Here is a 72,089-nt window from a genome sequence, read left to right as displayed (position 1 = left end):
CCATGAAATTTTTTTCACAGCAACATTAGATCTTAATGGGATTTTCCTTATTCAAAATCTCTACAACATTTTAGTTGTCTTAACTTTTCTAGAATTTCAAATATACATATACAGCTTTCTCCCTGGCAAGAGTATAAGCTTCTTAAAGGAAAAGACATTATCTTCTATTTTTTTATATACCACTTGGAATGAAATGCAACATGGCAAAAAGTGGTACAGTAGACTTTAAGTGAAAAACAACTAGTTTCAAATTCCACCTCATGAGGTTCTTAATCCTGGGCAAGTCAATTAACCTTTCTATGCTTCAGTTTCCTTGTCAGTAAAATTATAAAATTAGAAAGGTTGAGCTTGATGACTGGCTAAGGTGCCTTCCCAGACTTCTAAATCTATGATCCTGTGACTCCATGTAGCACCATGTTGGAACAATATTTAATAGACATGAAATATTAGAAGTGTATTAGAAAAAATAGAATATAAAGAAGATATAAAATGAATATTCAAATGTTGAAGAAAAGCAGAAGAAAAAGTTATAGGGAAATGATAAATTAGAAAAGACAATAAGAAAGTGAGCTTTGAGTAGAGTTCCTCAAGTCAGTAAAGGATATAGATTGACAAAGAATGAAAGGGGAAAATTTTTAAAAATATTTTATTGAGACCCTTTACTTTTGAGCAGTCATCTCTGCATATATTTCCCCTATATTCTTCTCCACTACCATTCTGTGATAAAGAGGCCATGTGGAAAATAATTGGAAAGATACAGTAAGTATTTTTATTATACATATTACATAAGTATAATAATATACATATTACAAACATAATACACTTAATACAATTAAGTATTACATAAGCCTAAAGTCTAAATGCTTTTATTTGAATGACTTTTCTAAGATGAAACACAACTTTCCATTGCACAAGGCTTGGCACACAGTAAGTACTAAATAAATGCCTTAATCTATCTGTCTAGTTCATAAAGAGTGCTAAATATTAAAAATGTCAGAAAACAAATCGTTTAGCTAACTAGGTTCTGATTTTGTAGTTTGAAGTACCAAGAACACCTATTGATAACAATAATTGATGTTTGTAATTTTAATACTAAAGTCCTCTTTTCACTAACAACATGGGATATAAATGACTGTGTTTGCCATTTTCCCTCAACACCAAGCTTTTCGAATACATGAGATGGTTATGTATGAAGTGGGAATAAAAAATTCCCTTAATATTTGTCAGTATTTATGTAGCCCCTAAATTTAAGAATTATGTAGGCAAACCAAGTACTGGTTTTCACCATGCTAGAATAAATTATATATATGGGAAGAATCTTTATGTATACATATGTGTACTGGTATCTTTATTCATATATAAAGATCCATAGGCTCCTATTCTAGCATATATACATGCCCCATTGTAACATATATATATATATACATATATGTGTATATATGTATATATACCAAATATATGTATGTATAAATATACATATAAAAATGAATGAAAGAAGAAGTAGTGGAGATTAAAGGAAAGATAAAGGTTTACCTTTTAGGACATCAAACCATTTATGATGCTTCCACAAAGCTTGAGTATGATTATTACCATTTATTATGCATTTCTTGTACTTGTTTTTTATACTGCCAAACAGCTATCAAATGACTTTGAACTGGCACACAAGGTCACTAAAACCATTAGTTTTGGATTTGGTTTGAAAACCAGGTTATCTGGATCCTCCAGAATTCAAAAGTACATTTTCTCTTCCTTGTCAATTTTATTTATTTTATCAGCATTATGAAAATTACTATTCAAAAAGTTCATCAAATGAAACTATATAACGTGTTCATTTTTTACCAAGTTATAAACTTTGAAGAGAGGCAGTGTGCGTGGTAGATAGAGGGTTGCCTTTGGAGTCAGAAAGACCTGTGCTTAAGTCCGGTATCTGAAGCATTCTACCTTATGTAACCATGAGCAAGACACTTAACTTCTCAGTGCCCCATGCTATTCACTTAGACCATGGGTCAAGTTAGTAAGAGCTCTGGATTTGGAGTCAGAAAAGCAGATTCCAAATCCTGGTCCAGCTACATATTGCCAGTGTGACCCTATTCAAGTCCCATAAACTTGCTGATTCTCAGTTTAGTTATCTAAAAAGTAAGGTTTAGACTAGAAATTAGATAATCTTTACAGTCCTTTACCGTCATATATGTTAGGAAATTAGCACAGACATTTGACAATCAGGTTATAGTTGAATTTCCTATCTGAAGGAGAAGCAGCAGTCTCCACACCAAGGAGTTCTCTACATGTCTGAAATCAGAGAACCAGATGAAATAAAAATAAAAATAAATAAGCCCTAAAAGGAGAGGGTCAGGGAAAGGAAATACTGAAGGAACACTGACTCTGAAGTCAAAGGACCTTGATTCAAATGCTGCCCCTCTTTACATTTGTGAATTTGGCAAGTCCATGAATCTCAGTTATCTCACCTATAAAATGATCAAATTTGGGTCATGGGTCTCTGTGGAAGGCATTTACACCTCTGTTTCTATGATCTATGATCTTATAGATGAGTTTCTGAGAAATTAGAGTTACAGACCAATCAAAGGTGAGGCACACATGGCCCTTGTAATATATTATCAAGGAAAAATTGCATGACAGGAGTAGTATAAATGATATCACAGAGCTTTATGAACAGAAAAGGTAGGCTGCTTATATGGCAAACAATTGGACACTACACAATATCAAGAGATCTGGAAAGAGGAACCAAATATTGTAGGTGGAATCCCTGTAGATTTCTATGAGGACATAGGCAAGAGTCATACAGAATTAGAAAGCATGAATGAGTTGTGACCTGTACCAATGGAAGTACCCAGATGGCTGTGACGATATGTCCATTAAAACTTTGGAATATTTGGAACACTTGGACAATTTTTTAAAATAGACTTGAGATTTCGTTGCTATGGGGAACTCGGTGAGAAGTTTCCTTTGTCATTGCAGATTAGCACCTTCTCTGCAATCTAGAGTCTGAGGCATTTGTGCAGAAGACTGAGAAATGGGAAGTGACTTGCCCAAAAATTCACACCAAGGTTGTGTTAGGGGTGGGACTTAAACCCAGGTCTTTCCAGGTACAAGAAAGGAAGAAGGAAGGAAGGAAGGAAGGAAGGAAGGAAGGAAGGAAGGAAGGAAGGAAGGAAGGAAGGAAGGAAGGAAGGAAGGGAGGGAGAGAGGAAAAAAACCGGGGAGAGAGGGAGAGAAGAAAGATGGAGGGAAGGAGGGAGGGAGAAAAAAAGGAAAATGAATAAGAAACACAGAAGAAAACATGATGCTGAGTGACATCAGAGGAACCAGGATGCCAGTACTACTACTTACAAAAGATAGATTTGGGGAGGGTCATGGAACAAAAGCATTTTTTCTTTGTTGCTTTTAATTCATTTGTTCTATTTTGTTAAATGCTAAGGGTACGTGTAATAATTCATTCCTTAGTTTGTATGTTTGCTTGATTATTTTTGTTAATGGTCATTAAGTTTATAATAATTTTTTTTACAAAACAACAAAAACCACAACATCGGAGAGCCATTATCAGCTTGCTCCCAACATAAACAAAGAAACCACTAACAAACAATCTTAGTAATGTCAGGGATGTCATCATTAATGAGAATATGTCTCAGAAGACACAGATGGCTTTTGCAGCTGTTATCCCAGTTTTCCTACTTACTTAATCTAGCACTTCTTTAGATGGAACCTTGATCTCAGAAGTGATTTCCTTCCTTTCATTCAAATTACAACCCATCATGATTAACCATCCATAAGCAAACTATCATGAGAACGCCACTTTATCTTTCAGGCACTCACCCATTTATCAAAGTTATAACATCCTTTACTCTGAAAATACCTGCCCTCTCTAAGAGTGTTTCCCCTAACATCATTTTTATAGGTTTAAGCAACAATGTCAAATAAAATGATTGTTAAAAACAAGGACAAGGAAAAGGACTAGACTTGGGATTTCTTTGGCATAAAGAATTCCCTAGTAAAAAAATTCCCTCTACCAGTGAAGGTCCACACCTCCTCTTGTATATAGTTTTAGTGTATTACCTAGAGTAGAGGTGACAAACATTTGACCAGCAGGCTTTTTTTTAACACTCCTGAGTGCCCCCAAATAATATTAGAATATTATTTAATAATTAAAGTGTAATAGACAATATTACATTTTAAAACTAAGTCAATGAGTTTCCCCTGTTTCTATTTGATTTTGATAGGACTGAACTAGAGCACTTAGAGATTAAGTGATGTGCCAAGGGTATGGCTGGTATGGGTTAAAGACAGAACCTGAATTCAGATCTTCCTGATGGCAAGGTGAGCTCTTGCACATTATTCCATGCTGCTTCTCCAATATATCTTCAAGGAAATGAGAGAAATAACACAACTGATACAACCAGAGAGCTATATAAAGAAGATAGGGTGATCATATTGCCCAAATGTAAGTCGCCTCTGAATATAAACTGTACTAACATAGACTTAAAGCTAGAACAAACTTCAGAGGTTGTCTAATGAACCCTTCTAATTTTTCAGATGGGAACACTGAAGTCTGCGTGAAGCAGTAGATAAAGTCTCAAGCCTGGAGTCGGGAACACCTGTGTTCAAATTGGAACTCAAACTCTTATTAGTTGTATGACCCTGGGCAAGTCACTTTTGCCTCAGTTTCCTCAATTGTAAAATAAGCTAGAGAAGAAAATGGCAAACCACTCCAGCAGCTTTGCCAAAAAAAATTTCAAATGAAAAGTCAGACATGACTGAAATGACTGAATAACAACAAGAAAAACAGAAATTTTTAAGTGTCAGAGGTTATAGTGTCAGAGGTAGTGTTTGGTGCACATTCTAGCACTGAATACAATATATCATCATTCGTAAGCCATATCTCTTCCAAAAGAAAACATGAGGGTTTTACACACCAAAAACTGAAGATAATTACCTAAAATGATGATAATAATAGCTGATAATTGACGTTTATATAATGCTTTGCGGTTTGTAAAGTACTTTATCTGCTTCTTCATTTGAGCATCTCAACAACTCTGTGAAATGCTATCCTAACTTATACTCTTAGATCTGTCCTGCATTACAGTTACTCCAGATCCTAGGTACTCTGTAGATCAGTAAGCAAAAAAAAAAAAAAAGCTGTAATTCATATGCCATCACCTATGTTTTTGCCCCTAACAATCAGCCAAATAACATAATTAGCTTAAAGCAAAAACATTTTTATGTTACTGTTCGGTCACTTTGTGATACCATTTGGGGTTTTCTTGGCAAAGACACTGGTGTGGTTTGCCTTATTCTTCTCCAGTTCATTTTGCTGATGAGGAAACTGAGGCAAACAGGGTTAGGATCACAGGTAGTGTTTGAGGTTGAATTTTAACTGAAAATCTTCCTCACACCAGGCCCTGTGCTCTATCCATTGTGCTGCCTATGATAGAGCAAGAAGTCGTAATGAAGCATCTTCCTCATAAACCTGGGGTGGGAGGGAAGGAGAGGAGAAAAGAGACACTTCCACAAATTCATCCAGCATGAGTGTGTCGATACCCATAGAGGTCATAGATAGAGAAGGAACACACGTAGATCCAATGCTGATGTCCTTTAATTGTTCCTACTTATCTCAGTCCACTCCAGATGATGTGCCATTTGTCCTTGGGGTATACTAGTTAGTTGTATAGTCTCCAGACTCTCCCACTTCTGTTTTGGCTATAATCCTGAATGAGTTTTATGCCCCAAATAGAGCACTTTTCAGTAACTATATGATCTTTCTTCTTTCTCAAAGGAACAGGATTCATCAAGGAATCTTTTCTCTCTAGAAAGGAGAGTACCTACAATTCCTGAACTCAAGAACTCTTCAGCTAAAACTTATCCACAAAGCAATTCTCAAAACTGATAACCTAACTTTAGAACTACCACTGGAGTCAACTTATTGGTGAGTGAGTGAGCACAAAATCACAGAGCCTACCTCATCTAACCAATACCGGGTCAACAAGACCATGCTTCACATTTCATATAGTTGTGCACCTCTGCTATCTTCTTACCATGCATCCTGCAGCTATGTTAGAAGGGATATTGGTGACCATCTAATCTCATTCTTGAAAAAGAATTCATTCTATGCCATAAGTGACAAATGTTCATCCAGCCTTTGCTTGAAGACCTCAAATGAAGGTAAGCCCATTACCTCCCAAGGCATGAATTTTGAACAGTAAATTAAATAAATTAAAACCAAACAAAATAAATAAATCAAAAGGCATCAGAGAAGAGAGATCATCAAGTCTAGGGTGCAAAACACAGGTGTGCATGGTTTGTATTCTAGAATACTCTGGAAGAGCATTCCCATTAGATCTCTCCTAGAGGGAAATATGTAGCTAGAACAATATTCAAGTGGAGACATTTGGAGAGCATTTAGACAAATGGACCTCAAACTCAAGAGAGCAGATGGGGGCTAGATTTAGGAGTCATTGGCATACAGGTGACAGTTGAAACTGCTGGATAGGATGAGATTACTAAGAGTAAAAGGAAAGGAAAGGAAAAGACAAAGACAAATGAGAAGAGAGTTTTGTGAAAGTGACATTGCCTCAGTTCATTTCTCACCATCTATATGGAATAATAGCTATAATACATTAAGGACATAAAAATATTTACTCTCAGCCAATCAACAAGTACTTATTAGAAGTCTGCTATGTGCCAAGCACTGTGCTAAGTACTGGAGTTACAAATATGGTGAATGAAACCATTCTTACTCTCAAAGAGCTTACTACACTGAAAGCTCCATTAGACTATGGAATATAATGTCTTATTTGTGAGTTGTGACCTAATGATACAACTGTACAATTTAGGACTTTATCATATTATTATGTAATATTGATGTTGATTTTTCTAGCATTTTTCATATCATTTCTCCTTTCAATTCTTTGTAATGTGTCATAACATATTCAATGTGTGAGTAGAAAAAATATCACTAGTCATGTGCTAACAGTAAGAACTATGTGTCCATATGCTCCATTGGTAGCCTCACACTGTTAGAAGAAAGGAAGGCATCCAACATGTTGAGTGAAGCCCCTGTGACCAACTTATAAGAGAATATTGACAAAAAGTGCACTTCACAAGAAGGCGAGAATCTATTACAATCTGTAACAGCAGAACGAATACATATTAATGAGTTCACTGATCCATTTGAATAAGTAATACTAATATGATCTGTTTGAATATGTAATACTAATGTATAATAGTGTAATACTAATGTAATTATGTAATGTAATACTAATGTATAATGTGCAATACTAATATAAAATGCTATGTAATGCTAATATAAAATAATATGTAGTAGTAATATAAAATTTATATCTTGCCACCTATATATATATATTTATGTATGTGTGTGCATATGTGTGCATGTATGAGTGTGTATATGTGTATATATGGCGCTGTGTTGGTCTAGCAATACACAGACAAAATGAAAAGTTCCTAAACTCAAAGACCTAACATTCTACTTGGGTGCCCATCATGTATTTCAGAAATAGTTGAACAAATTACAATAAATGAATGTAATAGAATATTGCCATGCCAAATAAAAAACAAATGTAAGAAATTCAGAAAAAGATAAAATGTGTAAAAATGATACAGAGTGAAGAAAGAACAATGAGTACAGCAGGCTGAATGATGACAATAATGTAAATGAAAATATTAAAAAGCAGCTGATTTGAGATTAATCAAAATGATCAATCTTGGATCTAGAGAAGAAATAATAAAATGCTTTTTAAAAAAACTACTGTCCCTACTTTTAGTAGAACATAGATCTTTAACTTTTTTCTTCATGAATACCTTCATCAGTCTAATGTAGCCTTTGGACTTCATCTCAGAACAACATTGCTTTTTAAAAAGATTCATAACTGAACAGTTAGAGGTTAGTGAAAATAATGACATATGTATATATGATGTGAGTGTGAACTATATTACATTATTGTATTCTATGTATTGTATGTATATACTAGATACTATAGTGTATGTATTTTACTATTTCTCACTCTACATATGTGTATGTTTTTCACATGTGTGTATATACACATATAAGTATATATAATATGTACATATATACACATACCTTTTCCCTCTCCAAGTTTCCCATCCACATATACCCATGGTGTTTGTGGATTCCAGCTTAGGAAACCCTACAATACAGAGAGTGATGGGAGATTGCATGGTAAGTATGAGGTCATACAAGGCTCCAGTTTCGTTGACTGTCCCTCTTCATTTAAGAGAAGTGTTCATTTGGGGTAGGAAGGGAGAGGTGGAGAATAGCTATCAGGAAAATACTGGGATGTAAGAAAGCAAAAAGTAAGCAAAGAAACTTCCTGTTAAACAGTTACTGTGTTTCGGGAACAGTTACAGAAACTATAGGATGTAAGGAGATAGCATGGTGTTGATTTTGTCATGAAAGAACTTGGGTGTGGATACCAACTTTTTTTATTTCCTTTGTATCCCCAGCATAATGGCACAGTGTCTGGCACATAGCAAGTGCTTAATAAATGCTTGTTGGTTGACTATTTGACTGAACAATTATCCCATTTACTATTTATGATCTTAGATAAGTTATTTAACCTCTCTAGGGCAACTCCCTCATCTGTAAAATGAGGGGGCTGAACTAAATGATCTTCCTTGTTCTTTCTAGCTCTAAATCCATATATAATCCTGTGACAGTCTTTTGCACAAAGAGCATAGAACATTTGCCTTACCTTAGTAGAGTCTATAATGCAGAGGCAAACTCAACTTTGCTACTAACCTTACCAAGTAACTACCTCCAATTGGATGTGGTGTTCTCTGACTTTCATCTGCTCTTTCAGTGCATGGCTAGCTGCAGAATAAACCCTGAATCTGGAATCATGTAAGTCCTGACTTCAAACCTGGCTTTGCCCTGTTGTTACTTGTGTGGCCTTGGGCAAATCCTTTCCCCTCACTGGATCTTAATTTCCTCATCTGTAAAATGAAGAAGTTAGTCTAGATCACCTCTAGGGTCCCTTCCCAGATGTGAATCCATGAGTCTTTGCTTTAGTTTGCGCCATACTTTGGATTTATATCACCCCTCTCTTCCGTGGAGAGTTCAAAGCCTATTAATCTGCCTAGTTAAAATAGTGAGCCCTCAGTGCATTGGACTCTGGATGGATATTTATACAGCAGCTAACAGACTGGTAGTAAAGAATAACAACCCCAATATTCTTACCACAAATGAGACCATGCATTATTTAGAAACTTAGTTTTATTTTAGAACTCTGAACTGTTATATTTGAAGTTGACTTTAATTGACTGTTTGAGTTTGATCTCAAAACACTTTGATCAGAATTATTACCTAATGAAACCCTCAGGAGGGGCCAAGATAGCAAGAACTGATGATACCTTTGCTTGGAAGACAGAAAAACAGATGCAGAAAAATAGAAAACCTTTTTCAGCCAGAAGTGAGTCAGTAAGGAAGTGTGGTTCCAAGGTATTCAAGGTCTCTGGTTCATCATTTAAATGACAACTACACACTTTCCCAAACAACCATCTCACAGGGATCTCAATTCTGAGTGAACTTTAACTTTGGAGACCAGACAGGAACGGACAAGGTCAGTTACTTGCCCTTCTGAATATATCTTAGTTGTCTTTTTTTAATTCTTGGAAATAACTTTGACATTATAAAGAAATGACGAAAGGGATAGTTACAAAGAACCTTGGGAAAATTTAAATGAACTGATGCGGGATGTAGAGAACAAATCCAGGAGAACAGTTTATACTAATAACAACCGGGTTAAAACAAGCAACTTTGAAAGATTTAAGAACTCTAATCAATACGATAACTAACCATGATTCCAGAGACTGATAATAAAGTATTCTGTCCACCTCCTGATAGACAGGTGATGGATTCAATGCAAAATGAGATACACCTTTTTAGACATGGTCAATGTGAAAAGTTGCTTTGCTTTTGCTGCACATATTTTTTTACAAGGGATTCATATTGTTTTTCCAGTGAGAGAAGGTGAGAGGAGAAATAGGGGCTAATTAAGATGTTAGTTAGAAAACAAAAGTAGAATTGAACTTAAAAAGTTTTTAAAATGTAAATTCATCTTTTTTTCATCCCCTAAACCATCCATAATCCTGTTCTTTCCCACCATGAACCAAAAAAGTTCCCTAGAATGTCTGCGTGTATGGAACATTATATATATGTACATATCTATATCATGTTTTATGAAATATTTTTTGGTTCAGAGAAAACCTTGAGAATGTAGCTTAATTTTAAGAATAGTGTCTTTGAGAACACATGTTCACACTGTGTGTGCCTGTGTCTGTATGTGAGCATATATTATGACCGCAGGCATTTGCCATGGTTTGAAAGTCTGCAAAATTATTATTGTATTGACTTTCTTAGAGTGATTTTCATTCCACTTCCAGGCTCCATAACTGGCCCATCCTGGGACACTTGAGTCTTCTTATTCCCATTTCTCTGCCTAACTTAGTCAGTTGAGTCTTTGAAAGTTCATGATTTTCATTAACCTTTGAGTTGTCATATTGAACAGAGACCCTAATCTACAGTCTGGAGCCCTAATCTATGGGCTACAGAGGGTCACCTGGACTGTTGGAATAAATAGCTTTGTTTTGTGTTTAAAACCAATGATGAAAGCCCCAGACAGAGGAGAATTTATCTCAATAATAATAGAGCATGAAGTTATTTGCAAGGAAATATATTACCAGATAAATAGCCAGCATGGATATCGGATGGATTAGCCCTGCATGCCATTTAAAGAAAGGAAACTACTTTGTAATAGGAAAATTATTTTTATATCTTTGATCTCACCTGCCGCATTTCCCTTCCATTCTGCTGATAATTTCAACACACTTTTATGAAGAGCAATTCCAGACTTCATTATTGTTCCAAGCTCTGACATTCTCATAGGAAATGAAAAATGGCCATAACCTTCCTTCCTGCTCATAAAGTCCTAGAAGGGGAGGATCAGACCAGAGAATCTTCTGACTTAGGGTAAATTTTTTATTCTTTTACATAAATCCCCCAGGCAGGAGTAAGGAAGAAGTATTTCAAATCCAATTCCAAATATTTCACTTGGAATTTCTCTCTAAAAAGAATGGAATAGCTACCAATTAGAATATTTTTAGATTTTCAGATGAATTGCTAAGATCATTAATTGGTTGCCAGTTATATAATCTCACCAAAATATGAAAGTGTAAAAAAAAGTTGTGTTAATTAATTTTCCCTAAAATTTCCTCTAAAGGATATGAAATAATGGAAGGAAATGGATTTTACAGACTATCTAGTCCAGAGATTCTTAAATATATGTATATAAGTGTGTATGTGTATGTGTGTATGTACATATGTATTGCTACTATTCATGTTGTTTTTAGATTCATAAAACAAAATACACAGGATTACAAAGGAAGCCGATTATATTGAAATTATAACTACCCATATGTTTAAAAGAAAAAATTTCACAGATCCCAAATTAGGAACCCTTGCCCTAATCCAATGCCATAATTTACAGGGGAGAAAACTGAACCCCAAAAAAGAGCCATGATGGTTACTACCATTGCAGCTCTTCTAGAGTAGTTCTTTTTACACCATAAAATCATGTAACACATTCAGTCTCATTGTTCTTAAATCATTTAAAACTTGTTTTTTTGTCAAGAACTTAATTACATCTAGCATTTACCTTACATGTATACTCTACCCAGGAATTCAAGTGAGAACTCAGAAAGATCTTAGGTTAAAAAGGCCAAGGTTTCCCACTGCATCCTGGGCCATCTCCAGTTGTCCTGATCTATGTCTGGCCACTGAACCCAGTTGGCTCTGGAAGACAACGTGAGGCTGGTGACTGCACAGCCCTCCCTCACTCAAATCCAATTCAATGCAAGTCATGTCATCATCTTTGTGTTGTCATGGTTCTCTCTGAGAACAAAAGACAAACCACAAAAATGGATGCTGATAACAAATGAGCTATGAATTCCCTATCAAAGTACAGGGAAATCACTTAGGAGCACAGAAGTCCTGGAAGGCTTCCTAGAGGAGTTAGATGAAGATCTGAAACAAAGGGTAGGGTTTGTATAAGCAAAAGAAAGGGAATGACATATTTGCAATGTGGGGAAAATAATACAAACAGAATTGATGCCTTAGAGTATAAAGGCCAGAGTTTAAATCCCAACTCTGTTATTTAACTTCCCTATGCCTTATATATTCTTCACTTGTAAAGCAAGGCAGTTGGACTAGATGTCATCTAAGAGCCCTACAAGTTCTATATTTTTTGATCCCATGATCTTATAGAAGCAAGAAATAGGGTATCATCTTAATAAAACAGTGGGGATTTTGGCCTGACTGACTATACCAGGCTATCTTTCCCCATGTTAGTTCACCAAAGTCTCAGTATTTTGTAAAATAATAATTCAGGTAAAGTTCCTTCACTTAGTTAAAAAAACAAGCCACATTTAAGTAACAATTTAAGTTTTAAAATACACATTCCTCAACTACTTACATGACCTAACAATGTAAATGGAAAGAACAGCAAAATGAACTGGAAAAAAATGTAATTAAAATGCCCAAGCATAATCCTAGAGAAGACCTGAGAAGATGCATTCCTTACTTCCCTCACCTTTACTGTAGAGATGAAGGACTGTGGCTATGGAATATTACATATATTGTCACACATGGTCTATGTTTTATGTGGTTTTGCTGAACTTTTTCTTCTTTTTAAGTTTTTGTTACAACAGAGAGCTCTGCCCTTGTGCCTACTGTGCCTAGTACCTAGTGTGGATGCCATAAACTACATTTTGGCTGTTTACAACCTCTGTGACTTATGGCATATCAGTTAAACTCCCTGGGCCTCATTGTATTGATCTGTAGAATTCGGGCTCCTGACCATAGATGGTGCACTACGAGGTCCCTTACAACTTAGGATGTATGATCTTCAAAGAAGTGTGAGCTGCGTAGAATTCTCTTTTAAAAATTGGTGTAAACAAGAGAGAAGAAAGAGAACATTTATGAAGCATTTTCCTATTTGCAAGGTGCTTTTAAGTTCTGGAGATACATGTAAAAGCAATTTATATATTCAGTTATGTATGCAGCCTCCTCCCTCCCTCCCCCCAGCTTCCTCTTTGCCCTCCATGGAGGTAGTTTAGCATCGTGCATCTCTACTAATGTTTAAGACCTCAATTTAAAGCTTAGCCAGATGCTTGTACATAAGCCACTTCAACCTTCATCTAGGCTACAGACATCTCAATAAACATTATTGCTACATTTTTTAAAATGCTAGTTTCTGTGCTTATTGGCATAGACAGCAATCCTGCAGAAGGATTCTTTTTTTAATGCTTTTTTGCCTTGAGGGCAGACACTGCCTGAGGTGTTCCCTTCTTACACGTGTGGGGGGTAGAGGGAAAAACAATCTTAAAAGCAGTAGAGTATTTCTGCTGCTTTCTATGAACACCACAGAAAACATGGAAATGACAATATGATACATATTACACTTTTTAAAATGAAAACAACCCTGGAAGAAGATATATGCCATGCATTCTGAGCCATTTTGATCTGATTTAGGTTTTTAGATAAAAAAAACTTATATCTGTGGCTTCTAATTGTTCCCTAATTACCCTTTGATGACAGACTTAAGAGGCAAAATCATTTGGATTCTTGTAACAACTGGGACTGAGATGCTGAGTTAATAGGAATAGTAAAGTGGTCCCTTCTTTTAACAGCATCTTCTCTTTCTAACTTCAGAGCCAAATAAAATGAAAACATTGGGTTGCCAGTTCAAAAAGAGGAAAAGAGGGAAGGAAGGGAATGTGGGAGACTGGAGGAGGAGATAGAATGAGAGGGGAGGCATGTTCCCCCCAAAAGGATCTTGACTGTGTTTACAGAACATCAGGAACTAGGATTCATTTTTGCCACTGGATTAGTAATGGATGCATAAGGTCCACTAGTTTTTATTGTGTTTGTTGTAAAACAGACCACACAAGTCTTTGCTTGTGGAATCCATAAGTGGTGTTTTAACATCTTTACATGGCTTTTAGCACCTGTAATGCCTTAAGATGTTCAGTAGGTGTCTAGAGGGAAAGGTTCTCAGCATTCCTTTATATGCACAGTTAAAAATTATTTCCCCACCCTTAGAGTCTGTGTCCCAGAGAATAGCTAGAGGCTCAGACACCAAAGTTTTATTCTCTACTTACTTATATCAATGTCAGCTTCTTTAAAAATGTGGTTCATCTTTACTCTTATACAATTTTATGTCCAATCTTAACGTCAATACAAAAGTTCAATATCTACAATAACAAATTTGCTGCTGTTCTGTCCTTTTAGTAGTATCTAACACTTTGTGACCCCATTTGGGACTTTCTTGTCAAAGATACTGGAGTGGTTCATCATTTCCTTCTGCAGCTCGTTTTTTACAGATGAGGAACTGAGGCAAACAGGGTGAAGTAACTTACCCAGGGTCACACAGTTAGTAAGTGTCCAAGGCCAGATTTGAACTCGTGAACATGAGTCTTCCTGATTTCAAGTCTAGTGCCTCAACTATTTTGCCACCTAGCTGCCCCCAACTAAAACTTTTACAATGCCTATTCTTCATTCACCTTTTAATATAAAATTTTCATTGTGCTAAGCTCTGAGATAAATTTAATTTGATTATCCAAAGGATCATAGGTCTATAGTGGAAAGGAACTTCAGAGGTCATCTATTCCAACCCCCTAGTTTTACAGATGAGGAAACAGAGATCCCACAAGGGTAAAGGGACTTGCCCAAGGTCATTCAAGTAGCATCAGAAGAAAAATTTGAATCCAAGTACTATGACTCAGAGCTTTTTGCAAACCATGTTGCCGGTCTATTCATTCCACAACTGTCGTACCCCAGTATCCCTTTCACATAGAATTTCATTTTCAGAACAAGCTACAAACATTTAGTTAAGTAGATATAAGATTATGGTTATAGAAAAGGGGGTTGTTAGTGCTGGAAACTTATTCTTACTAGATGAGTCCACCCACACAATTCTTCCTTTTAAAAAAAGAATTCATTCCCATTTAACAGAAGTCACTGACTACTTGATGAGAACTTAGAAGGCTGTACTACATTCATTTCTGGGGAGGCTGTGGGTGATTATGGGTAAAAACTACATGGAGGCAAGAAATCCCCTCCCCATTTCTGAAGCAATATTGTCAATCTCACCTACAGCAAATGAGAGATGAAAATAGACCACAGGAAGACAATCATGGATCCTGGGACTTGCCTGAAGATATTAAGTCATGAATTCATTTCAGTTTGAAATCTAGTTCTACAATTCACTGAAAGACTCAAGACATCAGTGGAAAGTATACCTATCTACCTGAAGGTACAATCTGATCTTTTGTACCATATGCCAAAAAGGCAGTAGGGAAGAGAGAGTGGATAAAGAACTGCTCTTAGAGCCAGAAAAATCTGAGTTCAAATCCAAAGTCTGATATGTACTGGCTTCATGACCCCAGGGAAGTTATTTAATCTTTTAGTGATATGGGCATTTCTCCAAGTGTGAAAATTGCCAAAAAAAAATAAAAGGAGAAGATTTCTGGATTGGTATAGGAGGTTTCATTATCCAAGAGGTCCCTTATACCAATGAAATCACAGGTTGAATTCCTATCTCTAACCTATGGAAGACATAAATGAAATAACTCGAGAACCAAACATTTAAAATTATCCAATTGTCCATTTAACTGGCCTGCCTCTCTCTCTCTCTCTCTCTCTCTCTCTCTCTCTCTCTCTCTCTCTCTCTCTCTCTCTCTCTCTCCATCTGTCTGTCTCTCTGTCTCTGTCTCTCTGTGTCTCTGTTTCTGTGTCTCTGTCTCTTCCTCTGTCTCTGTCTGTCTCTCTGTCTCTGTCTCTGTCTCTTTTCCTTCCTCCCCTCCAGGAAATACATTCTCAACCCTCTTCTTAACTAGGGAAAACTCAATAGAAGAAAATATTGACACTTTAGGTTTCAAATTGTGACTTGGGGACTTCTCTATTCTAGAAAAACATTACAAGTTCCAGGAAAATATCTACCAGGACATTGCTGAGGAACAGAAAAGACTCAACAATTATGTTGAATGTTCAAAAGCTGGGTGTAGGTGAGATCAAAACAGTCCCCAAACTATTCAGAGGCCACACCTTTGCATGGGAGTATCTTAATCCCTGAAGTCCCTATCACAACAGACACAATGAACTGACAGTTTCCTTAGCTTTCTGTTAGAAGAAATCCCAGGCTAAGGAAACCTCTCTGCAATAATTAGCCAGAGTTTCAAAGGAAGGATGAGATCTGCTTCTACACAGTGATTTCTATCATCGCTCTAGCCTAGAGGGTTCATTCACAGTCTTCAGGGATAAGGAAGTTAGAAGACTGAGTACTATTACCTCATAAAATTCCCATATTCCTTTTCAACTTAACACCCTCCCAAAAAAGAACCCACCAAATAGTTCTTTGTCATGTCACTCCTCTCACTCAAAACCTACTTAGTAAGTAGAGTTCAAATTCTTTACCTGTCCATCAAGGCCCAATTCAATTTGGTACAAATCTACCTTTCTTTCCCTATGTAATATTGCTTTCCTTCAAGTATACTCTAAGCTCTAGTCACGCCAGAAGTCCTAGTTCAGTTTTAAGTTGTCAACATTTAAACCTGCCCTGACTTTTAGGACACATTGTATTTGTCCTGTCAGCATATACTCACATTTTCCCACCCTCTTTTTGTTCATGCTATTCCTAAAGTCTAGATAGCCTCTTTCTCCCTACCCTTCCCCCTGATTGTTCCAACAGCTCTTTGTTTCCTGATTTCATGTTGCCCTAACTCTGTAGTTCCAAAGCATTTTTTAAATATAAAAGGCCATAATATAACAGAGAGACAGAAAAAGAGGGAGAGAGAGAGGAAGAGAAAGAGAGGGAGGGAGAGAGAAGAATGCAAGGAGATACCTTGTACTACTCCTACTATGAAATTTTTAACTAAAAAAATGTGATCATAAAAGTTAATTTTTAATATGTCAGATTCAATCTTTTTCATAAACATTAGCATTTATATGGTATATATATCATATACCATACACCATATACCATATATATATATAATATATATATATATATATATATATATATATATATATATATATATATATATATATATATATATATATATAGCAGTTATAAGGTTATTTTGTCTGATCCTCATGACAACTGTGCAAGGCAGGTACAATTACAATCCCCATTCTTGCAGATAAGGAAACTAAAGATGTCAGAGTTTAAGTGACTCACCCAGGATTCCATAGCTAGTAGTTATCGGAGGCAGGATTCATACTCAGATCTTCCTGACTCCAAACCCAGCACTCCATCCACTGGGCTATCTAGATGCTGCCTGATGAGCAAACCAATCCTATCCAGGATAAGAAGAGATGCAATTAACTAGGGGAAATATTCATAAGAGCAAAGTCATGGTTTTATAAACCACAATTTCTTCTGTGGCATTTGTTCACCTCAGACACCCAGTAAAGGGAAGGTGAAAAGAATTTAATTGCTTAATGATACCTCAGGCTGGAAGGGGGATGAGCAGAGAAGGCTGATCCAGCAAGAGCATATGAACAGAATACAGGAATTTTAACACAGGCGTATAATGGAGTGGGACCAGCTTCTGGGGATAGGATTCAAGACCTTTCTCCTTTAATGTATGTGAATAACTGTGTGAAAACATAAAGGACTAAAAGGGTATATTATATCTAAAAAAATTGTTGAGTCACTATCCTGCTTACCACAGCAATTTTCCCCAAACTTTTCATCCCTCCTCACACTTCCCATTATTAACCCTCCCTCACTCTCTCAGCTGTGAGTCTTGTTCATATTTCTCTGAAAAAAAAATTAAAGCAACTTGCCTAGTGTTCCTTCTTCTCTCCTCCTCCTCATCTCAGAGTACTAAGATCCTTCTTCACTTTTTTCACCTTCACCCCTGATTTGCATGAATAGGTAGTCATTCTCCTTGCCAAAGCAAAATCCTCTATGCGCACATGTGATCCCATTCCGTCCCAACTTCCCTGGTTGAATGTCCCCTCTTTCATTATTACTCTCTCACTTTTCTTCAGTTTTACCCCATCAGCTAGCTGCTTCCCTACTGCCTACAAACATGTCCATGTCTCCCCCATCCTCAAAATCCATCTCGTGACTCATCCATCCCTGCTAGCTATCACACTACACCTTTCCTCCCTTTTTCTGGCCAAAATCTTTGAGAAATTTGAGATAAATGCCTTCACATCCTTTCTTCTGACTCTTTTGTTAATTTCTACAGTCTGGTTTCTGACTTCATCATTCAAATGAAACTACCCTCTCCAGTTATCAGTGATCTCTTTATAATGGTCTTTTCTGGTCTTCATCATTCTGAACCTCTCTGCAGTCTCTGTCACTGTCAATCACTCTCTTCTCCATGTTCTGTTTTTCTCTCCAGGTTTTCATGACATTGTTCACTCCTGGTTCTCTTCCTACCTATCTTACCATACCTCATCAGTTGCTTTTGCTGGATCTTCATCCACGTCATAACCATGAGTGTGCCATGAGGCTCTGACCTGGGCACTGTATTTATTCTGTGCTATTTCATTTGGTGATTTCATCAGCTCCCATGAATTCAATTATCATCTCTATGGTCATGATTCTTGAATGTTTTTGTCCCTATCCTCTCTCCTGACCTCCAGACCCACATTTCTACCTATTATGCATTAGAACTACACATTTCCTAGAAATTTTTTAGTTAGATACTATTTATCGTTTCATTTTTTCCCATTTAATAGTATTTTTCCCAATTACATGTAAAGATGGTTTTCAATATTCACTTTTCTAAGATTTTGATGCAAATTTTTTCTCCCCCTTTCCCTTCCCCAAGATGACAAGGGATCTAATATAGGTCATAGATGTACAATCATATTAAACATATTTCCACATTAATTATGTCATGAAAGAGGAATCAGAGCAAAAGGGAAAAACCACAAGAAAGAAAAAAGCAAACAAAAGAAAATAGTATGCTTCAATCTGCATTTAGACTCCATGGTTCTTTCTCTGGATAGCATTTTCTATCATGAGTCTTTAGGAACTGACCTAGACATTTTTTTAAAGGCAAGAGGGATTAAGTGACTTTCCCAGAGTACCATACCTAGTAAGTGCTTGAGGTCAGAGAGAACTTAGGTTCTCTCAACTCCAGGGCAAGTGCTCTATCCACTATGCCACCTATCTATTCCTCTCTTAAGCATCTTAAACTCAACATGTCCAAAACTGAACGCGTTATATTCCCCCAAATCTCTCCTTTCTAACTAATTAACCTATTACTGTTGAGGGTTCTACTGTTCTCCCAGTCACCCAGGCTTCCTACTCAGGTATTCTTTGACTTTTCACTCTCACCTCCTCCCCTATAATGCATCAGTTATCAAGTCCCAAATATCTCTCAAATACTCCCCTTCTTTCCTCTGATGATACCACCTGGTGCAGGTCCTCATCACCTCACACCTAGACTATCTCAATAGCCTGCTGTTTGAACTCCCTGCCTCAAATCTCTCCTCATTTTAATACATCATCCAACTATTCAATAAGTTCTAGTGGACTACCTTTTGCCTCCAAAATCAAGTATAAAATCTTTTGTTTTTTAAATCCCATCCTAACTTATCCTCTTCCTGCTTTTCCATTCTTTTACACCTTATATTCTTAACTTAATTTGGAGATCTAGTGGATTTTTGACTATCTTCCATGCATAGAAATCTCCCTTCTTATCTTTGCCTCCTAGATTGTTGTGTTTCCTTCAATTTCAGCTAAAGTCCCACCTTCTATACCTTTTGACCCAGCAATACTACTTGTAGGAGTGTATCCCCAACAGATCAAAAAAATGGGAAAGGGTCCCACATGTACAAAAATATTTATAGCATCACTCTTTGTGGTGGCCAAAAACTGGAAATCAAAGGGATGCCCATCAATTGGGGAATGGCTGAATAAATTGTGGTATATGAATGTAATGGAATACTATTGTGCTATAAGGAATGATGAACAGGAAGACTTCAGAGAGGCCTGGAAAAACTTATGTGATCTGATGCTGAGTGAAAGGAGCAGAACCAGGAAAACTTTGTACACAGCAACAACCACAGTGTATGAGAATTTTTTTCTGGTAGACTTAGAACTTCATTGCAATGTAAGGACTTAAAAAATTCCCAATGGTCTTTTAAGGCAAAATGCCTTCCATATCCAGAGAAAGAACTATGGAATTCAATTGCAGAATGTAGCAGATCATTTTCTTTTGTATTACGTTTTGATTTGTTATATGATTACTCCCAGTCATTTTAATTCTTCTATACAACATGACTATGGTGAAAATGTATTTAATAGGAATGTCTATGTAAAACCCATATAAAACTTTATGCCGTCTTGGGGAAGGAGGGGGGAGGTAAGGAGGAAAGAGGGGATGGGAGGGAAAAAATTTAAGTTATATAGTAGTGATTGTAGAACACTGAAAATAAATTTTAAAAAATTAAGTCCCACCTTCTGCAAGAAGACTTTTCTAGTCTCCCTTAATCCTAGTGTATTCTCTCTAGTAATCATTACTATCTCCAATTTATATTATGTGTATATACATATATGTATATATACACACATACGTACACACACACACATATAAATATATACATATATTGCTTGTACACAGTTGTTTACATATTACCTCCCTCCATTAGGCTATAAGCTCCTTGAAAGCAAGGACTATCTTTTGTCTTTATATCTCCCACATTTCCCAGCACATAGTAGATTCTTAATAAATGGTAGCTGACCGACACTGACTCTGACTACGGCTGATGACAAAGTAACAAAATAAAAAGAGTATAACGTAAATTTGGTCTGTGTAAAAGTAAACCTCATTATATTCAACATGTGAATGAATATAACTATGTGAATGGTTGACTTGGCTGTCGCAAAACAATGACTGTGTCAAATGAAGTATTGTAAGTTTATCTGATGAGAATAATAGACTCCAGTTTGCTGTTCAGGTAGCAAGCTCACCCACTTGTGCTACTAGTTGCTTCTCACAACTTAAAAAAAAAGGAATCAATCTTTATAACTCCTTTTGTCTAGGCCTATGGAATTCTTCAGAGAGCCTTCTTCCTTAGGTCACCATCCTATTTATCCTTAATCCCATTCTCTACCCAGCTATTACTCAATGCTCTCCCAGCCCATTGAAGCACAGCTGGTTGGTTAGACTGCCTTCCAGTCACCAGACAGGCAGCAAGAAGACTAAAGAGTATGCTCCCATAAGACAGATCTGTCATCAAAAAAAAAAGAGAGAGAGAGAAGGCCGAAGTACCTAGTCAGTTGTAAGGTATTGTGCTGATCTAGACAAAATGAACAGTTCAACTTAAGAACAGAAGTTTGCTATCATCAGAAACCTGAACCAAACTAAATTGTGAAACAAAATCCACAAAAAGGCAAACTGTGGCACTGGATGTTAATATTCATTTTATACTAAATAAGGAACCAAATCAAAGCTTTTTATTTTTCAATTAACACCTAATCTACTAGCTTGAAATGGAACCAAACCTATATAATTTCTAAAACTCTTGAATTTGAACTGATGAATAGCCTGAACTAAGTGGATATTTCATTTCATCTAAGTTACTGTGGCCCAACTTCAAAGAAGCTTTAGTATTTGGTTTCTTGTTCTTTGCAACATGAGAGGGAGAGTGTACATATGTTGGTGAAGTGAGCAAGAGAAGAAGGGGGAGGATGGTTGCAGATAATCATTAGTGCTCTTTTTAGAGATAAGACACTGAGAAGTGACACATACAGCGATGGTCACACATGCAGGAGGACAGAATCCAGGCCTTGCTCAACATTTAGGCAAGTTTAGGACCCCCACCAAATTATGTAGCCTCTCCAAACTTATGGAGCTGGACATAGAGAAGACTTTTTGAAGTCACCTCATTTATCCTCCTCCTTTCTTCCCTAAACTGTGCCAGACCAACTAGTAAATGTTCATTGACTATTATTTTTATCAAGAAGGGGATTCTGGTCTCACTTTTTAGAATTCCATCTTCCTGACTCAAGGCCAGGCACTCTATCCACTGTACCACCTAGCTGTGCTAATATAATCTTACCTCTTTCATTTTACATATGTGGAAATTGAATCCCAGAGAGGGGACTTGAAATGTCCAAGACCACATGACTTGTCAGTGGTAGATTTGGCTTGCAAATTCAGGTGTGAGACTCCCCATGCAGTGTCCTTCTATAGCCCTCAAAAACTACTTATGTTTTTGCACTTATTCTGAAGAGTATTTGTATGACCAAACTATGTGCTATGAGCCTCTGAAAAGGACAGCAAACTGAGATCTATCCAGGGGTGATTGATAAAAGTATGTATCCATCATAGCTCTTTACAGGTGTGTAACCAGAATGCTTTCTTTGTGGATTCAAAAAATAGGTTATCTTTTTTCTTGGTAGGGTGTGAAATGGTGACAATAGTGCAGTGTGGAAGAAGGTATGACTAGCAGCTCATCAGTATGCCAGTAGTGGCACAGAAGACAATCTGACAGTGGGTACAATCCTGGAGTTTGGGGGTCCTGAAAAAGAAAGTACCACAGTAATTGACCCTGCAAGAGAAGGTATCATGGAAATAGACTACTAGGGCCATCAGGCAGCACTGGATAAAGGGGGTCACCTTTTATGTTGCAGACTACCAAAAGGCTAGGTGTAGATGTTGTCTGGACAACAAGAGGAAATGCATTTAGGTTCCCCTCCCCTTCCCTCCTCCATGACCGTGCTTTGGGCCAAAGCTCCAAATGCCCCACCTAGTTATATTTTGTTCTCTAGTTCAAGGCTTTACTTCCTGAAATGTTTTTAGTGTCCTTAAGTTACTTGGATAAAGTTTAACATTCAAGGCATCTGTGTTTCCTAATTATGAATAAACAGTAAGAGTTCATATACCTTCTGTAAAATTTCTGACAATCCAGGATCATTTGGTTAATGTTAAATGTTAAGTTACTTGTTTTCCTCATTATACAAAGACTCCAGAGTGCCCAAGTCAGGGCTTTGTTTCATTTAATACAATGTTTGAATAGCCAGATACTCAAAAAGCCATGGGGAACAGCGTGTGGAGTGTGAATACAAAGAGGCAGCTTGTTCAACGAAGTCTCCCAATGAAGAATCTATCCCTGAACCCAGCACAGGGATGGAATGGAACTGTGTATTGTCCAGAAGAAAAGAGTTTGACTGGGGGGAGTGGGGAGGGGGACATGACACTCAGGCTAGCAGAGGATTTCCTTATTAAGGTGACATCTGGATCCTGCCCTTTCTTCTGTTCCTGTTGTCTCTGTTTTTGACCACTATTGTCCAAGTTCCTTCTTATTGACAATGAAAAAACAAAACAACCCTCTCCCACAGCTGAAAAGAACATCAGACTATTTTTCCCTCCCTCACCAAAATTATACAGAAGAAAAAAAGAAAAAGCTTATGGTTTATCAAACTAACACAATCATCTGACTAAAGATGGGTTTAGAGGCCCCCACCACGGCTTCAAGAAATTTTAATAAGCATATAGAAATAGCCAGCTGGCTAATCCTAGGAATATCCCACCTCCCCCTTCATTTTATAGAAAGATCCTGTGGTCAGGAAATATAAAGCTTTCAACACGTTGACCACAACTAGGATTATAGCCTCATATGGTGGAGGTTTTCCCACTGTCTTTTTCTCCAAGTTCCTTATTCAACTTCCAGCAGTCCTGTCAGTGGGGCTGAAGTCACCTTTACCCTTTGCTCACCAGGGAGAACACCAAGATTGACTGTACTAATGAGCGAGTCTGAAATTGAGACATTACATGTAAATCCATCAGTATGATTAAACTTAGCATGCACACTGTGCTGAGTGCTTTCAAAAAGCTTGCCTATGAAGTGGCTTCATATTTTATACCTTTTGGCACCTTTGTGTATGAAAGGACTTAAGGAAAATCTGGATTTCCCTTCAACTGTTGCAGATGAACAATAATATAGACTAGAAAGTGTATGAAATCACTCAAAGCTGCTCAGGTTCTTTGATTAGCCTAGGAGGGAGTTGGTGAGCAAAGCTGAGACTTGACTTAGAAAGCCTATATTAAAGGAGCTATTTACTAATGAGATTTTGTTATAGCCATATAGTAAATGTGCATCTGGAGTGATACCTTGTTAATTCAAACTCCTTTAAATCTAAACTGGAAGCAATGTGGGACCAGGCTGAGCTGAAATTTCTTTGTTGTTTTATATTTTTTTCCATATTTGCACTTGCTTAATGAAGAATGTTTTGTTAAGCCAATAAATATTGAAAACAAGATTTTGGGGATGATCGTTAAATATCTAAGAGAATAGAGTTTATTCTCAATCCAAGAGCTGTAGAAGCATCCATTTTCACAGACACAAACATTGATATGCTAATTTTACAGCAATAGAGTGGCCCTTATGGTACCTTGGATACGAGTGCTAGACTTGGAATCAGGAAGGCCTGTGCTCAAAACCTGTTTCAGACGCTCTTAACACATGTGACGTAGGCAAGACAGTCAATCTCCCTCAGTCTCCATTTCTTCATCTGATAAATGGAATACCTATAGTCTCTAGCTCCAGGAGTTGCTGTAAAGCAAAAATGATAAGTATATGTGTGTACATACATATATGTATATGTATATATATATACTTATGTATACATACATACACACACATGTATATGTATATATGGTGTGATTTGCAAGCATAAATGGTAGTCATTATTATTAATATCCATCCCTAGCCATCAAAGTGAGTACCCTAAGAATTCCTAACAATCAGGCTTTTGTTAACCTAGCTCCATTTACTACGTATACTTTAAAGGAAATAAAGTTATATCTAAAAAATAGCAACACTTTTTTAGTTTTTTCATATTGATCTTATTTCATAATTTAGATTTTTTTATCATTTAGGTCTCTTCTCCCTCTAGTATACTTCAATTAATGAGGATTTCCTGAAATGAATACTCATATATAATATAATAATATAATAAAATACTTATATATAATACCTTATACTCATGTAGAACTTTATGTTTTTAAGCAGTTTTGTGTATAATTTCATTTGATCAAGTATATATTATACTTACATATACTTAACATAACTATATGCGTGTATATACATATATGTGTATCTCTATATTTGTGTGTATATGCATACATATATGTTGGTCAGGACCAGTAATTTCATTATTGTACTGAGTTTCTGGTAAGTCCATTCCCTCCTTCTAGGCAGATCAGTAACTGTTCTGCAATATATCTTGAAAACTTGCCTGGGACTCTCACAGAAATCACAGATTTAGAGCTAGAAAGGACCTTAGAAATTATCAAGTACAATCTCCTCATTTTGTAAATGAAGCAACTGAGATCCACAAACTTAAATGACTCGCCCAGGATCACAAAGCTAGTGAGTATTTAAGGTAGGATTTGAATCCAGGTCTTCCTGACCCTGAAACCTAGACTCTTCCACTAAGCACGCTCAGGATAAATGTCTTACCAGAGTCACATGTACGTGTGTGTGTGTGTATACATATACATATATGTATATACCTATGTGTATATACATATATATAAATCTATAAATGTGTGCATGTTATATATGAATTGTGCATGTATAATAAACACATACTTACAGAGGTAGCACAGAATAGTGTCTACAGCAGGGATGGGGAATCTTCATCCTTGAGGTCACATGTGGCCCTTTTACTAAATCCTAGATTCAGTTATAATCAACTACTCACATTCAGTCCACCATATCTACAGCTCTAATCTCTCTAATCCACTAGACACCCTAACTCCACCTCCCTAGGTGACTACCATACCTCTCTTCACTGAAATAGAGATAGAACTCAGAGAATCAGTCTTCCCAGGGCCCAAGATTTGCCCAGATATAAGCTCAAGCCCCAAGTAAAATTTGCTAACCTTAGTCAGTATGTAGTCAGTAGGAGATCATGTAGGTCACTGCAGTCATCACTCATCTACTAGTCAGCTAAGGAGCAAGCAAATCTTCGGTTGCTGTTGGAAAGAATTAATTAAGCAATGGGTGGTAGAGACAACAAATACTTTGCCTTTAAAATTGTGGGATTCCTTTGGTCACTTTTGGGTGGGAGATTAGGCCAGCTGCAGGCCAGTCAGTAATAAGAAAACAACAATCTTTGACTGCCTGTCTTACCGAACTTCAATTCAACCCAATTTGACATGTATTAAGGGCCTTCTATGTGTCAGGCACCCCACTCCTCTAGTGATATTCAATAGCCTCACCTATATTTCTTTTTCAGGCCTTGTTCCATCAGGTCTTTTTTGTTTGTTTTGTTTTCTTTTCAAGTACTGGATTCCTTCAATCCTGCCTTTCCTTCCCTCCCCTAACCAGTCTTCTCCCTATGAGTGAGGGCATGAGATCTATCGGATTTTTAAAGTTTTGTATTTGAAAGCCTATTAGATATCATGCAACTTAAGACCTAATTGGTTCAGGACCTAAGCAAGCTGAGTGGCTAATAATAATAATTACTATTATTACTATTGATAACCATTAGTGTTATTATTATTTACTATTAAAATCACTATTGCTGTTAATAATAATTACTGTTATGATGGTAATTCTATTACTGCTGTTATTCATAATTGCTACTGTAATTACTGTTAAATTATGTATTTAATAGATTTTATGCATTTTTATTTATCATATATCATGTAAATATGGATTATGGATTATATTTGCTAAGTCTATTATGTATTTGCATAATATTATTTGATGCTTGTGTTATATTTGTATATCACCTACTATGTGCCAAGAATTATTCTGAGCATTTTCCAAATATTATCTCATTTGATATTCACAACAACCTTGGCAGGTATGTGCTGTTATTATCCCCATTTTAAAGCTGAAAAAAGTGAGACAAATAAAAGTGACTTACCCAGGGTCACACAATGTGTCTGAGGCCACATTTGAGTGCAAGCTTTCTTGATTCCCTGCCTGACACTCTGTCCACTATGCCACCTAGCTGCCATCATTATCCTCATCATCATCATCATCACCCACTTTACAGAAGCAAAACTCAAGTCCTGGAAATATGCACATTAAATTACTGCTGAGTTTTATATCAGGGAACATTCCATTCTCATTCTTCGGGGAAAAAATAATGGGGATCATTTAGTGTCATTTACAGAAGCAAGTTGCTCCAGAACTGTGCAGTTTTAATTCTTAAACCCTCACTAACAATTCTGGGACATCCTATGGGACTTAACAGATAGTAACTCCCAGGATTCTCACAAAAATATAATTGTCTCCATTTGATAGGTGAGTCAACTCCTTCATTTTCCAGTTGAGGAAGAGGAGACTCAGAGCAATGATATTCTGTAGGTACACCCCAAAAAAAAAACAACAACAACAAAAAAATTCAAACTCCTTAGTTCAATGTTCTTTTGGCTAACCCAGGACACCTTTGTTTTAGAATTTACACTCCATTGTTCTCTATGAGTATGTACGTTGCCAAAGTAATGTGAAGACCTCATTTGGCCATTAAATCTGATCAGTGGAGACAGTTCATCTGGACCAAATATGTCCCTAGACCTTCTTTTTCCTCAGAAGCTAAATTTTCACCTGAGTTATCAGGCAATTGCTTCAATTTTCTTCTTCCATGTAGGAGATTTTTGCTGGTATAAAGTGAGGTAGTGCCTATGTGGGAGGTGGTGAAGAGATACAGAAAAGAGCCTTGAATTCAGAAGGCCTACCAGATCCCAATATAAAGTCTGGAGAACACACTATTGTAACTTCAGGCCGAGTCATCTCCATCCTTTAAGCATCAGTTTATTCTTTTTGTAAGATGGTGGCAATAATATTTGTACAATTTACCAAGAGCAGTGATTGTACAGAAAGTGCTTTCTAAACCATAAGGCATCATATAAAGTTTAGTTATTGTTATACAAAGATCTGACTCAAGTTAATGGACAATTTAAGATAGTATTATAGCCAACAACATTTTCGGTGGTGTTAATGACTTTCCCGCAGCTAGGTGGGAGTACAGTGGATAGAGGGCAGAGCCTAGAGTAAGGAAGACTCAACTTCCAATGTTCAAATATGGCCTCAGACATTTACTGGTTGTAACTGGTGATCCTAGGCAAGTCACTTAACCCTGTTTGTGTTAGTATTCTCATCTATAAAATAAGCTGGAGATGAAAATGGCAAATCACTCCAGTACCTTTTCCAAGAAAACCCCAAATGGGGTCACAAAGAGTCAGCTACAATTGAGAACAAGAAAGTAATAGAATGAATTTATTATGCCGTTGAGTTCAATTCCACATTTATTAAGCTCCTGCTATATGCCAGTCACTAAATAAGACTGAGAATTTTAGGGAAGAGGGGAGACAGAGCGGGTCTGACTTACGGTTTGTTTGCCTTCTGTACAGGGAACTACTATCAATGAAACTTTACAGATGTAGAACTGCAATTCTCCTGCAAATTATTATATTAGAACATTATCTGGGAGCACTGAGAAGTAAAATGACGCAGCCAAGATCACACAGCCAGTACTTGTCACAGGCCACTTTGGTATCTAGATCTATTTGATTCCAAGACCAGCTCTCCATCCACTTTCTATAGGTCCTGCTCTTAAGGAATTTCTAGTAGAGGAAGACCAACATATATACAGAAAAATAAATAGAAACTACTTATAAAATAAGTACAAAATAGCAAGGGGATAGGAGACTGTTAATTACCCTAATAAACAGGAACTTTAGAAGTGCTTTATGAAGGGTGTAAGAAAATATAATTTAAGCTTCTTGAGATCAGGATCCTGAGATCTTTGTCTTTGTGCCACCAGTGCTTGGACTGGACTTGCGCACAGTAGGACCTTAATGGATATTTTAACTAACTGAAATTGAATTATTATGTCATATTGCATATCTTACTTAATCTTGGAAAGCTTCATGAGAGCAGAGATTAGACCATGTAAATTCTCCCCTAGTGCCCAGCATAGTGTTGTGTAAGAAGAGACACCTTAAATGTTTGCTGAATGTTATTATGTAGACTTGGACAGTGTAGACTGGATGATCGCATTATCACTGACTAAGTAATCTCAGGGCATTTTAAGGTAATGATGTTTAAAAGTATCTGGGTAGTCTTTCCTTTTATAGTTATTAGTCTCTTATTTCCCAGATTCCAAGGGTGGTACCGGATTTCTGATATTCCTTCCAGATATGAATATTACTAGTGCATATGTCAATAGGAAATGAAGCATTTCCTCACATCCTGTGTGCCTACAAACTGAGGGTCTATCGAGGGACCAATTTAGATGGCAAAGAATACACCAAGGATCTGATCAGTCTGATGAAGTAAGTAATTTACAAACCTGCCCAGAGTAAGGATGACAAGAGGGCCAAAGAAGAATGAAATTTCTCTGAATCTCTCTCCTCTACTCTGAGAAGGTCCACAAAGGCTCTTTCCTGTTCTCTGATTAGATAGTAGGTTTCCCTGTTAAAGTCCCCTCTTGAGGCATGTTTGTTTCTGGCTTTGTAAGTTTGTTTCTGAGTTCTTCAGCGGTGAGTTTTGAAAATGGTGCGAGTAGTTGAAACAACTATCTCCCATCTTAAGGATTTATTATTATTATTGAAAACAATGTAGGGAATCTAAATGTCTGTGCCCACAGCCAAGATAAAAAATGCAAAGCCTGGGCCACCTCGCCTTTAATTTTCTAACTGCTGTTTTGTAAGGCTGTGTCATGCTTCTCAGTTCAAACACGCTTTGGCTCTTTATTATTCATGGACCTTTTTCTCAGTCAGTGGTGTTGAATAATAAAACAGCCTGGGATCAAATGGGCCAATTCTCCACGCCTGACACCAACTGCTACTGTTCGCTGGGCTCTGCCAAGCGTTGCCTCTGATAATGAGTGGGATTTGGTTAAACAGTAAATTAATGAATAATGAAATATCCAGGTTGATCAGTTAGAGAGCACGCTTGCTTTGCCCCAGGCTAAATGCTTGGGGCAGAAATTACTCTCAAAAGGCACTTGCCTGTCTGCTGGTCTGGATAACTATTTTACAGCCTACTGCTTGACAGAATGTGAGGGAGGGGGGAAACAGTGGGGGAGGGTCGGGGAAGATGGTCAGAGGTATTAACAAAAAGGGGCAGAGCAGGAAGTTCAACCTAGTTATCACTCTGTAGGTTACTGAATAGCATATGGAAGAAAAAAGTCAAAAGGTGATGCAGTGTCCCAAAGTTTTAGTACTTACACGTGTGTCCACATAACCAATTACTATTGAGAAAAGTTCAAACATGTCACCATGAATGTAACATGTATATATTTTGGCAGTGATAAAGTTTTAGATTTGGCAAGAATTTTAGCCATCATCTAGTTCAAGTGGCTTGTTGTAATGATAAGGAAACTGAGGTACAAAGATCAAGTGACTTACACAAGGTCACATAGATAGTCACTGAGAAAGCTAGGATTTGAATTCTGGTTCTCTGACTCCAAATTCATTGGTCTTTCCACTTGTGCCAGAGGTAGCAAACCTTTCAAGAAAATCATTTGATTCACAGAACTCTGCCTTCAGCCAAGGTTCCTTTCTGGTTATCATCTAATACTAGGGTACTTTAGAAAAAAGAAAAGAAAAAAGAAACAAACAAAAACAATTGTTTTCACTGGCCTTAATTTTTTTTCTACTATAACAGAGATTTCTATGGGATGATACATAAAGGCTTTGTACATATAGACATATATGTTACAGTGCAATGCCATTTTTCTGCCTCATAATAACCTAAGGATTTAAAACTATTATACGTATATCAATACATGCGTGTGAGAGAATGTATCACATTTATCTATATAAACCACTATATGCATGTATATGCATGTGTATACACACAATATATGTATGGATATATACATACATGCAAGTATATATGGAGGTATACAAAGTGTGTGACCACACCTATCTATGTGAAAGCCAATTTTATTTCCTGCCAATAAAAAAAAAGTTTCCATACCTAAAATCTCTGCAGTCTAAGTCTGAGAGGGGTGAAAATGCAACCAGGCAAAGTACTACTCAGCTATATATCTCCTATTTGTTTTGGACACTTTTTCTCATTGAATATCCCTGGAAAGAGACATTCTTTAGAGGGCTTTAACCCATTCAGCTGAAGAGACGTGAATGGGTTATTGTACCTGCCTTGCATCTTGCCAGGGTGGTTCCTACACACTTCCAGAGTACTGAACCTGTGATGGAAAAGGGGAGGAGGGGTGCTCAGAGTTGGGGGAGGGACAGAAGAGGGTTGATTTTCAAAACATTGGTGAGACATCAGTAGAAATATATCCTCTTGACAGTTGGAAGCAAACAAGGCAGGGGCTAGTCTGGGGAGAGGGAGAATCCATCTTCTGTCACTGATGAGGAGGTAACAAACAGGGATAGGATTGTTACGAATTTACCTACAGGTTAAGGAGGATGGAGAGGAAAAGAACTATGTTAACTACCTGGGGCTTCAGTGCACATCAATACCAAAGGAATTTTTTTTTTTTCAAATTCTGAAAGACTGAAAGTCCAAGAAGGCATAATGGTTATTATTTTCCCCGAACTCAATTTTATTATGAAGAGTATTTTTATAACCATATAACAAAAATATATTCCTTCCCTTACTCCTTGCCAAAAAAAAAAAATCTCCCTTCATCTTTATTATTCTAATTTTAGCCACCAAAACACACAAGTTCAGGATTTAATATCAAAGGAAGGGTGCAGATAAAGGATATTCAATCCTTATTTGGGCTACTTGATCCCGTTGGCTTGGGTCATTATCCCCGAAGAACGCACAGGCCACTATTTAGTTGAAGTTTTTTTCAAGGGAGGACAAAACTTCAGACTTCCCCATGCTCCCTTTTCTAGGTTGCTTGGAATGGATTTCTGATTCTCCATGACCTTTTTTCTTCCTTTTGCCTTCCCCACAAAAAGAAAGGAAATATTCATATTCAAAGAGCAATCTTCATTTTCTCCTCACTTCTTCCCAAGATCTCAGAGCTCTTTGTGTTAAGGAATATCAAATTTTACTGAACTCGTCCAATGAAAAGAATTCAAATTCTTTCCTTTTCCTCCTATGAGGGGTCTCAATACATAAAGAGAAGATCTGAATTCCTAAGATTAATCATTCTCTGCAGCAGTGGCATAAAAATAATATTAATAAATAATGACCTGAATTTTCAATCCAAGGACTTGGGTTCAAAGTTAGCCTCTAATACTGATTATCTGTGTGACCTTGTACAAGTCACTCAGCGTCCCTGGGACTCAATTTCTTCATTTGCAGAATGAGTGGGTCAAACTAGACTGCCTCTCCCATCTTTTCTAGTTCTAGATCTAGGTTCCTATGGTGGGTATTAATTCTTCAAAATGACTTTGGAAATCTGGCCCTATTTGTTTTATTTTCCACATATACCTAGGCCAAACTGATTACTCACTCTACTAAAGCAGATCTAGAAGTTAAGGTAAATTGCTCTTGACTCCGATCTGAAAGGCTTGTTTACCTAGAGATCCATCTTAGTAGAGGTGTGACTAGATGTAATGCTTTGAGGGGGGTGGGTAGGGGAATGACCAAGTTTAATACATACATACATATATATATATATGTAATCTGACTATTGTTGGCAAAGGCACCTCCTAATGTTTGCAAAGCACAGCCTCTCTACTCATTAATAGATCATTTTAATAGAGGAAACAAACAGGAAATCATATTCTGATGGTCATCTTTCAGAGGCTGAGGAAATTCTCTTGAACTTGGCTTGCTTCTTGGATGATATTATTTGATCTGTTCTCAAACTTTCCAGCTGGTTAAGACATGACTCAACTGGTTGATGTTCCACCAGAAATCACCCTGCAATGAAAGGATCTCTTTGGGAGATCCTGCTCTCCAGTTTATTATTACATTTTTAAGTAATCTAGGAAGTAATCTGATAGGGCAATGGGGAAAGAATAGGGTAAATGACTGAGAGGGCCCTTGTATGTTTCTAAAGTTTCTTAGAAGTATTACTCCGTTTCTTACCCTGATTCAATTTGATGTATTTTTTTTCTGGGTCTGTAAGTTTTAGTAAGCATCTATCTTTGTAAGAACTTAATATTGAGACTATTTTGAAAAGTTCTCTGAACTTTACAATTCCCAGAGGACAGACTGCACTCCCTCCCCCTCCATGACCAGGGTGCACAGTCAGAGATTCTCACAAGTCATCACCAGCTTCTTTGAAGACGTTCCATGCTGAGTGGTTCCATCAGCTATAACTGCACTTCAGAACTCTGTCACTGTGTTCCAGTCTGGTCTTAGATGAATGTGTCTGTAAACTTCCAGAGGGAGACCCCTATTGGATTTGGGTCAGTTTTTCTGGTGCCACTTAACCCCTGGGATTCACTAAAGAGAAAGCCCTCTTTCCATCCCTTCTCAGCTCCTCATACTTTATAGCCCATGTGTCAAACACCAGCCTGACCGTTGCTGCAACACCCCTAACGCCCATGACATTTTCCTGTGACATTTAACAGAACAAATTTAGCCTACCGAAGTGCACTTGGCAGTTATCTACATCTCAGATCCCTGGTAAGCAAAGAAGCTTGTTAATGACAACTGACAGCAATGTCCTTAGAACATTTGTGGGTATCTTCGGGGATGGGCTCTGGTCGTGTTCACTACTTGAGCCGCGGATAATTGCCAGTTGCCCCTGCCACCAAAAATTTTGCCTCCTAAATTTTTCAACGTGACTATACTTGGCTTCGCAACAGGCCCTCTTCTCAGTCTGAAAAGACCCATGCCTCTCTATGCCTCTCTCTTAGACAGGTGTGGTTCTTACCTTACTCAAGTCACTTCTAGCCTGGGGTCAATCCCAGACCAATTTAGCCAAGTACTAATTTTTAGGTCTGCAAACTGTTTCATGGGGATGCGACGCTTGCTTTGCGCAACTGGGAGCGACTGTGTGAAAGGTGCTGAACTTAACTGTTAAAATACAGCTGATGGACCCCTGCAAAATCGAGTTGTCCCCAGCAGGCTCAATCAGTGAGGGGTAGACCAGAGAGAGACTTCCGCTCTGGGTAACAAGCGAGCTCCAGGAGTTAGCGAGACATGATTGCAGGGGAGCCTGGGCAATCCACCCGAATGGGTCCCCTCTGCTGGGTTGTGCAGCGTACATGTTACGTGGGTACGCACGCGCGCGCACGTTCGTGCGGACAATTCGCACTCAAATGGAAGTGCGCTTGTGCCGGTGTGCGTCTGCAAAGCTCTCGTGGCCCGAGTCAGGAGCACGCGAATGGCACGAGAGTGGGGCAAAAAACAGACCTGAGACCCAACAGTGTCACTGGAGACCTATGTCAGTATGTACCCTTGGAGAAGTGTGGGGCACGTTAGAACGAGATGGAGATATCTTAACCAGGAACAAGAAATAGAAAGTGGATAAATGGGGCTCAAGAATATATTTGACTGACCTAATCAGAGGGCAGCTGGGGCAGTTATTTATGACGAGTCCCAGAACTAAAGCAGCGGCTGCCACGCCGGCAAACGAGGGAGCTCACCCCAGGCTATGAGAAAGCCCGCGGCCAGGAGAAGGCTGTTTATGACGATATAAATCAATGTGAAGTTTGTGATGGAAAAATAGGAAGAGCTGGATTTGGGACAGAAACGTGGAAACGAAGTGCAAAAGAAAAAATGAGCGGTGGTCCTCCACCTCCCATTCCCATCCCTTTTCCAGATAGCCTCGCGCCAAGGTGGAGGGGACAGCAGCGAACGTTCGTGCTTGAACCCGGGCGGCAGGGCCTTAATGAAGTTTACCCGGGGATCGTTAGGAAGTGTGGGGCCTCCATGTAAATAAACAACTGGGAAGATTTATGGGCGGGAGGTGCATTTTATAGGACCGTATTTATAGAGCCAGCGCTGGCTCACTTATAAATAGATTAATGAGAAGCTAAAATTAATGGACTTGGGAACAGCGCGTTTAATTTCACCGGTTGAAACATGACAAGCTATCCGCCCTCGAAGCCTTGGTGAGCAAATGGGGAAGGTGTGCCGGCATCCAGGAGGGAGAAGACACCGATTCTTCCCTGGGCATGAGGCACGTCGATGCCTCAGACAGCTTGAGGGAGGTCGCCAATCTCCTCAATCGAAGGCCGTAATCTCTCCCACGGATTTGGAAATTCGTAAAAGAATTCCGTTTATCTATTCATTCGTGACTTCCTTCAGTACCCTTAACGTTTTCAAGCAAGTGCTTCTTGGCATCAGAAACTCAGACTCTCTTAATCGGGGTTTAGTATTTACACTGAATATTCTGGTCAAGACCTAACTGGATTTGGGGGTGGGTTGAGGCTGAGAGTATGGAAACTTGGACTGAGCGGTTGAAAAAGATTTTTATTGACCGCGGGAGTACAGAAGCAGGCAAGGAGAACGTCTGGCGATAGCTGGGTAGGGGTAGCACTAGCCGAGTCAGGCCAAAAGAGGCCAGTCACCCTGAGGCTGAAAGCCCATTCATCATCACCATCAATGTTCCGCACCTAGCTGTTTCATTAATCCCTAACTACGCTGCAAAACCCCCTCTCCCTCTGCCTCCAGGATATATCAATAGACCCAGGAGAGCAGAGATCAACTCACTCAACCCAATTATTCGGAGCTCCAAGAGAATGGCTATTAGTTCATGAAGCTTCCTTATTTCAGGTTAGTTTAGAGAGTTATTCACCAGTTAGTCTTCAGTTATCCCAGGCTCTCCCTTACACCCATCTTCACATATTCCTTTCTGTTCCATTGTCCTCTATGCTCTCTTTGCCTTCACCCTCTTTGCCCTCTTCTCTTCCAGATGTTGTCCTTCATCTCTTTCAGATGTTGTCCTTCATCTCTTTGCTGCCTCCGGATTTCCTAGGAAGACTGATTCTTTAGACCCGGGAAACACTGAATAGCTGGGAGCTTCCTTTACCATCAAGCTCACTAAATCTAGGATATCTGAAGCCTTGTCTACTGGCTAATAGGTTATCCGAGTGGTCCCTTGAGGCTGAAGCCAGTCATCTCCAATTCAGATTCTATTTTATATTATAGTTGTGTGTGTGTGTATGTGTACATATCTCGTTATCATTCCTACTAGACTATAAACTTCTTGAGGGCAGAAACTTGTTTGATTCTTCTCATCCCCAGAGCACCAATGACATCCATTTCCTAATAGTAGGTACTTAATAAACGTTTGTCAGATAAATGTATGAATGAATGGATAGATGGATAGGTGGATGAGGAAAAACACTAACTTAAAATAATGTGGTCCTTACTTTGTCTTCCTACTGTGGCAAACTGTTTACCAAAGCAAATGAAATTGAAACTAAATGTGATTCATCCATTCATCTGAACCTGAGATAATTTTTCTGCACACCTTAATGACGATCTTCTCAATCCTGCATTACTAAGTTTTCTTGTCTGCCTATCTCCTTCCTTCCCTAATTCCTTATTTCTTTTCTTCTCTCCTTTCTTCTTCCATTTCTCTCTGTACTTTCCTCATTCCTTTCTTCCTTCACTTATCTCCTCCTTTCTCTGTGCCACCCTCTTCCCTTCTTTTTTTTCTCCTTCCATTGCTCAAGGCTTTCCTTCCCTTTTGACCCTTCTTTACTTTTTCATTTCTCCTTTTCTCTTCCAATTTAGCTCCCTCTTTCCTTCCTTAGTTCCTACCTCTTTTCTGTCTTCCTCTTTAAGTTCTCTTTCCTTCTCTCCCTCCCTTCTTTACTTCTTTCTTCTCTCCTTCCTTGTTTCTTTTCTATCTTTCTTCATTCCACCCATTTTTCTTCCTTCCTTCCTTCTTCTCTCCTCAGATTTTGTTCCTGATCAATATAATAACATAATCTTACTGTGTAAATAGTTACCAAGAAGACCTAACAATCATTTTGGAAGGAAAAAGAGAGGAGTCTTTTTCATTAATCTTTCCATGATTCTGCACAATACTGTGCGGTTGTAGTTGTCCTCTGTTGCCTCCACCTTCTGAAATGAAGCTATATAACAACTTGGACTCCTATCTGAAGATGTTTTCTTAATACTTGCCTGGCATAGAGGAAGGTGCCCAATCTTCCTGGTGATAGATTGATTAGGAATACATTTCACATAGTAGTCATTTAATAAAGAGTTATTGAATAAACAGGCTTGTCTATTAACTGTAGGAAGAAGGTGCCAAAGGCATTTGATTTGTGTTGAAAGCCTTGGGTACATGGCACTTGCCTTCCCAAAACATGGATTTCTTTTCTCTACCCTAGCATAATCCTTTTTATCTTCAGTTCAGAGTCTTTATTTAGTTGGTTCGGGACCATGGGGCTGATTCCTAAGACCAAGGTCATGGTTTCGATCCCGAATGGGCCAATTAACTTTGTTCAGTTCCAAGGCCACAAATCACATCCAGCTCCTCTTCCCCACCCCTCCCTCACTCCTGCCCCATTTCCTACCCACCCTCCTCCTCTACCAACCAACAGCTGAAAGGCTGGAACACAAATCCATCTCTATTCAGGAAAAAGTAACCCAAAGGTCTGGCCCTTATGGGTGCAGACCTTTATTTCAAGAAAGGATCCCACCTTTTAATGGCGACATGGGGAAAGGATGTGACACCTCATTCTTCAAAAGGCAAAAATAAACCAAAGAATCTAGTTAATATGAATTTTATTGTAAATCTGCTTAGAAATAGAAGAGAAGGGTATCAATTTGGAATAAAAAATTATTAACACTTCCTAGTCAGACAAAAAGTGCCAGTATTTCTGAGAAGCAATATTTATTGTATTTCTTTTGTAACTAAAACATTTCCTGTGTTTTCCTATCCCCATACGATAGGAGGGGAAAGAAACAGCAAAAACTTCTTAGCTATACTTTATCTGTCTGAAGAACAAAGCAGTACCCACATTCAAGAAACTGAAGATAAAAACACAACCAAAACACAACAATCTTTTTTTATTTATGTAAATCAGATCAACACTGGACAATAAACCAATTTCTACCCATTACCGTAACAGCTTGTCTATAAAGAACAGAAAAATTCAGATAGGATACTATCTAGAGTCAAGCGGTTTTTTCCACCCATTCACAGAGGTATAGATTCACAGATAAATAATCCCAAACTACTTGCTCGCCATATTTACATATTCCCATTAAATTAAGCATAAATAAATATATACAAACTTAGCATCGTTACCCTTCCAGCTTTCTTCTCATGAAGAGTCAGTAAACTGATATTTCTCGAGTGTGGTCAGATTCTTAGTGAATAAGACAAATCCAAGAAAGGAATATATTTTGGCATATGAAGACGGATGGTATTCATTTCACCCTTTTAAAAAAGACTTTTATTATTTTTGTCTGTCTTTTTTGTTTATTTTCAAATAGTTTAGCATACATTGGCACACGAGGGAAAACGTTATTTAGGCTCTGGAGGAACATCAGATTTTGTTTTAGTATATTTTCTTTTCACATAATACATTAAAATTTACAAAGTATCTGATGTGATGACATTTCACAGGAAAAAAAAACCATATGATTAAGAACGCACGGTCCCTTTTTTCTTTGAGACTTCGATAAAGGGAGTCAACAGTCCCTAGGTAAATTCGGTCTTTCCTTTTTCATTCCAGCAAGGCTGTAGAAGGTGTGACCTAATTGGTGGAGACAAATCTATTTCTTAAGAAAAATAAATAAATAAAGCAAGGGTGTTAAAAATCCTACATAGGTTCTGTCCCTGGATGCAAGGAAGTTGGGGAACTGGAGACCACAAAGAACAAAAAGAGGTTTACTAGGGCAGAGGTGGTGAGCTGAAAGATTGAGGACTGGTGTGGCACCGAATAGGGAGGGATGGACATAGTACAAGGGAAAGGTTTAGGTATCTTAGAAGGATACTTTTTAGAAGTAGCAATCTGACATACAAGTCAGGGACGCGAACATAAGTGCCTGGTACATCCATAGTATGTCTTCCATAAAGACTTGTTGCACGAACATCGGATAGAACCCAATTATACTAACTTTAGTCCCTTCCAAAGAACATTTCAAGACAAGTTTTGTGACTTGGGTGCCCCTAGTCTTTTTCTAACTTCGGCTTTGGATGGGGTGGGGGTGGGGGACGAGAAAATCAAAGGAAATAATTGAAGAAGGTGCTCGTGCTGAGTGATTATGTTTAAAAAGAGAAAGGAGAAAAAGAAAGAATAGAAAAAAAAACTACCGTGACCCACCTGTTTGGTTTGAAAACAAGGCTTAAAGGGGCTTGCCTTAAACGTTTCCCCTGAGTTAAAAGTCAAACTTTCGCGTTAATCCTACTGTTTATTGATTTATGGGCCCACGGAAACCAAATCTTTTAAGAACTCAATTATCAGATAAACGTCAGAGCTGCCTGGCCAGCAAGAAGTGTGTCTAAGTGCAAAGGGGTGGAAATGGAGGAGGTTTCCTTGGAGAGGGTTGGCTGAAGAAGCCTCCTGGAGCTTGTCAGAAGTTGAATGAATGTTTTCAGGTGGGGGGGACACACAGATATTACAGCGATGGGTCATAGAGTGGGTTTTCATATATGATACATTTTGGTTTATAAATACTCAGACAATGATAACATCTGCTTTGACATAAGAGCTCGCTGATGTTTTGTTTTTTTTTTTTTTTTTGAGGTGGGGGGGGAGCGGAATGGAGTGACGTGATCTAAGAGGTGTAAATCCCTTAATATATCCAAACTGGATCTCAAGAAGGATGTTCCAAATGTGGACATCATGTCCAAAAGGGACTCAAAAGGACCTCTACAGGAGCTCTACTCCCCTTGATAACCTGTTGTGTTTTTCGGCCTGTTACCTAGTTGAGAGAGATTTGGGTTTTCAGTCCGGTTTAGCCCTTGGGGTGAGTCTGAGAGTGGGGAGGGCGAACTCGACCTGATTCTATTTCCTCAACAGAACCCGGCCAGAATCGGAGACACGCTTTCAAAGGGCAGTACTGGACAGTAAGTGCAATGCGTGTCCGTTACGTTTCCCTCACGTCACGCACGTGGGACAGGTTGTCCTGCAAGGAAAGGAGATGATGGTTTTTCAGTGCAGTTTATCCGGGCTAAGAGTAATCAGAACACATCTGCCTTAGCTTGGCTGTCGCTGCCTGACCAAAGATGTTTCTCAGCTCCTGGAATAATAAGACTGGAGCTCCATATGCTTTATAATGCCCATCCTAGAGCATTGGCATTCTCCTCAAGATACATGGGCCTACCGAGTGGAACTCCTCCAGCGCAGCTTTGCTTTTTCCCCGACCCCCAACCCATCAAGTTTGGCTCTGAAAGGCTAAGAAAAAGACCAGGAGGAAATGTCCTTGAAGTCAGGCACCCCCGTGAAATGAAAGTGCCAATCATTTTGCATCCTAAGGAGATGCCAACTTTAGCTGCGTGAGAGGCACCTAGCTGAAGGATTCTACTCGGGAGGTGGGGGAGAACAGCGGAAAGGGGGAGTGTTTGAGCAAATAACTCAATATTAATGTTTATGCGGTCTACTGTAAATATTCAGAAATCAAGGCCAATAACATCTGGATTTTTATGTTAAAGGGATGTTGCAAGGTGGAGAAGAAAGATGGGCGGAGGGTGCATAATAGAATAATAAAATTGCACGAGGATGTTCTCCTTGGCCTTGCTTAAGAAAGTGCGTGCGTGTGTTTTTACGCTGAATTCTGAGACATACCCCCCCACAGGCATTTTCTTCACTCTGCTTTTTGGGTGTGCCTGCTTTCTATATCTTATTTCAAGATAATGCTGGAAATAAGACAGAGAAAGTAGCTGTTCTGCCATAAGTGAGAGATCTTAAATGCATAAAACTCTACCCACTGGGAATAGTCAAAATGTATCCAGACGGCAAAAATCAAAGCTGAAACGCATCTCCTTTCACTTTGCATTATTTTACCATCTATATGCCAAAACAAGTGCATGCCTGGGAAAAAAAAAAAAGACCCTCCATTCATAAAGCATCCTGTAATATAGCAAGTAATGCAGAGATACTAGTGCCTTTCCCCCTCCTGCTGCTTTTCGTGGAAAAACAAGAATCCCAGACCATCTCAATAACTTCCTCTAGAGAAGTGGAATCTACTAGAGAGGAAAATATGCCAAGAATACTGGACTCCCCTCCCCTCTCCCCTTCCCCGATTTCTTGTAGACCTCCCCTTTCTCCCCTTTAATTTGGTCTCTGCATAGAATCCCAGGACTCAGGTCACTGTTAGCAACAACCATTTTGACAGCTGTTTCCACCTCGATATCGGGTGCTTCCTAAATTATTCCCTTTGAGCTTCTTTAAAGAAGTGCACCTGCAGAATCCTGAAACACCGGCTTTGATTAAAAAAGTATCAGAACTTTGCTTGTCTCTGTACCTTATAGATTGTGTAGAAAGCCCAAGTCCTCTTTGAAGAAGCTCATAAACCATGCCGGCACAGCTTTGGAAAACAGAAGAGAATGAAATGGTACATACCCCTCCGAAGGAATACATACTAATTAACTTATTCGTATTTTTGTTTTGTTTTCTTTTACTACAGTTCTGAAAATAGATACCTCACACAAATATTAGAACAAATGAGAGGTTCCTGTGCAGACGCTGGCATTGCTGGGAAATAGAAACACTTCTTTAAGGAAATGAGGAAGCTGAAGCAGATGACTAATAGGCTTATTCGTCCTTATTTTCCAGATTCCCAGGCTCTCTCCCTAGTCCCTGCCAAAGATCGCAGCGACCTCCTTTAGCGCAGTTGGCCTTCCCCTCTCCAGCCCCATCAACCTCCACCTCCCCTACTCTTTGCTAACCTTAACCATCAAAGCCATGGGAAGGAAAAATGGTACCAGTGACTTAAAAACGAAGTGTCCAGTGAAAATGAAAGGTTTCAAACACAATGCCTAAGTCCCAGATACAATCATTTCATCCCAGGAGATTTCGTAATGGAGACAGGGAAGAAAGAAGGGAGAAAAGGAGAGAATGGATTGGGAATGAGGGAGGGAGAAAGTTCGAAGGGAGGAGAAAGGGAAAGAATTGTCTAAAAACAGTTCGTGCGTCTCAGTCAACCAGATTTCAAAGCACTGACACGATCAATGTTTCTCCGATTTTCTTCCAATAAGTTACTGTTTTCTCATGTTTTGTCTTATGTTTATTTTTCCAAAGAAAAGAAAATCAGGGTTTTTTTTTTTATTATCAGCATTACTAAGATCGAAAGAACCGATGTGGAAAATCCGAGAGGTTGTCTCCAAATGTATCTTGAATAGACACCGAGAATCGGTATTGTTGCTCCGTTGTGCGTCTCTGATTTTTAAAAAGTTATTTTTCTTTCCTTTTCTTTTTGTTAACTTTTGTTTGTGTGTGTGCTCTACCTAATATAATTCTTCCAAAGCCAATCCAATATTTTAAAGCTAAAATTAAAATGTTTCTTTTCTCTTTTTTTATTTAAAAGATTTTTCCCTTTTCCTTTTTTTTTTTTAAAAAAAATCATTTTCTGTGTTTTTCCTCCTTGTCTCCAGTTTTACTACCTGGTCCTTCCCCAGATGTGTGCCTGCTAGTGGTGCTGTTGTTCAAAAACATCTTGTCCATGCCTTTGAGAGCCTCTGTCAGGTAGTTCTGCAGTGCTGTGAGGGCAGCGCAGATAGCAGGAGCTCCAAAACCGTGGGTGATGAGGCTGAAGTGGGTCAAGCAGCTCTGAATCCCGGGTTCCAAAATGGGGCTGGGCCTACTGTTTCCAATAGGTGTCCTGTCCTGGGCGAGTAGGTCTGTAAATTCTTTACACAGTTGCCTACAAGGTAAGGAGCAAGAACAACAACAAAAATGATACTTTCCATCAGTATTTTCCTCCCCTCTCCTCGTTATCACCAAAAAGAAAGGAAAAAACTCAAATAAACCCAGACACATTTCTAGCCTTGATAAAAGCAATTTAGGCGATCCTATTAATTCTCTTTCTGACTGCTTCTGTTACTAAGAAGCTAGGGTTGAAAAGGAGAGAACATGGAAGTGGAAATTCCTTAACTGAGAGAGCATTTCAACACTAAGTTTTACTTTTTTCCCTATAAGTTGTCTCTATAGTTTTTAGTTTTCTGTTACTTAATTCTATGGGCTCCATCTCTGGATGGTTGCATATCATCCTAAGGCTATTCTCAAGATTCTCTTTTTTTAAATGTAGCACACACTAAGACTTATACAGTGGGAAATGACCTTTAAGGACATCTAATCCAAGTCCCTCATTTTATAAATGAAGAAACTGAGACTGAAAAAAGCTGTGACAAATTCAAGGTCATACAGAAACTAAGTGGCAGAACTGAGTTGCAACTTCGTCCTCTTTTTCTAAAACCCAACTTTCTTTCCTACTGTTCCTCGAAAGTGATAACCCCTTTGAATTCTTGCCTGACTTCTTTCTTTCCAAGGTCACTTTCCACAAGCTTTCTTCCTTCTCTAACCACTTTCCCACCAAAGGCAAATGATCCTTAAGCACTTAGTCCTTCGTTCACTAGTCTGAGTGAAATACAGTATCACTACTGGAACTCTACAAATTGCCAAGGTTCTGGCTTGCCCCAGGCTAATCACTGTGTATGCCAGGAGAGCAATAAGGAATGCTGATGCCATTTTTAAAAGTTTATTTGGAGAAAATGGGAAAGAGGAGGATACCATTTTTAAGATCTTTTACACTTTCTAGTTTAGGTACTAATTGGGTCTTCATAGGAAAATAAGGGATTATAGAAGTAGTTGAAAACCTGAACAGTGGAACGTTAGGAGAACAAGTGAGGAAGAAGTGGGTATTAAAAGAATAGCATTCAAAATATTTATTATTAGGAGAAAACAGCCAGCTGGGAAGTGTCACATGCATAAGTATTTATGGATTGCTTTGGTTTTAGTTTCTATAACAGATAAAAAACTGAAGCAACAATCCATATTCACTAGGATATCAGTCTAAAAAAGAAGTACATCTTATTCTATGCCCTAAAGGTTAAAAAAAACAACAACTTTATTTTGATTGGTTGGGCAAGGGCAAAGAATTCCAGAGATGCCATTCCTTCAGGAGAAACAAATGTCTTCTCTTTTTAAAAATATTTCAATGGGGAACCCCATCTGATAGTAAAGAATCCCAAGGGTGCAGTGGAATAGGAAGGTCTGTCTTCTGTATCAGAGCCTCAAATCTTAGCACACTGTGTAGACTTAAATCAACACTTCACTTACATTGGGTGGGAAAGACAGACACAGTGTAAATTTCAGAAAGAAGTATATAAAATGCAATATGGCTTTTGCCTTTATAACATCTCTACTATACACTGGAACCTTCAGGGTGACTGACCAGGAAAAGGTGCTTGCCTTTGGGGCATTTTTCCCCTTACTTTGAAGGAGAAAATACATTAGCACTCCCCTTCTTCACTTTCCTCCTTCCATTTACCCAATTGTCAGAGACCCTTTCTCCCATAGCTGTGGGTGAGAAATAGGCACAGTATTAAATCTAAGATAATCCCCATCTCTACCACCAAGGGGTGAGAAAGCTCAATTAACACATAAAGGTTGCATAAAAGCAAAAATCAAGGCATTGCCCTTAGGACAGGTTTTCTTAACTTTTCCAGGCAAAAGACTGAAAAAAAAAAAGACATTGGGAGAGCCCAAGAACCCTACTCTGTTTCAAATGATGCCATTAAAAACATTATTTTTTTTTACATTAGAAAAACAATGTATTTCACAGTGTCCTGACATTCATTTCCCTTTTCTATGTTTGACCCCTTTTCTCATCTCCTGGGACCTTTTTCCTTCCCTACAAAGCATCAAATTCATAAGTCCATGGACTTATTAGGATTCCAAAAAAGAGAATTCTGAAGAGCGATTTGGTAGAGAGGATGAGGAAGATGTCCACAATTTCATAGGTGATTGGCCTATCAGAAGCAAAACTGTCCCAGAGTTGTGGGGAATCCCTGACAAGCTTTGATGGGGGAAATCGTTACAGTCTTTCATTGAGTTCTTTTACATTACCAAAGTGCCAAAAAGGAAACTTTGAATTTGGAAGAACAAATGGTAGAGTCAAACATTTTAAATCTTCAAAGCCTAAACCAGGGTCTGTAAGCAATTAAAGTTCTGGGACATTAATATCTTTTGACCCTGCGGAAAGGGGCAATCAAATTCAAATCACGTCTAGAAAACATCTGGACAAATTTGAGCAAATGATTTTTCAGCCTTCCATATATTTCTTTAAATTACGCTGTCAACGGAGCAAACCGCGTCCTAGAGCACTAAATAAATGATCGCTGTTTGGACCATGCCTGCAAGATAAACGTGCGAGAACATGCAGAGCCGCACCACTGAAGGCCTAAGCCGACCATAAAACACCAAACAATATGACACAGAAGCCAAAGACAGGAGTAAATCAAATAAATAGAAAACCCACTGTAAAAGTTCAAATGAGCTCTAGACCTAAATTTAGCAATAGATTTACTATTTTCCCCTCTGGAGTTGTAGTAAATTTTACAAGTCTGTGGAAGATGACAAACAGTAACGTTGGAAACATAGTAATTATAGATGGGTGTATGCATAGATACATATATATATCATATACATATCATGCATATATACATGTTTGTTTGTATGTTACAGTATAGTGTAGAGAAGAACATAGATAAAAAGGCATACAGAAATCCACTTATAGAAATGTAAGGAAGACCAGGGATACAAGTAACCACATATTCAGTCTTTCTTAAAACCCCATTGATGCTTGGGAGATGAAACCAGGGCACTCTAAGTCTGTCTCACATATACAACCAAGAGATATACATTGAAAAGGGAGAGGGATTGGGAAAGAAGGAAGGAAGGAAGGAAGGAAGGAAGGAAGGAAGGAAGGAAGGAAGGAAGGAAGGAAGGAAGGAAGGAAGGAAGGAAGGAAGGTAGGAAGGAAGGAAGGAAGGAAGGAAGGAAGGAAGGAAGGAAGGAAGGAAGGAAGGAAGGAAGGAAGGAAGGAGGGAAGGAAGGAAGGAAGGAGAGAGAGAGGAAAAACAGATCCCATGGGGCTGGTACCATTATTCATTTTTACCTTGCCCCATCTCTAAATCAGCGTCCCAAAGAGACACAGATACGATGGTGTCCCACAGGGCCTACATTACAAGGTAAAGGCAGAGAGAACTTTCCGAGAGAAAATTCCCCCATTGCCTGCTCTGAAACTCAGTGATTCAAAAAGATATAACCTCCAGGCCCCCCATGACTTCAGCTAAAAAGGTTGAAGGGTAGAAAGCTGAGACCAGAGAAGACTGGGAAATAGTGACACTCACTTTGTAGCCAGGAGCATATTCTTTCTGGAGTGCAGATCACTGGGATCGGTGTGCTGCCGGTTTAAATATTCCGAAACAGCTTTGGCGGGAAATTCAGTTTCGCAAATGTACCCAAAATCCCTAGCTAAATGAACAGCTTCTCCTGAAGAAAAAAAACAAACAAACCATAGAAGCTACTAGCAACGTAGGATCCTAAACGTGCGCAAGGAGATAGCAGAGATCAGCAACTTCCCTTTCCCACTCTGTAGGGACTTAGGAGAGAGAAGGAGCCTAGCTACGGTTTGGGGGGAAAAGCGAGAATGAAAAGTTAGCACATTTTTTCTTAAATCCAAATGGAAAGAAATGTTTCTGCCCTCCTTCCCAACCCCACCCCCATTCCAAGGCTAGTTTCTGAACGTCTTTTCAACCTGAACTTGAGCCTGGTCTTGTCAGTTTCAGGGTCCCTGGTATCCCGATTTTTGTTTTAAGGAGGTAACAAGTTATATTCAGAAGTTGCTTCTACAAAAGAGCTAAAAATCCTGACTGCCCAACCAAACTCTCCCCCTTGTTTCTTCAGACCCTTTCCCTCCTCGTTTCCAAAGCATATCACCAATCCCCTTTAAAAATCCAAGTGTCACTAAATTCCTCACTCTCACCACGCTGAAAAACCCCAGGTGGCCAAAGATAATATATACATGCATACATGCATGCATACATACATTCATGAAAGAAATAATTATTCCAAATTTAATTCTAATTGTCACTTCCCCTGCTAGTTAGGTTTCAGGTTTCTACCCTCCAGAGGTTTGTGTCATCAAACTCCTACTGATGTACTTTTCTGCCACCAGAAGAAGACTGGGAGCTGGAGAAAACTAAGGCGCTAGGGGGGATTCCAGCAGTTCCCCCCCCCCCCGCCCCCCGCAACCCCTTTAGAATAAAGCATTAAAAAACAAAACAAAACAAAAACAAAAACACTTTAAAGCACTGCCCCAGGTGTTCTGGGGAAAGATTCTGAACATGCAAAACAGGAATATCTAATAATTCCACAGCTGCATTATTTTGAACGAGAGTGACTTATTTTTAAACGTCACTTAAACGGACTATTAAAGGGAGTTCCCGTAATAGACTAACAGATTAATCAACTTGAGAACTACTAACCAAGTGCTGGTATTTCAAAGGACTTCCGGTTTTTCTCCACTGGGAACCTCATTTTTAAATGATAAGTTGAGCCAACCTCGATTTTTTTCTTCCTCCCTCCCTCCTTTCCTTCCCTCCTTCCTTCCTTCCTTCCTTCCTTCCTTCCTTCCTTCCTTCCTTCCTTCCTTCCTTCCTTCCATCTTTCCTTCCTTCCTTCCTTCCTTCCTTCCTTCCTTCCTTCCTTCCTTCCTTCCTTCCTTCCTTCCTTCTTTCCTTCCTTCCTTCCATCTTTCCTTCCTTCCTTCCCTCCTTCCTTCCTTCCTTCCTTCCAACAGTGGATGTACTAAGTCATGCTTGAACTTGAATGAAATATCTTGCTTATTCAGAATCCATAGCATTATTAAGATAGGTTCATAAATACTCTGGCAATTGTCCAGATGCAGCCTTTGGCACAGGTAACACTTTCAATGAGACGTTAAAATGCAAAGCTGCTTTCAACATCCGTGTGAGTAGTTCTTAATTATTGTAGATATGATGCCATAACAACCAAAAACATCCATTTATGCTGCATTCATCCAAACCCCCAAATTTGTGTGACTATAAAGTAACGACACTGGTTACACAAGGAACAGTTTAAGACAAGCAAGGTTATTTAGTTATTTTTTTTTTGCAATTGTAAAGCCTATAGAACAAAGCATATATCAGACTTCACAACTGCTTCCTGCAAGGACTATTTGAATGGATTTCCTATCTATTCTGTTCACAGACAGAATTTTGTATTTATTACACTGCTTTTGGACTGGATAGACAGTCTTACTTATTGCACAGCACAAGAAGACTACGCCAAAGTAAAGAGTGAATTATAATGCATGTAACTATAGCTAGTGAATAAGCAGCGGATGGTTACTCATAGAGTATTATTGGCCTCTTTTGCATTTTCTTCTGGATGCCAAAGGAATAGTGAATCTGATTAAATTATATCTCTGAAGTAATATATTTAAGGTCATCTGCATATGCAAGGACAGTAGGAGTCACATGATGATTCTTAAACTTTCCATGGCATAAGTAAATACTAAGTTTTGTTTTGTTTTCCCCAAATTCTCAGGTGTGTTCCGAAGGCTGCATGGTAAGTAGAGGTTACATCTCTCTACATATCGACATTCCTTCGTGGGATGGGAGATAGAACTGGATGACCTCCACGGTCTGTTTCAGATCTAAATTCTCCGATTATTTTAGTCAAAAGTAAACTTTTAGTCGCTTCTATGAAAAACTGCCTGCATGCTCTGGGCTATTATTAAAGTATCTTTGCAGTCTCATCTAATCTGATGTTTGACTTATAGAGGCACAAAAATTGCAATGATTTCCAGTTAATCACGAAACATGTAAAATGTCAGCCTACAACCAAAATAGTTAAGATCAGCCAGTCTGTAAAATGAACTGCAATTCTCTGCTTACCTTCCACCAGGGAGGTGAGTAAAGTGACATTTGCGGCTTTGCGCCTGCCCGCGGGTAAATTCAAACCGATTTTTTCTAGCCTTTCTCGCAAAGATCTCCCCCCATTTTTCGATTTGGCTCTGAAATTGCAAGAATTAACATTCTGATTAACCTCAGAGTGTTCCTGAAACAAAGTTTAGACTTAGCAATCTAAAGACCATTGGAGCTTGAAGAGGTTTTAACTTGAGGTTAGCACATTTTTTTCCCCTTTCCTTTTGGTTGTTTGCTGATAGTTTGCTGAGGTTTGCTTAATTTTTGCAATAGAGGACATTTTAAAAATTGAGTAGTTTTCTTTTATCTCTAGAGAACAAATGATACCAGATGGGATTCATTAGTGTGTAGGTATGAATATAAGTCCAGAGAAGGTAAAACTTGCGCTCGCGCGCACACACACACACACACACGCAGATTTTTAGATAAGTCACTGAAACGGAAAATACACAGATAGTATTTAAGGCAGAGCTCCCGAGCCTTTATCACCTACCTGTTCATTCTCTTTCCTTATAAAGTCCCATTGCCCTGTGAAGCAAGCAAGGGAGATATACTGTCTAGATAAAGTAGTAAATTTGCTATAGTGACAGGTGACCAAATCAAGCAAAAATGAGAAGGGGCAGGTTTACTAGGGAATGAGGTGTCAGTGGCAGGCTTATCATTATATCTATACACATATATGTTATACATGTATGTACATGTGTTGGTTGGGTGGATGACCGACTGAGAAACTAAAACTTTTTAAAGAATTCCTAAACTCAGCTGCTGGGGAGATCTCCATATTTCCCATTATACTTGAATCAAAGAGAACTTGAGGATAAAAGGGACAAGAATGCATTCATCAATAAAACTGTGACTAGGCAGAGAGAGAGAGAGAGAGAGAGAGAGAGAACCCTAAGAAACCAAATCTACCTAATTCTTCTCTTCTTTTCATTATGAACAGAAATGGACAGAGCCTCCTTTGCCTCCAAGACTGTTATTCTTAATTCTTAAATATTTCGCCAGAGGGGAACTTTGATGATCTGACTATAAAATAAGCCATCAGAGAAAAAGTCTCATTTGTCACTGTTGAGGGACAACGGATGTGTAAGCAATCCCTCTTAGGATTCTTTGAAACTTGAGTTAAATGACATCTCCATATCCGATTTTCAGTGAGGAACTTTAAGGTTTTTGTTCGACTCCTTTCTAAGGAGGAAGTGACCCAAAGGACACCAGGAAGCAACTTATATAGAGGAAAAGTTCACTTTTTTTTTTTTTGCCAAGAAAAAAAGCATATTGAGTTTATGTGGACGAGTCATGGGTAAAAGGGAAAAAAAAAAACTAAAACAAAAAACCTCTTACGGTGCTGTTCAGGCACCTGCTAAAGAAGATAGAACAAAAAGACAAGAGACCAAAAAACAGTCATAGAGAAAGCGAGAGAAAAAAAAGGAGCACCCTTGAAGTGCTGTGTGAGCTCTGCTTTAATTTGAGAACATTTCATTGTTCTGTGTCGTGTGATGTGTGCGTGCGTATGCGTATATGCGTGTGTGTTTGAGTGTCTGAGCACGGACTTGCCTTGAACACACCAGTTACGTCCTAGTACCTAGAACTCATTTCTATGTTTCCGGAAGACATCACTTAGTCTTTGCCTTCCGTGCCCTGGTCCCCAACACGAAGCAAAAATAACAGATAGTGTGCCAATTTCTTCTGTAGGTACTGGCATAAGAGGAGTTGCGGGTCGGGAGAACACTTTGGTTGCTGAGGAGTTTTACCTTCGCAGGACTCCGCCCAGGAGAGAAGCGTTCAGGCATTCAGGAGGGGAGAGTCGTCTTTGAACTTCCCCCACTGTCACTTTGTACTTTGAGGTTGAACTGAGCAGGGACAAACGACCAGGAACCGAACAAAACACCTCTCCGGTATTGACCGACATCCCTCCCAGGAAGCCATCTTTATTCATCATCAGAGAAGTCACAGATTTGGGAGGAACCGGAACTGGAAAAAATAATAATAATAAAGGATATAGTAAAGGCGACCAAGAAATTGATACTATTTTTGTGATATTGTGCTCATGTTACAAGGTAACATCCCTCCCTCTTCTTCCTCTAATAAACTAAGAGAAGGGAGCAAAAACTTGTAGCCTTGTTCGTTGATTTGGTACAGTAGCTCTAAAAGGTAAAAATCAAATGGGCAGACAGCGCTCTACAGAACAGTCATCAAAATCCAAATGGACTACCATATTATTTTGCATTGATTCTGCTAATTTCACCATTTCCTTATTCATTAAGGAAACAGTTACTGGAAGCATCTTTCCATGAGAATGAAATAAAAAGGATGGACAAATTTTATTGGAGAGAATCCACATTTGTAGTCAATTTGATTATTCTTTACTACAGTCTAAACTAAAATAGAGAGATAAGGATGGTGGCTATGGGGCCCATCAACTCAGGAATCAAGAACCTTTGTTGCAAAGCTTAGTTGGGAATTTGGGTTTGAATAAAAAGAACTTTAAAGATTCTTTAAAGTAGGAATAAAAAAATGTAAGTCTAGAAACAAATACAAATGATTTAAATTCTAAGTAAAAACAGTTCCCCTGGTGACATGAATTATGTTTAAAAAGTAATCTAAATAACTAGCTCATAATTGTATTGAGGAGTTAGGATTTACAACAGGTGTTCCAATCAGCCAATAACTTTCCTTTTTATGTTGTTAAAGGGTGGCCTTCCTGAGGTTGCTTCGTTGTGGCAAGAAATTGATAAGAAATAGTACTCCAGGTATGGTTTATGCAGAAGTTAATACTACCTCACAGCTATTTGCCACTACAACTAAAGTGTATTCCACCTCTCCAGGTTGATTTTTTTTAAATTGCATTTTTATTTTCATGCTTTCTAAGCAAGATTGGTAGGAAGTAATGAAGAAAGGAAAGAAAGAGAAGATAAGAACTGTAAGTTTCAATTATCAAGCAAGCAACATAATCAGACTTCCTACTACCAGAAACTCATATTGCCTGGTCCCCATTCCTCTTTGTATGCTCTTAAGGTGAATAGATAGGTGTCTCCTCTTACGTGATGTGTTTAGATAATGCTCAATTTAGGTTGACCCCAAAACTTCCAATCTAGGTGGAGATGGGCTCTTCTCCCCCTGAAATTTTGGACCTGAAGAATGTCCTAACCACACCATAACCACACTACTAATCTCTTTATGCCACCTGGATCTAAGAATCCTAACATGCTCTGCCATCTGACAATTTCATAATTTCAGTTTCACAGACTAGTTACAGCAGAACTTTCCCATTGTTACAGAGCTTATTGCTCACTATCACCCAACTTCACAATCAGAACCTTGGTACAGCCTAGAATCCCTTTAAAAGATACCCTTAAATTACAAATATATTGCTTCATGCAATCTATATAGTTTCTACTCTAGATAGTCTACACCAACTATGAGGATGGACTTTGAGAGACAAAAATTAGATGTAAGAACCACACAGACTTTTCAGCGCTCTAAGTTTTATGTATATTTTAAGGGAGGTGTTTTTCCTTTCTCTTCTCACTCCCACCTCGATCTCCACTGAAATTAGTCCAGAGCACAGAATATGCCATCCCAATTGACTGTTTGAAAGAGAACAAAAAAAAAAAAAAAAGAGAGAGAGAGCAGATATGATTCACCAATGTTTGACTTTCTAAGTGGATTCTGAAAGACTGTCTTCACTCCAGGGTCTCTCACCTTTCTCTCAGCAGTGAATATTTTCATCTGAGAATGGCCCAATGAAAACACTCTAGGGGTTTAAAATGAAATTTGAAATTTAAAGTGGCCCAAGTTAAAGTCACTCTGTTTATCTAAAGACTGTGTTAGGCATTGCCTGTCTTTCGATGAATCCACCCAACAAAACCAACCAACTTTAATATACTTCTATTTGGACAGCAGCACCTATTTTGATACATCAGAGAGACATATGGCCCGTAAATTTCCCAAGGCAACATAAACAAGCGCTCTAGAACACTTGAAAAGTGCATTAGGTAAGCTTGGAAGAAATATTCAACCTTACAATTTATCAACATCCTTTTCTCTGCCCTTTGGTACACTAGATATTTTTGAAATTTTTAAATACAACTTTTGAAATCCACAAATATAATATGATGCAACAAATAAGTGGAACAAAATCTTATTTTTGGCCCAATGCAATTTTCCATCATCTTGAATAGAAATAACATTGGAAAAATAAGGCCTCTTAATAGACCACCTCAAGGTACTTCTCCCCTCATGGTAAGTTCTTGTCTTGCTTTCCACAGGCCATGAAATAAAATCCACTAGGATATCTTAAAATTCCCTGAGATATATGACATTATCACATTTGGGAAGTTCCAGAGAACTGGTTTCTTTAAAAAAAAAAAACAGCTCTGGAGACATTTATAACCTTCCCTCTAATTTAGCTATTGTTAATTACCTGATTTACCTGACAAGAGCCAGTTCCTTTGGGGAATATATTTCACTACCTCCCACGTGTGCACAAGAAGGTATGTGTGCATCTATGCATATATATTAACATTTAAATACTACTGATCTAATCAGCCTTCAAAAGTGCCTAATGAATGGAGTGGCTTCATTTACACTGAAACATGTATGCATGTATGTATGTGGATTTTATTGTGTATTTTTTTTTGTTCTGCTTTTAGTTTCTAATTTGTTTCAAGTGCCAAAATAATTTCCTCTAAACCTCATACATAACCCCAAACTTCTTTCTCGATTTTAACCCTTTCTGTTGAATATGATTTTTCTCCCATTTCCCTAGAGCATTCTTTCCAAACTCTCTGTTCCATTATCACCTGTCTACACCCCCAACCCACTTCGCCTGAGCCTGATTAACCTAATATTTTATTCTCTTTGTCTTTTTCCTTCCGCTTCCCCTCAGCTTATCAATAAACCGACAGAGCAACAGTGCCCGGTTGATTTGTTAGTAATTATGAGCATACTGTTCTAGCGCACGAATCTCTAGATGAGTGAGATAGGTTTAAAACGACAGCAGGAAATGGTAAAGAAATGGAGCATAGCAAAACTCAGCGTGAAGCTTTCAATTCTTTACATGTTTACAATTTTCTGTGCATACATTAAAGCTGAGTGGTTCCTCCGCCCCCCCCCCCCACTCTCCTCCCCACCTCGCCCCGCGCCCCTAGTTTTCTATTGGGTTGCACAGGCAACTTCAAGATCAAGAAAATACATAAACTCATTTAATCTAACCCTTTCTCTCCACATAAAAAGGGGATGGGGAGAAACCTTCATTAAATAATCAATATTTCATTATAGTGACCAAAGCTTTATTTAAGGGTAGGGGGTGGAGGATCAAAGGAAAAATATTACTTTAATGAACTACATTAAAAAAAAAAACATTGTTAATATTGTAACTGCTACTTTTTATACACTTAGCACAGTGCCTGGCACATAGTGATCGCTTAATAAATGTTTGTTGATTGATTGGAATCTCTACTTTGGGTTCCTCTGGCTGACTGAGAAGTCTGAATTCATTCTAATTGTTCCTTGTATTCATTTGATACTGGAGGTGGGGGGAGTAAGGTGTATTAGAACGGAATAATGTAAGGCCCCCTGGCAAGAGAAAAGTCACCTAAAAGAAGTCTTCGCTATTAAAAATCAAATGGACATAGCTCTTTGGAGGTCTTTCCAAGATTCAACCCCTCTCTGACACGGTTATTCACATCCTAGTTCCTTCCCTTCCCTACACCTTCACCATTTTCTATTCCACCCCAGGTCAAAATTGTATTCTGCTTCGATAGTACTTGAGAGGATCTTTGCCCAAAGGGGACAGCTTACTTTCGCGAGAAAATCAGGTCTCCTGAAGGAAACCTGGTGCAAAAGTCACGTTTCACACTACAGGTATCTATGATTTTATTATTTAGGTGGCTGTAATACGATCTTTTTTTTCCCCACGGAGAATGTGGTTATTGCGGTACATTTAAGTAGTGGAAAAAAACTAGGGGGTTGGGATGTGTGTGATTATCTTTCGAAGTGATTGGACACTTGCGAAAGCATCAACGGACTCCTGGTGCTTTCACCTTTTTGTAAAATAAAGTACTTTCCCATAATTATGCAAAAATACTACAGGCTTCTTTAGTGCTTTACATTTTGCCAATCACTTTTAAACCGTACTTCATTCGCTGCATACTACACAACACTGTGAGGCAAGCAGGGAAAACGAAACTTGATCCCTTACTCGAGAAGAAATGTAACTTCAGAGAGTGTTAAGTGACTTGTCCAAGGCCACACAACTAGTCAGAGGAAGGGACAGAATTGGAATATAAGCTTTCATCGTTATAAACCCAGTTCAATTCGCTTCTACCACACTTTATTTTTTCTGCTAAAGAAAAAGACACAACAACAATTTTATGGTGGTGGTGAGAGGAATTGCGGATGCTTTTCAGAGAGAAAAATAAAGAGAAAGGTTGAAAAAATACCAAGAAAATAAAAACAGAAACTAATAGATGACCATGTACCACTGCAATAATACATAAACTTTGGACTTCAATCACGTCAGAATTTCCAGGGAGTCATATGACATGTTTCTGTGGTCTGGGCTGTCAAACAAATTGTCTTTTGGGTTCTGAATACTGATAATATTTTAAAAGGAGAGTTGAGCTTTTGGGGAACATGTTATGATAATGGCGATTATTTCCATAAGCAGGGCTCCCCCCACCTTCCTGATCTTAATGGAACTAAGAGTTAAGAATGATTTTTTAATGTCTCGTTGGATTTTTAGACTGTTAATGTACCGCATCCTTCTCATTATTGCTTTATTGATTGCTCATTGACCAGCCCCCTTCAAATCGTATTAACCACCCTCTGCCAGTTTAGATTAGGAGAGTTTAAAAAGCACCTTTCATTATCGCCCTCCACCCCCACCCCACAATGGAGCTCAGACTTGGCAGCTTAATGTTAGCTCTAATGGGGCAGCTCAGAGATGAGGGGCCACGGTCCCTGCTTATTGCATTAATAGCTCAAAGGGGGCTAATACAGAAAATTAGCCTTAAACGAGCTCTGGAGATCTTCAAATGAAAGAGCCATTTATCACGCTGGCTACCTTCACTCCACTCGTTTGCTCTCTCTACTGGGAACAACTCATTTCCTCTTAACTAAATTACTTCAGAAATGTCAACTAAGCCCAGATAGCAAACATAACAAGAGAGCAAGCCTAGAATCTACGGTAGGCCATCAAGAGAAATGATAGATTGGATAGGTTAATTTTCACCCAAAAGATTTTTTTAAATTATCATTATTATAGGAAGAAAGAATGTGTGCAAAATGCCCAGGTTCATTAGGGTCCAATCTCCTATGATTTCCTAAACATAGAATCCTAGAAGACACCCAGTCTTGGATATGCTCTTTACCTTCTGTTTCATGAGGTAAATTATTCATAAAAACCTCCAAAAGTCCACTCTGTCCCCTGTCAATTACTGAAATTTAATCTTCCCAATTCAGAATACCACCTTTTTCCACCCTCTGTATTACACAATTAACCTGGTGGACACATTCCTGTTAAAGGTTATGGTGTGGAGAGTCAGAGATATGGAAGAGAAGAAAGGAGTGGAGGAAGAATAGAGAGAGGAGTAATAAAATCTTAAACTGAGTGTTAAGTGGTTGTTTAATTATTTTACTGTGAATGTAAGATTAACAAAAAAATCCTTAGTTTTTCTTCATGGCATCTTCTCTGTACTTAGTATGACACAGCATTTATTAAGTAATGGGAATAATAGATCTGACAGCAATTCATGAGCAGCTTTCCACAAATAAATTTAAAATTTAAGTTTTGGAATGTAATATAATGACATACGATTGTTTTGTTTTCTATTAGAAAGTTAAGCACAAAACTTTTTAGTATAAAAATTGTGCCAGTTTAAAAGAGGCAGCAACTTTAAAGCATTGTTTTAAAAGGTATCCTTAATTCTCCGTATTCATCAAGACATTCATATTTACACATATACTTTGTTAATGTATACATACATAAATAGATGAAAACACAATATCTTATGATATATGACTTCTGCTACATACAAATTTTAACATTAAATATTTTCAAAGACTATATTATTACCATTTCTTATTATTCATGTTTTATATACCCCTCATAATAGATCCTAGAGTAATGCCAAATGTGCCTGTAGCCAAAGTACATAGAAAGTGTTCTTTCCTTACACACACACACACACACACACACACACACACACACACACACACACACACACACACACACACATCAAGCAAAAGCAAGTCTATGGGCAAATCTGTATCCTCACTACCATAGATATGATTTTAAAAGGAGGAAAACTCCCTCCACAAATCACTCAGCAATTAACCAAAGGAAAAACCCAAGAGACAAGGATGTAGATTTGCTGTCAAAGAAGAGGGGATGCTTTACAAAAACTGCAGCATCCCAAGTCAAATCATTCAGGCTGAAAACATGCAGACTTAAAAGAAAATCAGCCAAAAGAAAACCTGAATAACTAAATGGAGGCAAGAAGCAAAATTTAGCCAGCACTTCACACAAAGAGTTTTCTACCCAATTCTGATACTCAGTATCAAGATTCAAAACCAAATGCCAACATGTCCTCATTCCAACATTTCCTCATTTCATTCTAGATCAGTTGTTTTCCCCCAAAGCTAGGAAATATGTTATCTCTGCCATTCTAAAAGAAAAAGAAAATTTGGAATACATCACCCCATCTTGAATCTGTATTCCACAACCCTTTGAATGTTCTGGCCTTTTGGAACATTTTATAGCTTCCCACAGAATCCTTTCTTGTAAAGACTCTGTGAATTTCATTTGGATCAAATGAATACTAAACTACTAAGACCAGGCGTTGTTGACATTAAGCATAAGTATAGACATTCTCCAGGCACCGCTAAAGAACATCCTACAGTATTTAACACTGTATCTTGGAATGGCAGTCCTTTTGATAATTAAAGATCTCACTGTTTACACATTTGGGTTTCTAAATTTGTGGTGTGTAAGTGGCATTAGAGTATTTCTTCAGCACACTAATCGTCATGCATTCTCCCAGTGACTGTCAGAGGAGAGAGAGAGAGAGAGAGAGAGAGAGAGAGAGAGAGAGAGAGAGAGAGAGAGAGAGAGAGAGAAAGCAGCTGCAATACGCCTGAAATGAGTTATTGTAATTACATTTAATTAGTTTAATTAGTTAATTATTTTGCTTACAGCTGTACGAGAGACTGCAAACATTTGTTAATATCACATGCCCTTTAACAGTATGGGGTGATTCTGCAGTCACATTAAATCATGTATGCATATGTATGTATAAAGATTTTTAGAAGTGCACTGATTGTTTCTTGGGCTATGTGTGTTTAGCAAACACATTTGGCACAACAGGGAAATAATAACCCATAATGGAATCTTCACCTCCCTAAAATTCAAAGTTGAGATCAAGAATTACAAAAGAGTAAAAAGAGAAAATATATGTTATTTCCGTGTTGCCTCTGCAAACTCCAATTATTGTATATTTTTCAAATAAAGATTTCCTAGCTAGTCACAATCCCGATTGTGACCTCAATTGCAAGAACACATTAAACTTCCTTTTCGTTCTCTTTAGATGAATATATGAGCAGGAAAATGGCAACAGTATCTCTTCCTTCCCTCTCCCTTTCTCTTCCTTCCCTCCCTTTAAACTTCTCCCCCTTCCAACTCAACTCCCACTTCCACACAGTCAGTCAAGTCAATCACTAGAGCTATATCATTGTGGACATAGATTTATGTCTCATAGGATAAAGAATTTTCTCAAAGTGAAAACATATTATAAAGTCATTAATACATAATAAAAGTTGGTCTGCTTTGGGAAGATAATCCATACCTTTTTTAATGACAGACTGGTCCAATAGATTCATGCCGCTGTTATTGGCATCTTCAACTGACTGTGAATATAAAAACATCACTATTCAAATTGACTGGATATTAAAGAATCACACACATAAATCATGTCATTCCAAACTGGAGTTTCTGTTATTTCCATTTATATTAATTCACAAAGGGAGGTGGTTTATTATTATTATTATTACCCCCAAATTGACATGGAAATGACATTCACCCAAATGATACAATGTTGCAGTGGAAGAAGAAAAAAGGTGAGAGCCATCTGGGGTGCAATAGCGAGTTTTGTTATCATATAATACATAGATAATCCATAGATGTTTTGCAACCAATAAACCTTTATATCATTTGCTTTTAAGGATTACAGCAATTTGACAACAGCTGTAAGATCTATATGATTGTAAGATTATAAAGGACCATTTTTCTTTTTACTTTTATCCCCCTGCATCTTAATAACTCAAGGACAATTTCTTTTTTATACATAATAGTTTACATTATGGGATTTTAATTAAAGTCTGAACAATTTGGAATGGAATGCAAACAGAAACACATAGAAACACGTTTGTAAGTAAACAGGACCTCACAACTATTGTAGTTAGTACATGTTCTCTGTGCATGTGTGAGCGTCTCCTTGCGCAAAGAGAAAAATATGAGACTGAATAATTTACTTGCTTTATTCCCAACAAGGGTGTTTTTTTTCCCTAGCAAGGAGCACACCTGTTAGGAAGGTGTTCATTCTAGATGACATAAACCAACCCATCCTCAAATAAAAGCCTAACTAAGCCAAGCCCAAGTAATTGCAAATAAGAATATTCTATCTTACCTATAAAATTGTCTCAGACAATCAAGGTTAGATACAACTATTTGCAACAGATTTCTATGGAAAACTGCTTATTGGGGAGTTCCTTTGTCAATTATGATTCCAGTACAAATATGGTTACAGAAGTGTACACTTAAAAACTGTTTCATATATTAACTGAATGGTATATGAATATGGCCATTTATATATTTACCTGAATACAGACATGATCTTTGAATTTGATTTTCTATAGGGGGAATCCCTAAACATATTTCTTAAACTAATAGATACTTTGCCTGGTCCCTGAGTTCTCCTGTTTTGACCCAGTTTCTCCAGTATCCTTTAGAGTGCTATAAGTAGAAAGCAAAATACTTTAGAGTAAGATCATATATTTCAAAAGTGCCCCTGTGTCACCATGGACCAATATATAATTGGAGCTCCATCCCTTTCTCCTACAATTTCTAGCGTATGTGTGTTTAATACACATAAACAAGGGTATGTGTGTGTGTGTACTCAGGAACCCACTAAAAAAAAAACAGGAATAATCTAAGCAAATGGTGTGTCATTATGTGAGTAAGAAGATGGCTTTGTAAAAAGCCACTTTTCTGTCAAAGGAAAAATGAGCAAAGTTGGTATCCTTAGAAGATAAATTCTAGTGTTGCAATTACTACATCATTACCTCCCTTTTCTTATGAAATATAAATTGATTTTAATCCCTCTAGTGATACATACATGCATGACATATCTATATATGTTTGTGAGTAGATTTATAAATGAGAAGAAACACATTTCTGGGTGTAAAGATGCACACATATATTTGTAGATCTATACACATGTGTGCATATTTATATGTATATATTGTGTCTTATATATACATATATATTACGCTTCATCAGCAACGTGGGTTAGTTGTTGTAGTTAATGAGAAGACTCTTGTCTGATTTTCTATCTAATTACGGCCGCCTGCTGGGTTTTTGTACAGGATATTCACGCAGCATGCTGGCACTTAATAGTCACAGAGAGGATCGTAAAGATTTAATTAGGACTGCATGCGGAAACGTGGAAAAACAACTCAGACTTTTAATTACTAGACTTCTTTAGTTAAAAGTGATACCAGGGGTTGCTTTAAGAGACTAGGATCCTTTCTATCCCGCCCTACCCCCACTCCACCTCCAAGCTAACTTCCTTGTATGCTTAGGTAGTAGTGGAGAGGATAGAGACAGGGATGGGAAAATAAGAGTTACCTACAAAGTCAACAGATCTAAAAAGTTACTGTTATCCTATCTATCTCTATCTCTCTGTCTCTCTCTCTCACACACACACACACACACACACACACACACACACACACAATGAGTGAAATGTAGCATACACAGAACCCAAACAACGATTTGCTGGTTTAATAGCCCCTGAGAGTAAATTGAAATAGATATTGACAGGGTTTTATAGTTGCATTTAAAAAAAAATATTAGAAGCATTTGGTTAATTAGCTCCCCTCCCCCAGTCTGGGCCATTGCCCTTCGCTTGAGTCAATGTGTCTTTTCACTAAAACAGCTCCATGCTTCCACCAGGTATGAAAGCTGGGAGAAGCGGGAATGGGAAGTTCATCTCTTCATTTTTGTGTCTACCACAGGAGACAGATCTGTGAACAATGAATGATGCGATTTTCTGTTGCGTTTTTCCCCTGCTAAGGCAGATGCTCAGCCTCTGGGCTAAGGCCCTGACCTTACAGACCCTGTAATTAACCCTTTTTCAAAAAGAACAAACCCCTACACCCTAATTCTCGGTGTTAGCTGGTTGTTGGAAAGGCACACATATAAATAGGAATACAGACAAAATTCCATTCACAACTACTTAACAGGACCTTGAACTATTTGCTAGAGAAGCATTAGGTTTGTTCACCTATAGCAACTATGCTCTGCCCTCCCTTAGTTTTGCTTCCCTTTCTTTTGGTCTCTGTCAACTGAACGGCCACTTCCTTCCCATCCACTTACAACACACCTTAGGAAACCAAAGTCATCACAGCTGAGTAAGTGAAACCATTTCTCCCTGCTATCCTCTCACTTCTAAAAGGGGATGGGAGTGGCAGAGGGTGGGAATTTGGGGCGGAGGGAGGCAACAGAGAGTGGGAAGAAGGGGGGGGGGGAGTGAATCCTTTATGGAGCAAATCGTCTCAGACTACTGGTGTGTCTCCGGATAGCTGTGGAAAAGAGTTCCCATGAGCTGTTTTGCTACGTGAAAACTCATTTAAAATCCTCGAGTAGCTGGGGAGAGAGTCAAAACGGGGATAGAAATCACCCCGAAATTCGATAATCGTCCAGACACCTCGATGGAGGAGCTCTCCCTTTGCTAAAGTGCTTATCTATTGACTACTTTACTCCAAGTGGAACCCTCAGCTCTGCTTCAATTTGAGAATGTTGATACCTTTTCCCCAAGCATTTCTACCAAACCTGACTCTATTATCACACAAATTCCTTCAAAGAACCAAATTTACATACTATTTTGACCAAGACAAAAGGAAAAACAAAACAAGAAACAAAAATAATCTCTCAACCCCACCTCAATCTTCAGACAAAAAAAAAAATGTGGAATGAAAGTAGCTTCAAGATCTTAAACTATTCCATAGAGACATTAATAATACAAGTTAAGTACAACATTCCTTTCCGTGGCACCGATTGTGATGGTAACTATTATCATCATCAATAATAAGTTAATATGCATTCATTATTCAACACTTAGACTTTTATTCTCTCAGAAAAATTAATTTTAAAGACAGTTTGCTTTACATGACATGTTGGCAGATTTACTATAAAGCTGAATATATCCTTTATTCTAACATGCTTAATGCAACTGGAAACATACAGTCAAACTAGGTTAAATCAGTAAAACGAAATGATTCTTTTCTACCCACAAATTCCTTTAGGCATCACAATCTGGAAGTCTGTACCTTCTTCATGAATAATAAACAAATGACTGAAATTTCTTGAAAAAAAAAAACACCAACACCCAATAAACTCAATAGTATGGACCACACATATAGCCTTCAATGACGTCCCAACACATGAAGTGTTTAAATATATACAGAATAAACAAGAAGAGAGAAAACTATTTCACCATCCTTTTAATTTCATTTGTCTTCAGGAGTGTTAATAAAAGTATGCATTGTATATAAAATTAAGCTTAAGTGTCTAAGTTCTAACATGCCAATTAAAATATAAAACAAATCCATCTTATCCTGAGACATTTTAAATTAGGGAAAACAGAGTCCTGGGTAGAATCCCCCAGATTGTTTATAATGCCTCACTTCTTGCCTGTTTCTTTGTTTGGTTTCACAAATTAATCTCCACAAACCCAGACCCTATTGTGTAGGTTTGCAGATGGGAGAGAAATTGTTCTGAGGCTTTGTTTTAAACACTAAAACACGTGATGCCTTTTCATATGGGGGAAATGGGATGGAGTGGTGGTGTTGTCGTATGAGTCCCAGAGGTTGGGAATAGTGCTCTGAAAACTGTTAGTACATAAAAAGAAGAGACTAAAAGACAACCCACGTGTTATCCACGACTCCCCCAAAAGAACTGACACTTTCTGACCCTCTGATAATGCCTTAAATATTTGATTGCCCACCCTGCTCTCTTCCCCAGAAAGTGATCTTTAATTTGTCATCCCAAATTACTTGCAAGAATCATTCTATACCTACAACATAGGAGAATCCCGGTTTGGACATAGGTGGACTTTTCACAAGACTCCCTAAGATATGTTTGTCATCAAAGCAGCTTTAACTGCACTCTGAAGACAGGAATCAACTAAAGGAAAGTCTCTCATCTTCTTTCACTCCGGAGATCTGACTTTTTACTTGCTAATTTTAGTGGGAAAGTTATTCATTTTTGGGTGTGTTTGAGAGAAAGACTGTCATTCTCTGTTCAAAGCACTATGGAAATACGCAGAAAAGGGGTGTCGAGGGAGAAAAAAATCTTTCTCGGTTCTGTACATTATATCCTAAAAGATAATCTTCCCTATGTGAAATTTCTGAAAACTTTTGGTGTTCACAACTGAACTCCCAGAATTCACCTTCTCTATATTATAGGCCTCAGTGTGTAACTTCTCTTTCTATAAAAATTCCAAACACAGCCCCTTGGCAAAAGTGATGGAGATGGAGTGAACTAGCGCCTCTCCCTCCTTCAGCCCTGCCCCTCTTTCCTCCCTATGCACCCTTCCACCTTCCCCTTCCATCAGACTCTTCTTACCTGAACGTCTTCCATTCCTGGGTGTCCAATGCCATGCAAGGAGAGACTGTCCCCCATGCCGGAGTCCAGTCCGTGGTGGGCCGAGTGTAACAGCACATCAGGCCGCCTGACTGAGTGGTAGTCCCTTCTAGGGTCCAGTCCCGAGAGCTGAGGCAAGGCGGCCCGAGGCTGTGGCAGGAGAGAGCCGGCTTCTGACCCCACTTCTTGCCTCTGCCTCTGACCCCAAGGATGCTGCTGGGGTTGGTGCAAGGGATTCAGGGAGTAGGGATCATTAACGTGGGAGTAAGGGTCCTGGCTCTGGTGATAGGGAAGCGGCTGGTAGGGGGGTGGGAAATAGGGCGGCTGGAAATCCGAGGACGGAGTGTGAGACAACGGAGGGGCGCTTGAGTAGGGTCCCTGGGACACTGAACCCAACTGGGACAGCCTAGAACTGTGGCTGGGGACTCCATCATGCCGGTCCTAAAAGTAAAACAAACAAACAAAAATACAGAAAACAAACGGAGAAAACCTGATTAAATATACTAATCACAAAAGAGAAGGGCTGAAAGAAAACAAATCAAAGCCAGAAACTTAGACCCAAAGTTCACTCAAATTGCACAGACATGTTCAAAATTTCCTAAAGGCAAAGCGCTGAGGGAGAGAGAAGAAAAAATGAGAAGGAAAAGGGGGTGGGGTGGGAGAACGTGGAGATGGTGGTGGAAAAAGGACCAAAACAAAACCCAACATGTGAACCTCGGAGCAGCAGACTAAGGAAGGAGGGTGAGAAGGAGTGGTGGTAGGGGTGGAGAAGGGGAAGCTACTAAATGCCATAATTAAAAATGTAGGAGTGCTATATACGGTATGTGCTCTCTGCAAGGTTTTAAATCACTTCTCCTAACTATTCAAGGAGCCCAAAGCATGACAAAATAGAATATGAGAAGTATATACATTCTGGCTCACCTTCTGTTTAAAAACTTCAACTTAGTCCCTCATTGGAAGTTCAGTCCTAATGACAAGTCACTTGTAACAGAACACAATAACGCTACATTCGCGTACTAAAAAGGATCTGATCGGATTCTCCACTCTCCCCTCCCCCGATGGAATTAAACAACTTAAACAGTGTCTGATTTAAATTGATTCCCTTTGAAATAATATCCTCAACCAGTGTTAAATTAAGTTGAACTGTGGTTTCTAGGAGTTATTCCTAAGACGGCTTTTCCATTTCAAACACTATTATACTCTAGGGTGTGAAAATGGAGGACTTGGAGTTGGGAAGGGGTGGGGGTTGGGGAGGGGGGGTGCAGTTCAACACAGCTTACTGTGGGTCATAAACTAAACAGAAAGACCAAGGAAAAGAGGGAATTAGTAAATCTAACTTTCTTCTGTAAATATGCCATGCTAAAGTAAACCAGTTTTCCTTTGTAGAAACAGTAGTTCGAATCTCTGACAGCAATGGCAAAAAAGTTTTTTCTCCCCTGCCCCCCCACCCCAGCTGACTTGTCCAGCTCAAACCAAGAACACACAATGCGAAAGAGAGAAGCAGCTGCAGCCTCCTCCAATTATTGTGCTAAATTACCAAGCCAAAGGCGAGAGAGAGAGAGAGAGAGAGAGAGAGAGAGAGAGAGAGAGAGAGAGAGAGAGAGAGAGAGAGAGAGAGAGAATAAGAGAGAGAGAATGAGAGCATGCAATTCTTGTACAACGTGGATCCGAACTCACCATGGCTGAATAGGTGTGGACTAACATCTGGAAAAAAAAGTCTGGTTACTGCTAAAAATAAAACAATGATAAAAAAAAAAAATCAAGGAGAACGGCAGAGAAACGTTCTGGACATAGGAGCAAAGCTTGAGGTATTTCCAGGACTATCCATCAAAAAATCATCCCCGAAATCAGATTGGCAGTATATGGCACACACAGAGAGATCTGCTAATCTATCTTTCTTTCTATTTTTCTCTTTTTTTTCCTCCTTCTTTGGGTTTCCAGATACAATCCTCTTCCACCCAAAGCTAGGCTCAGACTGCTTCGGTGCCCCTTCCTCCCTCCGCTTGCCTACACCGCCTCATAATAATTGATATTCATGACTATTAATATTACACGACTACTTTAAAGGGAGAATGGAGGACAAATGGAGCGTGAAGCTGCAGCTAGCTCGAGAGCTCCCCTACTATTGTAAATGACGTTCATTCAGTGGAGAATTACTAGATGTAATCAGACGAGGGGGGCTGGCAAAAGCAGAGTTGGGGAAAAAGTTTAGCAGGGAAGAAGCATAACTTCAATTAACTGAGCCCAGGAGATGTGTAAACCAGACACTGCTTATTTGGAACAAGGAAGTCGGAGAGAGCAGCGCTAGAGGCCAAAAACAAAAACAAAAACAAAAAACATATTTCCTTCTTTTACATTTAATTATACATGCCTAATATCAGAAATTGATTGCCCTTGGTGCTTTGTAATGATTTAAAAAATAAAATGCCCTTCCCGATCCTTTCTAAGAAAAAAAATTAACCGCTTTAATTTGTCTGTTTACGTTGAATATTAAGGACTTTTGCTAAACGTTGGACATTACATTTATTTGCTAAATTTAAGAGGAGAGGAGAAAAGTGTGTAGTTGTCTTTCATTTCATTCCCGTGTTCTTGAAGGCTGAGAAAGCCCCACATTTTTACCCAGATTTAAAATTTATGCAATGATTTTGAAAGGATACTAAATTTATCCTTTCGAGGCAAAGCCAGGGGCAACATAAAACCTTTTTGGATGTTTCAGGAACCCGTTCAACTGGCCTGACTGCCATTTCTGTTAAAGTTCAACCTTCCTCCCTTCTTAAATAGGCTCATTCCAGAACTCAGGTTGTTCTCTTGTTTTCTGAGCAGAGAATTTAGACACAGACAGAGGAATACCTGTATCTCTCTCTCTCTCTCTCTCTCTCTCTCTCTCTCTCTCTCTCTCTCTCTCTCTCTCTCACACACACACACACACACACACACACACACATGCACACACACAGTACACGCATAATACTTATCCATTCCTGCCTTATATTCGAAGGAAGGATAATTTAATCTCTGTTTTTAAAACTCATAGAGACGTTTATTTTGAAGTTTACACAAAGGTATTTACACTAAACAAACCGCTTCCTATAACATACACATACACGCACTTATATATATTTATGTATGTGTGCATATATACGTACATGTATAAAAATTTTTTTTGACTATTCGGCTCTCAGCTTTTCTAAAGACAAAAAAAAAAAGAGGTACATCTGACAGAAACACAACTCTTGAAGAGCCATTGCTGTTAGTCATGCTAGCTACATGACCAGAAAAAAACGAGAGAAAAAAAACTGGGAACAACATTCTAGAAAAACCTCGGCAATATTCTCCACAGTTCTCTGTCCTTCGCTCTTTGCTTCCCCCGTTCCCTCTCCCTTTCACTCTTAAAAATTTAGGAGCTAGTTGCTTATGAGCTAGAGCAGGGCTAGGTATTTTTCAACTTCTGCACCAGGGAGAGACTAGGACTCAGCCTATGGGACATGGGCAAGAGAAAATGTTGCTTGTCAGGACCTACCCTTCCACTCTTAGGATTGTAACAGAGAAATGGTCAAAGGCGGGCAAAGCTCGGTTAGCTCCATCAATACTAATTCTGCCTCTGTCGGATTTTGCCCGTGTTCAGTTGATAATTAGCTTGACGGGAGCTTTTGTGAGTTGAATCATTCCTAGTATCTGGAAGGCGGCTTCCCGCCGGGCTTACAGAAGTCGTCCCAGGGCTGGCGGATTCGTATTTTCTTTCCGTCCCCCACCCCCAACCCTCTATGCTTATGGGAAGCTTTGATGCTCTTTGTACTTTAGATCACGATTGCTTAATTTTATTAAATGCTTCCTGAGGATCGGGCGGGCTCGTCAAATAGATCCTTACTCTTCCCTTTGCCTTCTAACTTTCCCGCTTTACTTCTATTCTCGCCTTTTATGCCTCCTGTCCTTCTTATCAATCTCTTCAGTGTTCTCTTTTCTCTTCTACCTCAACCTTTCTTTTTCTTTTATATACTTTGATTCTTCTGCCTTTCTCCAAGGGCTTTCCGAACGAGAAAATTCTTAGCGGATTCTTAGCGGATCACTAGAATCAACTTCTGACATTACCCTTGTGCCGGTTCAGAGAGCAGCGATTGCCCTCCTTTCCCCTCACGGATTCGATCCTTCCTCTTCCTTTCAAAGTTCCTCAATCGCCTATTCCGGGTTTCACACTAGCTCCACAACCGATAATAAATATATTCTGTGTTGGGTCAGGAATTAAGCGATCTCAGAGATTTCAGCTGAACTCCACCGCTCCTATCCTAGACGGTTGGTTGGATAGAGTTGCCCTGAAAAAGGCTCTTTAAGTGAAAACTAAATACTCTGGTGGGGTAGGGGTGGGGAAGATGAAGGCATCACTTTTTCTTTTGCCCTCTTCCTTTTTGTTATTTTGTTTCCCAACTTTTTCATTCCGATGAAAGGTTGTTGGCTTCAGTTACGGGGGAAAAGCATTGCGTATGGGAAGAAAACATGATTCCCTCAAAGGGAAAATAAAAGAATAAGTTCTTACTGCGATGCAACATGTAAAGCCTGGGGAAAACACCAAAGAAGAAATTGACTTCTATAGAAACTTGCCTCGCTGCCTGATCTATTTCTTTCTTTATCTATTTCTATCTATCCACCTATCTATCCATTCATCTACCTATCACCCACCTACCTACCTATCTTCTTCAATCTATCTCTATCTCGTTATAAAATGTCTTTCCTCTACATCCACGTCTTTCAGAAATACTTTTAAAAATAAAAATTAAAAATCTCATTGCCATTCGAATGAGGCTCAAAATTCAAATAATTTCCATCATTCTCTGACACAAAGCATAGAGAGCCTTCTTTTCCCAGCGTTCTCTGACATTCTGTCTATATTCAGTCACACTAGATTCTATTCTAGAGTCCCAAAATATTTGGGTTTTTTAAACAAGAAGAAAATGAAAAGAAGTCTCTTACACTTAATCTTTCTCATTCCAACATTACAAGTCTCTCCTCCGACAGTTAACGTCTCCCTAAGCAAGCGTTCTCAAAAGTTTAGAGACTTGGAGAAAACCAAACAGATATCTGCAAGTAAATCTCTGTTTAAATTTATCTATTTGACTTCCAAGAATTTCTAATTCTATATCCGTAGATATAAGATGTATATAAGGATGTCTGCTTACCTCATAGATGTCTTCGTACTTGACATTTTCAACCAGTTTCCAGAGCATGATGGCAGCCTGTTCTCTAGGAGGTGAGTGCATTCATGTGAGGAGCAGATGTCTGGATTCTCAGTACTTCTGTGTCTGAAATGATCCATCTATAATTGGAAATGGGGGATAGACACCAAATCCGGCGCTCCTCTCCCATCGCAACTTATATCTGTTGTCTGAAACAATAGGCTGGAGAAGTGAACCTCAGTCGGATAGTAAAACATTATCTGTTACATACAGAGGACTTATATGCAACATATATATTTTAAATGTGATATACATGTATTTGCACCCATACACACATACTCTTAGGTATATTAGCACTTCTGGGTCATACATAACATAGAGCCTCTAGTTGTTCATTTAATGAATAGATATCTACTCCAGGTGACAAATATTTTTAAAAACCTCCATATTCAAAATGATAAATCATCCAAGACTCTGTCTGGTTTCCCCATCTATAATGAGGAAAGAGGGGGCCATTAGTCCCCTATTTCTATGTAGATTTTGGGGGAAAGGGACCCTCACCAGAGTATTTAAACACAAAAGCTTCTATTCACAGGGAGGGGAAAACTGGTTTTTGTAAGATGGATCTTGGGGTTTTTAAAGACGATCTCTCTATATTTATGGCTCCCACTTATGTAACTTGGCTCCCCTTTCATTGCAAAACACAAAAAAAAGCTCACCAAGGAAGCCAATTTTAATGCTTCCTGGCCATCTTTCTAAAGACATTTGGAAACTTAAACAAGGTATTGAGCTCTTGGAGCTGTATTACTTGTATCTTTTTTGATACGTGTGATTTCAACCGAGGACTCCTCATTCATGTCTTTGGATTCTCCATTTTATGAAACTTTATCATAGGATTGGGGCATTAAAATTTATTTTATTTTGCAGTCTTCAAAATGCTTGCAAAGACAGAAGACAATATACTGACATATGCTCATAATAGATACTTAATAAATGTTTGTTGAATTAGTTTGTTTATAATCTGAAAGCTTCATAACTCCAGATCAGGGTTCTAAAATACTTACATTTCTGGAAGCTTTTAGTAGAGGAACTACATAAAAAGAACTATAAATATTCTCTCCCCCCCCCCCCCCCCCCACTCATTTTATCCCACAATGAAGCAAGCAGTTGCTTTTCAAATTGAACAAAACCACAGAAATGGGAATCTTTAAGAAACAGAATCTCTCACTTTGGCACCCCAAAATTAATGAGTGGAATTTCACCCACTTTGCTCCCATCCTCCCACCCATATCCCTCCCCTCCCCCCCTTCAGAGAATGTAAATGACACAGCAGCCAGTGGGTGAGCCCACAGGGGGCTCTTCACCCTTGGGGAAGAAAATAAATGACAGGCAGGAATCATAAGGGAAGCAGGGCAATTTGGGGTGGAAGTTATTAAAACCGATAAGAGGGAATCGCTGCAAAGGCGAATTGCCTTTATATCCACTGCTGCTGTGTGGCGTTGTCAGCGAGGAGGGCTTATAAAGATCTTCAGCTGGCGGAAAGAGCTTCTTGTAACTGGGTGTGTGGTGTGACTTGGGTGTGGTGGTGGTTATCGATTCAATTGAAAAAGGCGACGGAGGAGGGGAGGGCTTTAGTGGTGGAGTAAAATAAGTGGTAGGACAGATTTCTTTCTTTTTGTTTTGTTTTGCTTTTTCTTAGTAGATCAGCCAAATGGAAGAAAAAAAAACACACGGGCAACATTATTGAAGGAAATCTAGAAATAAATACTTCCTTCACAAGCAAGCCTTTTGATTTTATGACTTCCTTAACTTTTCCCGTGAAACACAGGGGCCTTATACAGGTTTACAAGCCATAGTTCTCTGCAGATTTTCCCTTTCTCATGGGAAGGCTTTCTTTTTCTTTTTGCTCCCAGAAGATAGCTTAAGAAAGGATGAGGGCTGAGTATTTCTTTTTCCTAATCTTATTGTGATGTAGGCACTGGATATCAGTTCCCCCAGGAAAAGTAAAATCAGTCCTTCATCAATTTTTCGCTAGATAAATATTTTAAGGTCATAAATTCGGATTCACCAGCCCCATATTTATTCATGGGATTTTGGTCTTCTTGCCTCATTCAAATCAATACTTCTATATCCTTCTTTGTTTGCAGTTAATTCCAAACAAATGTAGGGGACAATGGGCATTTTAAAAATGCTTTTCACAGTTTTCAAATATATCCTTGTGATATCATTACATTGAATAATTAACATATCACTACAGCAAATAAAATCTAAAGGTTGTTGAGGGCAAAGATATGAGATGAAATAGTGTGTGGACTGCACATTTCTCTCTAGAACCATTAACAAAAACTCCAGTGTATCTATTTTAAAAACGTAACCTACATAATATTTAAAACCTTGTAGAAGACCCACAATTAATTTTAGTTCATTTTAATGTTCATGTTTTTTTTTTTCAAAATTCCAAACTTCTTGAGATTTGTTACAGTTGATTTCAATCTGAATTCTTAAGTCTGGTTTTGTTAAAAATAGACGAGATTAAAAATTCAAGTATGCATAGCTACTCAGAAACATAAATATACATATTGTGATAATTAAAATCTAAGTAATTATCCATCGTTGCCTCTATGTTAAAGATTTTAGAAACCTTTAAGGTAAAAAAAAAACTTTTGAAATTATCCTTTGAATGTCATTGAACAGAACAATAGCGCCCTCTGTTGGGCTTTTGTTTAAGCTATTTTGCACCACTAGGATTTCATTTATACTCCTAAGACGTTTTTTGGGTTTCAGAAAATCGGTTAGGACTTACCGGATCTTCTAAGTTTGAAGTGCTCCATTCCTTCTTATCTTAGTACAGGTGTTTCTATACGTATAGAGCATGGTTTAAAAACGTCAAAACCAAACAAATCAAATTAAAATGTGTGGAATAATTTCCACAACTTCATTTGCTCTTTTAAAATTGTTTTTTAGTTGTGATTGTTTTCAATTTTTATTTCCCCTACTATTCTGCGTAAAAGGATCTTTCTGAAAGAACAAACTCAAAACAAAGCAAAATAATAGATTTTGACTTCACCAAGAAAGTAGGAAACAATTTCAAATATTTATTTGATTCATTATTTAGCAGTTCTTTCAGGTTCCATGGAAATAACTTTGCATCAAGAT

The 72,089-nt window shown here is 38.4% G+C and overlaps 1 protein-coding gene across 2 annotated transcripts; it reads right to left on the bottom strand.

Annotated features, from left to right (window-relative positions):
* Positions 1–42,380: 42,380 nt before the first annotated feature.
* TFAP2B (transcription factor AP-2 beta) lies at positions 42,381–69,957 on the bottom strand. Of its 2 annotated transcripts, XM_072642428.1 has the most exons (8): positions 68,937–69,957; positions 65,443–65,469; positions 63,748–64,206; positions 58,688–58,748; positions 50,594–50,813; positions 48,813–48,931; positions 46,242–46,383; positions 42,381–42,751 (listed from the first exon to the last, which is right to left on the bottom strand). In XM_072642428.1, exons 1-8 carry the CDS (start codon positions 69,015–69,017, stop codon positions 42,451–42,453), a joined length of 1,410 nt encoding a protein of 469 aa, XP_072498529.1. In that variant the 5' UTR covers positions 69,018–69,957; the 3' UTR covers positions 42,381–42,450. The 2 variants fall into 2 exon arrangements, with proteins under 2 accessions (XP_072498529.1, XP_072498530.1); XM_072642429.1 differs by lacking the exon at positions 65,443–65,469 and having other exon boundaries at positions 68,937–69,956.
* Positions 69,958–72,089: the final 2,132 nt, after the last annotated feature.

Source organism: Notamacropus eugenii, chromosome 2, assembly GCF_028372415.1.
Source record: "Notamacropus eugenii isolate mMacEug1 chromosome 2, mMacEug1.pri_v2, whole genome shotgun sequence".
NCBI lineage: Eukaryota > Metazoa > Chordata > Mammalia > Diprotodontia > Macropodidae > Notamacropus > Notamacropus eugenii.
This window is presented reverse-complemented; position numbering and strand designations above follow the sequence as displayed.

Bases quoted from the DNA above. Each gene is read 5' to 3' on its own strand.
- TFAP2B (XM_072642428.1), bottom strand. From the start codon at position 69,017: ATGCACTCACCTCCTAGAGAACAGGCTGCCATCATGCTCTGGAAACTG. The intron at 50,814-58,687 runs GTATGGATTATC...TATTTTTTCCAG, and splicing joins CCAGTCTGTCATTAAAAAAG to TTCCGGTTCCTCCCAAATCT. The intron at 46,384-48,812 runs GTAAGCAGAGAA...TTTTTTCTTCAG, and splicing joins ACTCACCTCCCTGGTGGAAG to GAGAAGCTGTTCATTTAGCT.